The sequence below is a fragment of the Cynocephalus volans genome, chromosome 15, assembly GCF_027409185.1.
Source record: "Cynocephalus volans isolate mCynVol1 chromosome 15, mCynVol1.pri, whole genome shotgun sequence".
Taxonomy (NCBI): domain Eukaryota; kingdom Metazoa; phylum Chordata; class Mammalia; order Dermoptera; family Cynocephalidae; genus Cynocephalus; species Cynocephalus volans.
In genome coordinates this window covers 4,554,667-4,619,568 of record NC_084474.1, presented here as the reverse complement: position 1 = coordinate 4,619,568, position 64,902 = coordinate 4,554,667, and the positions used below count along the sequence as shown (strand labels likewise).

Genomic DNA, 64,902 nt, shown 5'->3' with positions numbered 1-64,902 from the left:
TGTCTTTCTTCTGCTCTCCCCAGCTCTCTCCCTCTCTCTCCACCAGGTGAGGACACAATGAAAAGGCAGCCATCTGCAAGCCAGTGAGACAGCCTTCACCAGGGAACTGAATCAGTGGGCACCTTGGTCTTGGACTTCCCAGCTTCCAGAACTGTGAGAAATAAATTCATGTTGTTTAAGATACGCAGCCAGTGGTATTTTGTTATGGCAGTCTGAGCTGACCAAGACAATAAATTTAAAAATATGTGATAAATTCCAAAGCAATTTATGATTTTAAAATAATTCAAAATCTGGGATAGAAGAAAACATCCTTAACTTGATAAAGACTATCTGGCAGAAACCTAAAATAAACATCTTTTTTGACAAAGAAACTTTGATATCAGAAGGGGGCAAGGATGTCCATATCATCACTATTCCACAAACAGTACTAGAGATTCTAGCCAATGCAGTAAGACAAGAGAAAGAAATAAAAGGCATAAAAATAGAAGAAACAAAGCTATAAATATTTACAGCTAACAGTAACTTACATATAGATAACACAATATAATCGAGATAAACTATTAATACCAAAAAATATTCAATAAGGTCCCCAGGTATATGACTGAATTATAAACATTAATTTATTCCCCTCTATCAGCAACAACTAATATAAAAGAAATTGTAGAAAATAACATATATTGAAAAAATGACCTAATTCACAATGAACAAAACTACAAAGCATTTAGGAATTATTATTATTATTATTATTATTTATGCACAACATCTAGATGGGTAAGATATTTAAGCTATTTAAAAGCTTTAAAGAATACCTGAATAAATGGACAGACATACAACATAGATGAATTTCAAAGCTATAATGTTGAGGGAAAGAAGTCAGACACAAGACTATATACTATATGACTACATTTGTATGAAGTTCAAACAGGCAAAACTAATCTATGGTAATAGAAGTCAGAATACTCATTCTCTTTAGTGGTAGGGGTAATTCTCTGAGAGGGAAGATCCAAAGGTCTGAGTAAGTTTCATGGGCAGGTAGGTTGCTGTGACTCCTTCAGCATGGACTTCTTCTCTCTCAATCCAAGCTATGGCTTTATGGGGTGTTCTTTATGGCCAGCTGGCTAAAGAAGGAAAAACTGTAGCCTGGTTTATTGATGGCTCTGCACAACATGCTAGAATTAGGTAGCTGCAGCACTATAACCCCATTCACAGGTAGCCCTGAAGGACAGTAGTGAAGGAAAAGCCTCCTAATAGGCAAAATTTTGAGCAGCACATTTTTTGTCCACTTGTCCAGCATAAGAGATGGCCAGAAGTATGGATTTACTCTGATTCATGGGCTTTTACTGATGGGTTGGCTGGATGATCCGAGACTTGGAAGGAACAGGATTGATAGACTGGTAACAAGGAAGTCTGGAAAAGAGGCACATGTTTGAACCTCTCAGAACAGGTAGCCTGAAGATCATTGTACCTTAAGTGAATGCCCATCAAAGGACATTCACTGCACAGAAGGCTCTTAATGAGGTTACAAAGTTATATGGGGAGCAGATGTAAATCTCTTTTCCCCAGCCACCCATGCTTATGGCTCAATAGGCCATAAACAAGGTGGCCATGGGGGCAGAGATAGTGGCTATGCACAGGTCAACAATGTAAACTTCCCCTTACCAAGGCTGATGTGACTAATGCTACTGCCAACCTGCCAATGGACACTAACACTGATCTCTCCAATATGGCACAAATCCCCCAGGAGACCAGCCAGCCATCTGATGGTAGACTGATTATATCAGGCCTCTCATCATAGAAGGGGAAGAGATTCACCCTTATTGTCATTCTTCATTGGATTAGATACCTATCCTGGATATGGACTGCTTTTCCTTCCTGCTTCTGCCAGCACCACCATCTGTGGACTCTGCATCCCCATAACATTGCTCCTGATCAGGAAACTCAATTCAGCAAAGGAAGTGTGGCAGTGGGCTTATGCTTATGCAAGTAGCTGGTCTTATCACAGAGCCTATCACCCAGGAGCAGCTCATTAACTGAAATTGGAATGGCTTAATGAATACAGATACAGTACCAGTTGGGACACGACATCCTGAAAGGATGGAGTTCTAACAGGATGCAGTATGTGCATCAAATCTAATATCATTATAGGAAGCAACCTCCTCCCCCATAGTCTGTGGGTCTAGGCATCAAGGGATGGAAGGAGGAGTGTCTTCTCTCACTATATATACAAAAGCTCACTTGCAAAATTTTGGCTTCCCATGCTGGCAGTTTTGTACTCAGCTGACCTGGAAATCTCAGTGCCAAGGGAGGAATACTTCAACCAGCAGCACTCAGTTGAATTGAAAGATGGAATGCCATTTCAGGCTCCTTATGCCTCTGAGCCAATAGCCACCCCCCCACCAAAAGTATTTATTGGAGCGACTGATCCGGATTGCCAAGGGGAAATGGAATTGCCCCTACTCAATTAGGGCAGTGAAGACTATGTATGGAACCCAGGGGATTCACTGTAGTGGGTCTCTTGATACTTCATGTGCAATAGTTAAGGTTAACGGAAAATAACAATGAAAGGTTGGATGATTGTGGGCTGAGACCCTTTACGAATGAAGATTTGGGTTACTATGTCAAGCGAGGAGTCCTGACCAGCTGAGGGCAAGGGAAAGAAATTCACAGCTATCAATTACAGCTTAGTGGAAGACACAGATGCGAACTGCAGAAACAAGGATTGCAGTAACTTTGTGTATTTTCTCTTTGCTTTTTATATGTAAGTACTTATTTGTATGTTATTCATTTTCTTATTCTCTCTCCTTCCCAATATTATCTTATATACAAGCTGTTGGAGATAAACTTTACAATTTGGTGGGACCGAACGTGGAGAGTAATTACTATACCTAGCGATGAATACAGTGACTGTTGGGTCCACGCATCTCTTCATCTTGGGAAGAGTAAGAATTTTTTCACTTCTGTAAAGGGTAGCTACATGCTGTTGAGACAGTGACATAGACACGTAGTAGCTGTGTAGAAGTTTAAATGTGTGTAGAAGGATGCATATGGAAGCTGAGTAGCCAAAGAGGTGGATTGTGTTGGTTACTGATCTATTGCCTCTTAATTCCAAATTCACCCTTCATTGTCTTTGGATACTGGAACATTCCTCCTTTAAGCTGGCAGAATATTCTTTGTCACAGAGGACACTGGAGGGACTCTAGAGAGGGAAGGGGCTCTTCTGGGTCTGGTGTGGTGTTGTGGGCAGGCTCCTGGAGTGTGTGGTAGCTGGCAAGAAGACTCCTTTGTCGCCCAAAGGGTGGCTTTCCACCACACTACCCCGTAGAGTTTCCAGGTGAGTTCTGAGGTGCATTACTTCCCCATGGACAGCTTTCTCCAGTGCCCAGAAGGCAATTTCCCTGAGAGTTCTGCCAGCACAGCACCTCATGGTCATGCCCTCTCCAAAGATGTCTAGATCTCAGCTGTGGGCAGTGGTGGGGATGGAAGGTAGAGACTTTTCCAGATTTGTTCTTTCCTTGAATTCTCTGCCTCAGCCATTGGGGTAGTGGCTGCTCTCTATATCTGCTGTTCTTATATTCTTTTTTTAGAATTGTTGCAGTGACTTAGAATGTTCTTGTATTCTTAAGTTTTCTTTACCCCTTAGACGTCAATTCCCTGTTATAGTTAATAATTTCTCATATTAAACTTTCTTTATTGAAATCACTATGTGGTTTCATTCTCCTGATTGGACCATGACTGAAAGAAGTATAGTAATGGTAGTTGTACTTATGTTTTAAAAGAAGAAGGCTAAACTTTTAGAGATACACACTAAAATATGTATGGGTGAAATGTTATGATGTCTGCAATTTGCTTCATAAATAAAATAGGTGAGGAGGTAACATGGTCGGCCATGTACTGATATTTGTTGAATCTGAGAGACTGGAATATTATACTATTGCTCATTGTACTATTTTATTTTTATACAGCTGTCAAATTCTCCATAACGAAAAAGTTCTTATCTCAGTGCTCCTGCAGAGTAGCTTGTGCAGGAGCACAACATTTCCATGGGAACCAGTATAACTGAGGCAAGACGGTTGGGAATAACCTGACTGCCCACTCCACTGCCTCTGGGGAGAAACTGTTGAGAAACTGTTTGGCCCTCTCATGAAAGTCAAACTTTACTTAAGCTTATTAAATCTCTCCATGCCTCAGTTTCCTCATGGATAAAATTAGGATAGTAATAGCACTTACCTCATTAGAATTGTTTGAAGACTACAGAATAGTATATATTATCAATCTAAAACCCACTGATTGTAAGAAACACCATTATTTTATGTATCATGAAGAAAAAAATGGTGCCAATTAAACTGTGGCACTAAATTTCTTAATGACAATCCTACATGACAAATGGATTAGTCACACCAGCCCCTTGTTGCTTTGAGTGTTTCAGCTGCTGTGAGGGATGTGGCGATCTCTTGACTTCAGCTGCAGTTCTTGGCATGTGTTATAGACAGTCCTCTTTACAGTTTAGTGACAGATTACAAGTTAGCCTCACTTGCTTGTAGGTGTGTTCCTTCCTTAAGACCCATAAGAATTTGGCTGTTGCTTTGCAAGAAAATACAGACTTATGATCACATCTCCACAAGAAATACCTGTTTTACCAATATCAGATTTATGCCCACTGCTCTGTTTCTGTGCCTTTCTCTGTATATAATAAATTTTGTTTCAGAGGGCAGCTGAAAAATTCTGTTTTCCCCTCCACCCAGAAGCAGGCAAGCGAGCAATGCCCAGGGTCCTAGGCAGGAGCGAAGGGCTGCATCTTCCTCCACTGAGAAGCAGGCAAGAGATCAATGCCTGGGGTCCTAGGCAGGAGCTGAGGGCAGTTGCCCGCCTCCACCCAGAAGCAGGCAAGAGAGCTGGGCTCCTAGGCAGGAGACCAGGGCAGCTGCTCCCTCAACCCAGAAGGTGGCAGGAGAGCATGCTGGAAATACCACTTTTGCATGGTTGGCCATGGCTGCTGCAAAGGCATCTTGACATCAGTGCAGTAGTCACAGCCACCAAGCAGGCAGCCCACCAGACAATCAATTGCAGAGGCCAGAAAAAGAAGATGTCTCTCTCCTCAAAGCCCATTCCAGAGTAACAGAAAAAAACAACTGCTCTATCAGATAATCAGACATCAATGTAGAGATACTAGAAATAAGAAAACCCAAGAAAATACAACACTACCAAAAGAATACAGTAATTCTTAAATACCAGACCCTATAGAACAGGAAACCTTGGAATGACTGAAAAGGAATTCCAAGCAACAATCTTAAGGAAACTCAATGAGATATGTGAAGACTTAGACAACATAATGAAATGAGAAAAAAAAAAAAAAAAAAGAAAATCCAGGATATGAAGGAATAAATCTGCAGAGATTAATACCTTAAAACAGAATGTAGCAGAACTCATGGAACTGAAAGATTCACTAACAAAATAAAAACACAACCAATAACTTAAGCAGCAGGCTAGAACAAGCAGAAAAAAGAATTTGATTTTGAAGACAGTCTTTTTGAAATAACCCAGGTGGACAAAAAAAAAAAAGGAAAAAGAATTTGAAAAAAAGAAGAAAATCAAAGAGAGCTAGCAAACAACCATAAGCAAACAAACATTCGAATCACAGGTGTCCCAGAAGGGGAGGAGAAAGGAAAAGGCATGAAAAACCTATTCAACAAAACAATAATGGAGAGACGGGGACCTTCAGATCCAGGAGGCTCAAAGATCCCCAAACAGATTCAACCCAAAAAGAATCTCTCAAGACACATTGTAGTCAATCTGGCAAAGCTGAAAGACAAAGAGGGAATCTTAAAAGAAGCAAGAGAAAAGCATCTAGTCCTCTATAAGAGAGCCCCTATCAGACTAACAGCAGAATTCTCAACAGAAACTCTACAGGCCAGAAGAAAATGGGATGATATATTCAAAATACTACAAGAAAAAAAACCCTGCCAGCCAAGAATACTATACCCAGCAAGGCTATCCTTCAGAAATGAGGGAGAAATAGTGTATTTTCCAGACAAACAAAACCTGTGGTAGCTCACTACCACACAAGAAGCCCTACAAGAAATCCTCAAGGATGTTCTGCATCTGGATGGAATCTGAAAAACGATAATCACATCCACAAATACACAAGAAAGAACAAAGCCCACTGTTAGAACAAAAATGCAAATGAGCAAGAGAAAGAAACTAAATCTTACCACCACAAAAAACCGTAATGACAGCGTAAAAATGCCCCTGCTTTATTTCTGATTTTGGTAATTTCGGTCTTCTTTTTTATTTTTCTTGGTCAGTTTGCAAATTTTGTTGATCTTTTTAAAGAATCAACTTTTGGTTTTGTTGTTTTCTAATTCCTTATTTCATATATTTCTGTTGTAATCTTTGTATTTCCTACTTATATTTACTTTTGGCTTAGTTTGCTTTTTCTATTTTCTTAAGGTAGAAGTTTACATTACTGATTTGAGATTTTTTTTATTTCTAATGTGCTTACAAGTATAAATTTTCCTCTAAGCACTTCATGAGCCCTGCATCCTATAAATTTTGGTATTTGCGCTTTGGTTTTTATCCCAAAGTATTCTCTAATTTACCTGTGATTTTTCTTTTTACCCATTGTTAATTTAGGAGAGTACTGTTTCCACATATTTGTGAATTCTCTAAATTTCCTTCTGTTATGCTGGTCAGAGAACATATTTTCTATTATTTTCTATGATCTTAGTCTTTTAAAATGTATTAAGATTTGTTTAGTGGCCAAAAATAAAAATAAATATTTAAAAGTAAAAAAAAAAAAAAAATTTATTTCAAGCTTGATCAAAGAGGTAAAATTTCTGAAGATTTTACAAAGGCAGTTAAGCTCAACATGGGTACCAAATGTACACAGTTCAACTGAATGTCAACTATGACCAAGCTCATATGTGCAAATGACAACAGTGACTCGACTACCATGTGGCCTGCTGTAATTGTAACATGCCACTGACTAAAAAAACACATCCCACTGTGGAAAAAAGTGCTTTCCAGAGTTGATAAAACACATATTTCAAGTAAATTTAGGTCGGCGGATGACAAGTGAACCAAGATACATGCATTCCTGCTCCAAATATGTCTTTTAAAGACAGTATTCACCCTCTGTCTACCCCTGCTTTCCTCACCTCTCCTTCCCCATTTTGGAAGCAACTCCAGGGTTTTCACTTTTTCCGTTAAAATGTTCAAGCTAAGAACTTTTTAAGCCACTGCTTTGGCTGTGTCATTTTCTTCCTCAAAATTCTTCCGTGACTCCCAATTGCCTATAAAACAAGTTCACAGCCCTCAGCCCAGCATCCCCAACTGACCTCTTCCCAGCCTTTCTGGTCCTATTTCCCGCTGCATCTCCTCCTAGCATTTCCGAAACCATACTTTCTCAAACTTCAGTTCTTTGGGATGTTGATAAATGTTACATGGTGGGCTGGGGAGGGGGAGGGGGGGAGCCAAGGACCTTATGGTCAAGTTACACTGATGAACAGTAGGTTTATACAAAGTTAAGCCAGTTTATTTACTACAGAACTTTTTAAAAAAAAACTTGAGTAGCTAATTTACTATAGAACTTTTCATACTTTAGCAGTGTACACTACGAATCTTCAAGAAGCAATTACAATGTGAAGTATTTCCTAAACTTGATCATGGAAGCCACTTTGTGAAATTCCTCTGCTCCGACTTTCCACTCCCACCTGTGTGTGATCATCTGAACTCGTCGTGCTCTCTTGCTTTTATGTAAAAGAGGTTTTGTGACACACTGAAGCAGTACTACTGAACTGTTTATAATCTAGGCACTATTTAATTTTATAAAATTTACCATTATTTTAGCTCAGAAGTCCTAATCATAGGTATTGTAAAAATGAATTATGGAACCTAAAATAAGTGTTTGAGTTGCATTACAAAATATAGAAACTATTTTTAAGGTAAATCAATTTAATAATACTGCTAGATGATGTGAGAGGCAGGAACACGCCATCCCCTCACCACATACACAGATGTGTCTGAGCAAGGATGGGGGCATATGGGCACAGTGGCCGGCAGGCCAGTAGTCGACAGATACCCTTTTCTTCCTTCCTTCTCTACAACAACTCACTCCGGTCATCTTTGGGACTCAAAAGAACACAGTTGCTCTTCCATCCTGCTATGGTGAGTCATTCTGTGGCTTAAAGAACCACAGGCGAGGAGAGCTCAACATTCACTACAATTTTGCCAAAAGCAGGACAACCACCAAAGTAGTAGGTAAAAATAAAATTTTAGCAGCAGTGAAATTGAAAGAGGAAGACAGGATGGGGCCAGACCAACTCCATGATTTAAAAGTCTGTTTAAGAGAAGCTGAATCCAAATGAAACACTAGCTGTAGGGTGGGAGGACAGGAGGATCAGGGCCTCTGGGGATCAGGATAAGGCAGAAGAGGACAGGCTGGCACCAAGTACCATTCAGACTTTGTCTGGAAAGATTTGAGGCCAGTGGTCTGCAACAAACTGTACTTTGCGTGCTTTTTTCACAGCAGAGGAAATAGCTGCTGTGGCTTTGTTTCCCTAAATGTACATGACTGGCACCATGGAGGGCTTCCAGTGTGCAGACAAGGCACTGGCACTGCCCACTGAGGGCCACACCTTCAGGGCAGGGTGACCATCACAGCTGCCGGGTAAGTGAGATCTCCGTCTGAGGCCGGAGACTGCTGGGACTTCATTATTATAGGAGCCACTGTGGGAGAGCCATAGGCCAGGCGGCCCCATGTCAGATGGTCAGGGCCCCCCAGTCATGAGACCTGCTCCAGGCTACTCTGCTCTTCTTCCTCCGTCTGTAACCAGCTCCAGTCCAGAGTCTGAAAGTCAACAGGCATATTAAAAATACAACAACCATCAATACAACTCAGGTGTTTTTTCCTCTTCAGGAGGCAACCAGCACAATTTATAAGTAAATATAAACCCTTTTATTAATAACAACCCTATTACTACAGGGCCCTCTTGATCTAAGCTACATATTCAAAACCATACAGGATCTCTTCTTTGGACTGGCTGAAAGCCCCTGAGATCCTGTGCTTCTGGAAACCAGAAAAGTAATGTCAGTACTACTTGTAGCTCATAGCACTTGTTTATATGTTCACTGTAGGCAGGTGGCACCCAGAGCTAATCTCAGCTGTGGATTTCCAGCCTCGCCAGATCAAATGGGCTGATGGGACTTCCTTTTCCTCTGGCAGAAGTGCAAGTAAGCAGGGAAATGATCAGAAGGTATAGTGCAGGAGGACTGGAGGAAGACAGGAGAATAAACCAGAGGTGACTGCAGCTAGCAGTGGCATCCCCTTGGAATCTGAAAATTTGAAAGTTGGGGGGAAGCCAGCAGGTGATTGTATTAGCAAGAAAAGGACACTTAAAGATACAAGGGAATGATTTAGGATCCTCTCAGTAATTGAAGCTTTGTCTTAATGTACCCCATGTCTTGGCTAGTTTTTCCCCATAACCAGTTTTACCTGTGTTAAGCTCTGAGTCCCTGGCGTAGAGGGCCAGGACAGGCTCCTGTTTGGCCACTGAGTCCAGCACAGTTCTGACACATACAGCAGCTCAGCAGTGGCACCAAAGGAACCAGTGGGGAAAGGCCTTCTGGGAATATGGTTACCTTCCTTACCAGGATTAAGTGTTGTAAGGATTTAATGGGATGATGCACGTAATGTGCTTGTTAGCATTCAGTAATTGTGAGCCATCCTTATTATTACGAATAACTAAAGACATACACCAGAAGCCTAACTGTGTGCTGTGGTTGAGGGCAGCACGGGACTGCCTTCCCGTCCCCATTTCTTTTGTGCTGTGGAAAGGAAGGGCAAGGGCAGAGCGGGGTTCGCGCGGGCTGTTACCGTGAGGCTCTGGCGCTGCTCCTCCACGGCGCCCTGCATGACACTTTCTAGCTGGGCACAGAGAGTGTGTGCTTCAGCCACCAGCTCTTCACTGAGGGAAATGATCAAATGATTAGAAAGCGGCCACTGTTATTTCATCAGAGCTAACACTACTGCTTTAAAATATACTAAAGAGCTTTTGACAACATTTTTAAATGAAGTAACAGTTTATTTTGATTCTGAGTGTCTTAAAACTTCATGGACTAGTGATCTCATCCAGCCAGTTACGCACTTCTCGGAAGCCCAAATCCAGTCATGAGTAGTACTGTTCAGAATGTGAAGAGCATAGATCTGTGCTTAATAAAAACGTCAGAAGTAAAAGACCTCTGACTTACAAGATAGTTGAATTTAATTCTCTCCAACTGCCAAAATCTAAAGATATCCCCCAAATCATTTGTTTTCCAATTTTCGAAATGGAAAAAAACAAAAAACAAAAAACAAAAGATCAAGCAATTCACCAGGTTTCCATGGTTCCTTCAGAAAGCAAGTTCTTTCTTGCTGGAAAGCAAGTTCTGGGAACTGATTTAGTGTAATTTGATCTCTCTCTTTTCTGTAATAAGAAATGCATGTTTCCTATCAGGAATGGGCCATAGTGAGAAAGGAGAGAGCATAATAAACCATCTGTCCTTTTCTAACCTCAGCTCTATGACATGGAGAGACAGGAGACACCTGGTGCCCCCAGGACAACTTTTCCACAGCTTTGAGGATATCACTGGGGCAATATGACAAACACAGAGGATGGTGCCCTGGAACTCATCCCACTCTGCAGAGCCTGACACTCTGACGAAAGAAACACAGAGCACAACTCTCGCTAAGACTCATCAACAGGGCTCCCAGCTAGAGTAAAGGCTTGGCACCAGCTCCAAAGGGCAACGCTCCTGGTTACTATCCTCAGGAGCTCATGAGAGGGGGGCAGGTAATTAAATACCAAGACAGGCTCCACACTCCCTATGGACAAGAACAGGATTTTTAAGAACAGCTTTATTGAGATATAATTTAAATACCATAAAGTTAACCTATTTAAACTGCACAATTCAATACTTTTAGCATATTCACATAGCTGTGCAACTATCAACTTATCTAGTTGTAGGACATTTTCATCAGTCTCTCCCCACCTGCCCCAAGTAATCATTAATCTATTCCCTATGCCCTGAGATTTGCCTACAGGAACCGATTTTAACCATCTCCAGTACCTAGGGCCCAGCACATAGAAGGTGAACAAATGCCTATGGAACTGAACTGGAAACAAAACGAGCCACAGGAAGTGAGCAGGCAGTATGTGGGGAGACAGCCAGGGCTGTGCAGGAGATGGGAGGATGGGCTGGCCACAGTGGTGGTTCCCACTCTTCCCTGTGCATCAGAACCAGCCGGGGGCTTGCTAAACAGACTGCCAATGCCACCTCTGAGATTCTGACGCAGAGGGTCTCCAGCAGGGCCTGAGAATGTGCCCTTCTCACCAGCACCCAGATGCTGCTGGCGCTGCGGGTCTGCATGAGACTTTGACTGTAACAGAATGCAACTGACTAGCACCTGCAATGTCCTCGGTAAGCAGTTAGTAGTCCAACCTTCGGACAGGGAAGCTATCTTAGTTAAGCAAGTTACAAGGGATCATCAGAGCAAAATGCAATTGACTTTTGTGCCCATGGAGCTGAGTGTATGTAACAGACACAAAGCAAAGCTGCACAAAATCATCAGAAAGTGGAGCAGAGCAACACACACACGCATTTCCACCCCCGCGACTTCCTGATGCGCCGTGGACGTGACGCTTGGCACTGGTAACTGGAACCCACCTCTTCTTGGCTGACTCTGGTAAGCTGCTGGGGGCAGTGGGAGGCTGAGACGTCAGCTGCCCGGGATGACTGAGTCGAGAAGCATTCATGCTATCTGGGCTTCCACTGACAGGACCACGAACCTTGCTCTAAAGGACAAAACCAGAGAAAGTCAACAAAATTTTAGAGCCAAGTGATGAATCCAATTGTGCATTCACATCACATTTTCTCATGAGACAGCTGGCCACAGACACTGTGGCTGTTCCTACAAACTACCAGTCAGCATCTCTCCCCACAACAGCTTTTATAAGCACCTTGCATTTCAGCTTAGGAAGTGTTTCTGTATCAACAGGTGTACTTTTTGAGAAGGGATTCTAAACATAGGGAGACTCGAGTGCCTGTATCGATAGGCTTTTTTTCTTTAGTTTGATTCCCTACCAAACTCTTACAAGGAAAGAAAAGGTGTTTTTACTCTTTTCCAAGTAGAAGACTGAGACACATCAACCAGCTATGAGAGTTTCTGCGAATCACATCATCTGGGGTACAGCGGAGGAGAAAACCAAGACGTTCTGAGTTCCAGGGGTGCTGTGGCCATTCCACCTGGAGCCCAGGTGTTCAACCAGCAGCTCCTGCTCTAACTACTCGCAGCCCACGGACAAGAGTGACAGCCAATGTTCCCAGTACCTCCAGCCACCTCTCCTGCACGTCTCTGGCCACCTTTCACGTGTCTGCCTCACCTGCTTCCCACTGTCCCCACTCCATGCTCTCACTGAAGCCTGAAGTTCTCCATCCCCTCCCTTGTCCCTCAAGCTGTGGGGCCCTCCCTGGCTACACACCTCCCCTCTAGCTAAACTTCAAGGTTCACTCTCCCACCAGCCCGGCAAGCACCAGCTCTGCCCATTCCTTGTCCTCCTGCTGTGCCTCCCCTGCCAGTCATCATCACAGAGGCCCAGCCATCACCTCCTTCACCTCTGCACTGGGCCCACGAGTGTGGTATGAGGCCACTCCTGTGCTGCCTGATGCCTGTGCAGTCAGGTGGCTGCTCCCAACCTTCCACTACCCTGTATGCGCACCACGGGGGCTGCTCAACTCCAGGCCCTGCTGAGCAGCCCATACTCCCAGGACTGAGATTGGTGAAAGGCTCAAATCCGCTCTCCAGCTGCCATCAGCGCAATTTCCCTATGGCGCGAATGTGATCACCTCATTCCCATACTTAAGCTCCTTCAACATGAAAGGAGAAACAAATCCTGTAGTGTTTCCTGTATGCTTTGAAAATGAAGCATAGCCTGTGTAAGCTGGCCTCAGCCTGCCTCTCCAGTTTCCTGTTCTCTAACACCCTTCTCCAACACTGCACCAACCCGCTTCCACCACCCGAACACCACATCTCCCGGGCCTCCAGGCCTGTGATAGGCACGTCTTCGTCCTGTAATTGCCTCATCTCCACTGTCCCCACCGGTTCCTACTTTTCCTTCAGGTGAGGCACCAGCACCCACACATGCCTCCTGTTGCACGCTGCCCTGCAAGCGTACCACAACCCATGCTGACCATCACACTTTACAGAGTTCACCCTCAAATTGTTCTCACTCACGTCCTTGTCTGTGCCCTCAACAGACTAGGAACTCCTTGGCACTGCCCCACTGCCCCCAGCACTCAATAAATGTCGAATGAACGTAGACGGCAGATCAGGCCACCGATGTGCACATCTCTACCCTCTCCTTTTCAGATCTTCTCTAGCTCGTCACTGCTCCTTTTCTCTTTCCTCCTTTCTTACAATAGGACATGCCACCACCCCTCCCAAGGCAAATCCAACTCGTGCTCATGATCTAACTTTCCTCTGTTCTTAGGACCATGCACATCAACTGTCCTCTCTCCGATGCTGTGACTCTCAGTACACTGTCTCCTGCTTGGCCTACAAATACACTCCAGTCTCCAGGATCTTTATAAAATTCCATCTTTGTAAAACAGTATGGGTGTTCCTCAAACAACTGCAGATGAAACTGCCACACGATCCTGCAATCCCACTGCTGGGTATACACCCAAAGGAATGGAAAGCATCATGTCAAAGGGATACCTGCACTCCCAAGTTCGTTGCAACTCTATTTACAATAGCCAAGAGTTGGAACCAATCTAAATGTCCATCAATGGATGACTAGATAAGCAAAATGTGGTACATCTACACCATGGAATACTACTGTGCCATAAAAAAGAATGAAATACTGCCATTTGCAGCAACATTGCTGAGTTTGGAGAAAATTATGTTACATGAAATAAGCCAGGCACAGAAATAGAAATACTGCATGTCCTCACTTTTATGTGGAAGCTAAAAAACTTGATCTCATAAAAGTAGGAAGTAGAATGGTGGTTACTAGAGACTGGTAAGAGGAGTGGGGAGGGAGGAAAGGGGATACAAAACTGTGCAGAGATAGGTAGAATAAGATCTGCGTTCTATAGAAATACAGGGAGACTACAGCCAACAGCAAATTACTGTATGACTTCAAGTAGCTGCTCCAGAGGATGCTGAATGTTCCCAACACAAAGAGGTGACAAATGTTTGAGATGATGGATATGCTAATTACCCTGATATGACCATTGCAAGTTGTACAAATGTACCCAAATATCACATTTTACACCATGAATATACATAATAATCACGGGTCAATTAAGAAAAGATAAATTAAAATGAAGAAAAAAAAAATCAGAGACAGCAGATTAGAGGTTACCAGAAACTGGGGGAGGGACAATGGGAAGCTGGTGTGTAACAGGGAGAGTGTGTATGTTCAGGATGACGAAAAAGTTTTGGAAACAGAAGTGGTGGTCACACAGCATTGTGAATGTAATTAATTCCACACAACTGTATGTTTTAAAATGGTTAAAATGGCAAACCTTATGTTAAATATATTTTACTGGAATAAAAAGAAAGAGAAAAGGGGCGGGAGACAGATTAAACACATGCCATCCTCATATCCTGCTTCTGCCCTAAGCAACGATGTCCCCATTCTCCTTCCTTTTGCTCTTGAAGGCCCCTGACCATTACGCTGCTCTCTCCCTCTCTCCAGCCCTCTCCAGCCGTCCACGCTGGGCGCACTCTCCCAGCAGCTCTGGCTTCCATGGCATGGCTTTTGCCTGGCTCTTTCCCTTTCTCTGTCTTTGGTTCTCTTTTGTGTTTTACATTTGCTCCCTGAACGGCATTCAATGGAATCAACTATGTTATGATGGTGTGCACAGAATGTATGGATTACAATACTGAGAGCAGCACAGACACAGGTGAGGACCAACCGGGTTGTGCTGCCATGAACCACATGGGATGAACTGGTGGGCCTAAAAAAGATATGTCCATGTCCTAACCCCCGGGACTTGTGGATGTGACCTTATCTGGAAAAATTACAGATGTAATTAAGTTAAGGATCCTGAGATGAGATCATCCTAGACTTTCTGGGCAAGACCCAAATCCAATGACAAGTGTTCTTATGAGACACCAAGGCCACGTGAAAACAGGCAGAGACTGGAGTGATCCAGCCACAAGCCAAGGAACGCTGCAGCCACCAGGAGCTAGAAGAGGCAGGAAGGACCCTCCCCTGGAGCCTTCAGCAGGAGCACAGTCGTGCCCACACCTGGATTTTGAACTTCTGGCCTCTGGGACTCTGAGAATAAATTTCTGTTGTTTTAAGCCACTCAGTGTGGGAACTGATACTCGGGCAAATAAAGACAACTGGTATGAGCCCTTCCTCTGACCTCCCTGACTCCCCTGCCTCTCACTTTTCTCTAAATCGCAGAGAAGTGAGCATTGAGCAGCCGCAGCCTGTGGTCTGTGGGCGGCTTTGCGTCCCCCTGCAGGACGGGGACTGGGGACCGCAGAATGGAGCAGCAGGGCCTGCAAGGCTGGCCCCCGGGGTTCACTCACACACGCGATCTTCAGGAGATTCCAGAGCTCCTTCTGCCTCTTCTCCTGAAGCCGAACTACAGTCTTCTCATCCTCGTTCATTAAACTCACCACCTCTTCTACCTTAGGCAACAACTCCAAAGCCTTCTGCTTGCAAACCACAGTTTTACTGTAAAGAATAAAAATGACAAACTCCAATGGCATTTGCACTGGAGAAAGCAAAATACCACCCGTGGCGATCAGGAATGCGATCAGCAGCTGCAGGTGAACTTCTTCAGGTGCGAAGGCCCCCAGGGCAGAGTGAGGGTCTGCTTGTACCTGAGCTGTGTGTAAATCACTCGCACTTTCTTCTCGAAGCCTTGGATTGCCTGCAGGAGCAGCCGCACCATCTCCTGACTGTCGCCATCGGTTCGCTGATCTGGAAAGAGGGGAAGAGTGGCAGAGTTCCCCCAGTGGCTGGCGGGGAACGTCAGTGCTTCACAATGAGACAGAAGGAGCCAGGGCAGACCTGCAGCCCACTCACCTCTTGGCTTTTCCCTCAGTCTCCTGTACAGTTCCCTCGCTTGCTCCTCCCTGAAACATACAAGGAAGCTCAGTCTAGACTCAAGGTCAAATAAACACGTCTGAAGCACTTACTGACTTCTAGAAACAAGACTGGCAGAAGACTATTACTTCTGGTAATATCATAGGTGATGTGTATAGTAGGGGAATGATTGCCCTCATTATCAAAACTCAAAGACCTCCAAGTTTTCATGAGAGAAAATCCTAAGGAAAGGAGTCTTCACTATGTCCTTCCAAGTTCCTCCCCCTCTTGGCTTCTACAAAAATAATTCCAGCTGCCACCATTGGACCTGAGCCCAGAGCACACGGTAACCCCTTGGAAACTCAAGCCCAAGGGAGGACACAAACTCCTCTCCCCTTTTCCCCTTAACACAGGGGATATTGGCTGGCATTTGCAAAAGAAGACTTTCATTTGAAACCTAGGGGAAAATAAAGGGTTAAGTAGTCAGAGAAAATATAGAACAAATAACCAAATTTCTGATGTTCAGATTTCTCATCCCAGGAATCCTAGCAGGGGCAGTAGGGAGCGCTGCTCAGCTGGAAGTGACACGGCCTCACAAGACTGGACAGGCTTACCCATGCCCTCCTGCCTGCACCCAGGGGCCACTTCCTTCAGGTCCACCTGGGTGCCTCATCTCCTCCTATAGCCAATGCCAAATACCCAATGAGATTCAAACCAATAGTTTTCAGACTCCTAAGACCTGCAAGCTCCTCCTTCTCTGCTCTGCTTTTTGCTCCTCAGGCCACACCTAGCCCAGGGTGGGCTGGACAGGCAGTGCTATCTAACACAGCAGTGAAGGCGGCCTGCACTGCACAGCCTTCAGAGTGTGAACTACATCTCCAGCGCATTATGGGAATGGGTCCCCACTGTTTTGTGAGGTCACACCATTTTCCTTGCCACTCACAGGTCATCCAGCGTCCCGCCCTGCCTGCGGCCCATGGGGCTCCTCTGCAAGTCCACGATGTCCGTCTGTAGGGCCATCATCCGCTCCACCAGGCGTCTCACCTCGTCCTCCTGTGGAACAGCCATGCTAGTGCCCACTGCCAAGGGTGCTCTGAGATGCAAGGCCATGCTAGTGCCCACCACCAAGGGTGCTCTGAGAAGTAAGGCCGTGCTAGTGCCCACTGCCAAGAGCACTCTGAGATGCAAGGCGTGCTGTGGGGATGCAGGGGGTACCCTCCAAACCCACTGACTGGCTAAAGGGATATGGCTTTCAGAGTCATAAGGACCGGGGCTGGGATCTTGGGTGTACCACTTTCTAGCTGTGTGGCCCCTGGGCAAGTTACTTAACCCCTGAGCTGCAATTTCCTCTTCTAAAAAATAGGCTTCCACTAGGGCCTTGGGAGGGATTAGATAAAATAAAGTGTGTAAAGTATCTGGCATGATGCCTGGCATACAGAAATGCTCATGCAAATTACTCTCCTCTTACTTTGCCCATCCCAATGCCATGCCATGTGGGGAGGCCTGGACCCCTTCATTTCACAGGCCATGTATACGAGTGCCAAGATGGGGAGGAGCACTCACTCTCTCTGTGGCTAAATAAGGCACTGTCCATATAACGTCCACCTTCAGGTATACGCATATACATCCCATCAGTATTGCATAAAAACAGACACAGAGGTAAAGGTCCTTGCCCAAGTGCACAGGGGAAAATGGTAGAAATGTCCAGAAAAAAGCCTTGGAGCCCAGGGTCTTCAATTTGTGCAAGGTTTATTAAGTCACACTTACTTCCCTTGTCTTCAAAATTAATACTTTTCAGTGGTATCTGATTTACATTCTCCTAAGGCATCCTGCCCAAGCCTTTCATTTCCTATGGATTTAGTGTCCCCACAAAATTTGGCAAAACCTCCGACAAGATGGAGTGTTGACCACTGACCCAGTGCCGTTCCCCAAGGGCATTTAGTATTTAGCTCCTTATCTGAATCTGGAACACCTCTGTCCATTTCTGCAGCTCTTAAACCTGGCCCTTTACTGGCAACTCCCTCAGCCTCCTTCCAGCAAGCCTAGTTAAGGTCAAAGAGCATGGCGAGAAAACCTCAATTTGTGACATGAAAGATCCACCCAGCGTTAATGGAAAACAGCAGCACACACCCTCCCCTCAGTCAGCACAGAACCTACCCGCCCGCAGAGCTCCACAGCATGCTCCGTTTCTCTCCAGGCCAGCAGCAGCTTATCTGACGCTGGAAAGAAAATCAGGAACAGAAGAACTAAACACAAAACATAAACACCACAAAACCACAACAGATAATGAGCAAATCAATTACAAGAAGACAAAAGAAATCTTAGAAACGGGAAAGAAAAGAAAAGAAAAGAATGGCTTCTTTAAAATCACTGCAGAGAGTATACTCACTGATCCCAAACTCGGTCTGCTCACTATACTTCTCCAGGTCGATCTGGATGCTGGCCTTAAAGAAATCCAACTTGGCCTTCAGTTGCTGGGACATGGAAGCCATGGAATTCTTCATCTTGGAGAGGCAGCTGTTATTCCGGAGGAGATTCATCCTGCAGGGACCACGGGAACCAGAACTTTGGAGCATCTTTGGGATCCAAATACCATTTCCTGTACAATAACAAAAGCCTCTCAAGCACCAAGGGAGGTCCCTGCTATTATTATTATTATTATTATTATAGCAGCCACTAATAACCACAAGGACAATTTCCTAGCCCTCAGCAATGTGTGAGGTTCTACACCAAAAATGGAATCAGGCAAGGTACTACACAGAGGGCCAATGATTAAACTAGTCATAAATTGGGAAAGAGTCAGTAAGTAGACCACGTACCAATCCGGGGAGTTCTGCTAACCCAACTGCAATGAGCTTCTCCAGGTTCCAAATCCCGTCCGCAGCTCAGCCAACCCAACCCTCAGTCTCCTGCTCTAACCACACTGACTGTGTCAGGTCTGAAAGGATCTCCCTCAGTCCAGCCACCTGCCCACCCCCCATCCTTCCAAACCAGCGTTTCCCTCCTGTCTCTCAGAACAGATGCTTCTGGGTCCCTGCCTCAGTCATCTCCCTGGAGCCAAAGCCACCAAGCAATTTTAAATAAATTAAGTCCAAAAATGCTGGGCACCATACATGGCAGCCCGCTGCCCCTGCTGCAGCCGGTTACAATCCTCCTTCAGAGTCTGGATGCGGTGCCAGATCTGGCCCCACACCTTCCGCAGCTGGAAGAAAGGGAGGTTCCTCTTGGGCTCCTGAACTAGAAACAGACACAAGCAGTCGTCAGAGAATAATGCTTCCACAATTAACGACATCCTGCCTGGAGACATTGCTGCTACTTTCACGTTTTAAAAAATTACACAACTACTATACTATTATATAACTTTTGGGGTATTATTTGGGGTTACTATCTCACACATTTTTGTACCCCATTACAGCATAAGCATGTACTAGATGGTCAATAAATACTTGTTGACTTGATTTGAAGATATACTTTATGGACCATTTGGAGACGTATTCACATGTACGTGGTCCCATGTATTTTAAATAGCCACCAGACATTGGTACGGGAGAATACTATACAGCCGTTCAAAACAAGGCAGCTCTACATGTACTAATAGGAGAAAAATCTCCAAAACATATTGTTAAGTGGAAAAGGCGGGTAAAGAACAGTACATTCTGCATGCTAACATTTGTCTGAGGGAGGAAATACCCCTGGAAGGATGTCTAAGAATTTGATAGCAGAGGTTTCCCTGGTTGGGGGACTCACTGGCCAGGGAACTGGGGAGAGAGTGTAGCTTACTTTTCACTGTATGTTCATTCTTTTGTACCTTTTGACTTTTTTTTGGGGGGGGGGTATCATGTACATACATTAATTATTAAAATATAAAGATACTTCAAAAACAAATAAAATGGCTTGTGGGCAATATTCTCTTTCCTCTCTTTAAAGTTCTGTTTATGAGTTTGGAATCAACTGGCGATGTCCTTTACTCTTTTTTGCTTGGCTCCTCCTTGTCTGTTATAAGTAGAGGAGGCTGCCCTGAGGATCAAGTAAACTAATTTCCTTGATTTGGCTCCCTTCCCTCGTCCATGTCTCTCCCTCCTGCCTTTCCCAAGTGCTATAGTTGATTTTTTTTTTTTTTTGACTGGTAAGGGGATCACAACCTTCGGCATGGCACAGTCTGCACCATGCTCAGCCAGTGAGCGCACCAGCCATCCCTATATAGGACCCGAACCCGCAGCCTCGCCGCTACCAGCGCCGCACTCTCCCGAGTGAGCCACTGGGCCGGCCCAAGCTGATTATTTTTTAAAAAACGATGTTCTTACGAATACAGCTGACACTTTCAGGCTGAGGCCGTGGGGAGATCTGGGTCTCATAGGTGACTTTACTGTTGTCAAAGAGAAAAACAAGGTCCATGTCCAATGTGTGGCCCTCATTTAGCTGCAAAGGGACAAGAACAAAATGAGATCTCACGGACCAAACCTCTCCCTTTTCCAACTAACAATGAAGAGGCTTCAGAGCCTTTCCCACTGTTCACCAACAGCATCATCTTCTGTCAACAAGTGCCGAGCATCCGCGAAGGCTTTTGTGATGACTCCAGCCTACACGCAAATTCCTATTCCTCTTACACACGCTATCTGGATACACAACTTACTGACCAGTTACATTCCACTTTCTTCTCTGATTCTCCTTCCTGTGCAGTGTAGAAGTTCACTATATACTTCCCCATGCAGTGACTCTTTCTCATATACCAACTTTTTCTTCACAAGTTAGCTTATAAACTTTTTGGGCAGGGACCATGTCTTAGACTGCTGTGGTTAACATACATGCCTAACATAGTTCTGTACACAGGGGTAATCGTAAATAGTTTTGGTTGACTCAAAAGGGTAAAGCATCATTTTTGCAATAAAGGCAAATGCGAGCCACTCCATGTGGTATGGAAGTAACAAGTCAAGCATGGAATGGTTCGTGTCTATTGGGCCACACAAGGGATCCCATATCCCAACTTAACAGGCAGGCGTCTGCACCGTGTGACTGACTGCTTGACAACACAGAGCTGAAATCTGAAAGTGTGATCACTTCCTCAGGAGACAAAGGCAGCGAGAAACAGGGTGTCTTCACGAAGGCGGGGCCTCACCTTTCCATCTGAAGTACACTGAGTGGCAGGTTTGTCAGGGATCAATGCCAGACCTGCTTCTTGTAGCAGCTCCTGGTCCTTCTCTGGGATTCCTGTGTCTTGCTGGATTCTGGCCTTTAAGCTCTGCAGACTCTCGTCCTCAGTCACTGGATAGGTGTGAATGGTGCCTGTGACCATGTTTAAGATGTGAACCAGCTGCAACATGATGCAGATATCACTGGAAAAACCGGTCTTTGCAGAGGTGCACGTCTATTTACCTATATCCTCTGCTACTCTCAACATTTCCCAGCCACAAAGAGCAAGGGCCCGGCCTGGAAGGGAGGCCCGGTGTCATGCTTCATATATTCTAGTCTTTACATTCCCATTTGTCCATAGCTATAACCTGCTGCCAACGTCAGTTAGCACAGCTGTCCTAGCCTCTTACTCATGTAGAAAGACTCTTCGGAGCCTAAATTTCCCCACGAGGTTTGCCAGCCCCACTGGGAACCCCGGCTGTGGGCTCAGTACTAACTTGGCTCTGAGCTCACCTTTAAGTTTAAGATGTCATCCAGGGCCTTAAAGCAGCCATTGGGCCCATACGTGGGGTCTGTGCCCCTCTGTCGGGGGTGCCACATGAGCATCAGCTGCAGCCACTTCTCCAGTCGCTGTGCCAGGACACTGAGAAGAGGAACAGAGTGTGGGAGACCCTGCCAGCCAATCTCAGGCTGCCTCCATGTGCAAATTTAAAAGTGCAAGCCTCATGAGTGTCTCGCCATTGTACACACAGATGGCAGCCAATAAACGAAAAAGAAGTGTAAACATTTCCAACCAGTTTAATTATTCAAGTGTTTATCCCCTCTCTCCTGACCTGCTAAAACAGCTCCCCTAATCAGGGATTTCCCAACTCGTGGATCTCCAACTGGCTGCATAAGAATGACCCGTGAAGCTTTTAAATTGCATTGACAGGCAGCCCTACCTCCAGGTGATCACCAACATAACCTGGACCCCAGGATGTGGGGCTTTGTTTGGTGGGTTCACATGACAAGTTCAAGCTCCTTCCCCAGACCCTCCAGGCCCTCCAGAGTCTGCTCCTGTGTGCACTCAAAACCTTCCCTGAGGCCATGGCAGCTGTTCACTGAACTTCCTTCCTCTCCATCTGTCCATGTCTGGCACAGCTTTCCAGACCCTTCTCAAAAGTTCCAGCTCCTCCCAGTCATTCACATAGCTCTGGTCCACACAATACCTCTCTCCCTATCCTCTAAATACTCACTGTAACATTATCTATGCGACTCAGTCATATGTGACTGCCTTGCACCTTTCTTTTATGCTATTACTCAATACTGGTATTAACTAACTGATTATGTTCTGGCCCTAAGACTAGATGGAAATGCCATTCAAACTACAGAGACACACTTGCTGACTATGACACAGTGTCAGGCCACATGAAGAGTAAATTCCCACCCTTAAAAGGCTTGCTGCTAAACAGGAGACAGACTCTACTCAAGGGCTAATGGAATACATACAAGGAGGATAATCAGAGGCAAAGGTGAACTGTCACATGAAGTCAGAAAAGAGGCAATATCTAGGGAGATGAGGGGTGCAAAACTATTCTAGGTTCAAGACTGAGATGGATTACGTCAAATTCTTAGTCACAGGATGATATCATGATAGCCTATATAAAAGTTATCAGATGTCATCTCAGACTTGTATCTCTAAAAAAGAAAGAAAAATATGCAAAAAAAAAAAAGTAATGCCACCGTGTCTTACCTGTTAAGATTATTGGGGTAGGGTAAAGAGCTCGAAAATTTCACTGTTCCATTCAAGTCTTCGCTAACAACAATGTCCATCTCACTCTTCTGCCGGACTTTCGAATGCCTGCAATCGTGCAATCTTGCTGAGTATACCCTACGTCACCCATGGGTCAAGAGCCATTTTACATTTGTGACATATCAGCTCACAACTGTACAGCAGACTTGGAGTAACAGTCAGTATCATGATGGGATGGTTTCTTTGACAGTCTAAGAATGGTCAGTATTGCCTGAGTGAGTTTCTGAAGAACAGCCTTAAGCAGAGTCATTAATCATCATGTGCTCAGATTCTACAGACAGCATAGTTGACTCCTTATCTCTCCCTGGCTTTTCTTTTTCTCTACCTTCCATTTTATCTAATGCAAACTCTCATGTTTTGACAGAGGATGAGATCAGAACTTCCAAACCAAGATTACTACATGACATTTACGTGAAATATGCACAACACATATGCACTTAGCTATAAATGTATATGGCTAAATACTATTTGTAAGGATAAATAAACTTTTCCCAATTTGGGGAACTTCTTCGGGTATGTGAAGTAGCATTTGAAGGAAAAGAAAATTTAAGCCCACCTGGCTTTAAATCTCCTTGGTAAGAAGGATAATAACTTAAATTTGAATAATGCTTCATAGAAAACCAAGCACTTTGGCATAGAACATTCACTTATTGACATGATAACTCCATGTGGTTGACATTTATTTTTAAATTTCCCCAATTTAGTGGTAAGGAAATGAAGATAAGGTGATTTGTCCAAGATCACACAACTAGAGTGGCAGCAGCAGGGACTCAAATCCAAACTCTGGTGTTCCTTCTACTCTGTCTGAATGTCCAAATACACCTTGTCCAAACACCTGAGAAATTCAATAAAAAATTCTTTAGCCCAGAACAATCCTCATTGGCCTATCTGGAATACACTGGAAGTCTGGAAGAGCTGGTATATGGCAGAGGCTGGTGGTTTGCAGCTATGGCTGAGACTGTGACAGCTGCAGGTCAAGGGCCCCAGGACTTTCTAACTACATAAAAGTGGGATGATCATCAAATAGAAAGTTTAGTCTGCCAATAGTGAATTATAAAAGGACAAACTAAATAAAATGCTTATTAATTAGGCTGGTCCTAAAATGTATTTCAAAGTGTCTTTATAATAGAATTATAAAATCCAAATTACATTTGTCCTGAAATTACTATCAACCTGCCATCCAAGACGATAGTGAAATTTTTAAAAAGTTGTCTAAGGCATTAAGAAGGAGATGAGACAGGCTCTCCTCACAAACTAGTCCACAAAACAGCTCCCTATTGGGTTTCAGAAAAGTCCACTTAAAAGTGGCCACTGGGCCTTCAGCACTGATGCAGGAAGTTCCAGGAAGATGATGCTGCAGAAAACAGACTTACTATGAAGATGTGGAGCCATTAGGGATATATTTTCAAGTAGCAGTTGTTTTTCCAGTTCTAATGGATTTTAATTCTTCTTGTTACAAATTATGGAGAAGTTCATTTGAATTGAAGAAATGCAATCATTCCATGGTTAGCTAAAACCACTGTAGATGTACAGATAACTTAAAGCTATTTTTATGGTTATATCATAAAGTGTGACTGTAAATTAATGAGCTAATTCCACAATATTCCAAACCTATGCAGCCAAATGAGTATTGCCTGTTTTAAAATAAGGCGCCACAGGAGGGCATACTTTGCCACTTCACCAGACTTCGGGGCAGGAACCTTGCTCTACCAGCCTCTGGGGTATACATGCAGACCTGAACTGCACTGCCGCCACATAAAACCATTCTTCTGGGATTGCTTTCTTAGGCTACACTTTATTCTTATAAATAAATATTCTCTTGATCTAAATTCTTGTATTTTGGAAAAGTTAATATTTTTCCTACTTCCAGAAAGGTATTTAAAAAAAAAAAATGACAATAGCCAGTGTAGCAGTGGTGTGGTGAAGGGCAGCTTCTGTGTTCCTGACGGAACCTGTACTTACACACTTTTCAGGGGAGCAGTTTGTTAATACACATCAAAAACCTTTAAAACGTGCATAATGCTTTGATCTGTTAATTCCATTTCCAGGAATTTATCCTAGGGAAATAACTGTGGACGTACAAGGATCTCTCTACAAGGACATCATTCTTGGTGTTATTTTAAGAAGTAAAAATTATAAACCACCCATGCCTCCGACAACAGGGGATAAGTTAAATCAACTACAGCACAGCCACTTAGTGGAATCCCAAACAGACATTACAAATAATAATGTAAAAACAAAACATTCTCAATATTAACTTTGAAAAGCAGGTTATATGAGTATGTATAGTAACCTATTTTTGTTTTCTAAAAAGTATAAAAGACACATACACACTGAAGAGCCTGGAGACATATAAATATTCATAGTGATTGTTTCCGGATTGTGTGATTACAGCTGATTCTTGTTTTTTTATTGTTTCCATATTTTCCCAAACACAAAAACAAAACAAAGTTAATCTGGCTAAAATGAGTGGTGATCAAACTGTGCAGGCCTGTTTAGACTCAAGACAAGGATTTTTTTGTGTTGCAGATGAACTGGCCCTGAGGGAAATACCCACAGTGTAACATTTAAAAACACGTGCAGGACAGTGTTCATATTATGCTACCATTGGTGTGAAAATGGGGGAAATACATACATGAACAAATAAACGAATATATGACAATTTGCTTGGGTGTGTATAAAACATCCTCAGATTCATACAAAAACCAGCGACTTCAGCTGCCTGTCGTCAGGGAAGCAGACTGGAATGAGATGACTTTTCACTGTTCTCTCTTCTATACTTTTTGAAGTCTGAACCATGTGAACTCATTATTGCTCCAGAAAATGAAAACTTGAAATAAAAAAGCCTTTGAGCAACAGAAGCATCATTTAGATTAGTGTGTGGCCTCTCAAGGAACAATTCTGAATGAAACCTAACTGATTTGGGGGAATGCTAATTTTTAAATTACGCATTTCAGTAATGTTAAACTTTTTTCGGGCCGAGCCCGTGGCGCACTTGGTAGAGTGCTGCGCTGGGAGCGCGGCGACTCTCCCGCCGCGGGTTCGGATCCCATATAGGAATGGCCAGTGCGCTCACTGGCTGAGTGCTGGTCACGAAAAAGACAAAAAAAAAAAAAAAAAAACTTTTTTCTCTTTTTCCCCCAGTACTTCATTTATTTTAAATGACAAATAAAAGTTGTATATATTTATCACGTACAACATAATATTTTGAAATATGTAAGTGCTGTGGAATGGCTAAATAGAACTGATTAACATATGCGTTACCTCACACACGGCATTTTCTTGTGGTGATGATTAACTTTTGTTTAGTGGTATGAGGATCTGAACCCTTTACCTTGTGTTATAAATGATTAACTTTTATATAAATCATAAACAATGCATTATTTTTATATTCAGTAAAAAAAAAAAGTTAAAAAATATAGACTAATTTTTAAAACCTTAATTATCCTGTTTTTTTCATTAGAAAATCTCTTTTTGTAATTTATTAGATCCACATTTTAAGCCACTTTCCTATGCTTTTAAAACAAAAATTTATATTGACAGTAAAATTTGTCAACGATAAATTTTCATGTATTTCCTCATTTGTCATGTGTACTCATTCTTTCTCTTTATTAACATATTTTCAGTGTAAGTGCACACGTTCACACAACAGTCTGTGGACATACTGATGTGTAACTATAGAACATGGAGCAATGACATTTAGATGGTATCACATTTAAAGATGCTGAGGTTCAGAATCCATATTAATACTTGACAACAGCTACTTTTCTGGGTTTTCAGAGCTCAGACTTTCCACATGCTGAGTCCTAACAGGCCTTCCTCTTAGAGAAGACAAGACCTGCCTGGGAGCGCCCAGTGACATGGGGACAGTGAAGAGAGATGAACAAAGACGAGGGGCTCACTCCTTCCCTTAGGTGGCCCTCCGCAGCCTGAGGCCCTCACTCACCACTGCACGGGCTGCCAGTTGGGGAGGAAAGGCCGGAAGCCTGTGATGCACTCGAATGCCAAGGTGCCAAAGCTCCAGTAGTCGACAGTCACCGTGTACTTCTGCTGCTCTAGCAGTTCTGGGGCCTGAGAGGACACAAGGGCAGTCACACCTGATGCTGCTTCTTCTGAGGGGCCACAGTTCATCTCATCATGACTCCCCACTTTCCTGGCTCCTTCCTGGGGGCGCTGGCACATCCACTCAAGGGTGAGGAGGGGACCACTTGAGCACATTTAGCTGGGGGTACCTAAGAGTTTCCTGTACCTCACTCCATTAAGTGCTGATAAAAGAGTCAAGGTCTCTAGAGGTCACTTTTAAGTAGACCAGAGTAAAAAATATATCCTTCACTGTGCTTTAAATTTCTTCCCTTTAAAAACAGGGGTTACAGCATTTAAAGTACTTATTGAGAACTCTTCTCAAGCTCCATGCAGGGCACTAGTGTGGTGCTGTGCAGAGATGGCAAAGGGAAGTGACTCCAGACTGCACACACCAAATGCACATGACATGCACTGAATGCCAACTAAACTTCCTGAGCCAAGTAACAGGTGGCTGGCTGCACAATGTGATGGAGTATTTACAATCAGGTATAGTAGTGCGACTGCTGCTGGAGCAGAGAGAGTGGGGACAGGCAAGGACAGCGACGGATTACAGGTGGGACCAGGACTGGGCTCAGAAGGCTCCTCACGTGAGCCAGTAAGAGGAAACATTCCAGAAAGGACTGTCAGGAGCAAAGGCACAGAGACAGGACTGCCGCTCGAGTTCTGGCTGGACACATGACACGTATAGGAGGGGCCAGGGAGTCCAAACCAAGAGAAGAGACTTGGGGATGGTCTCTGCGTCTGGCTGTCAGCATCCTGGTCAGAGTACAGGGTCTCCCCTCAATTGCTGCGGAGCTGACGAGAAGTCCAGAGGATACTCTGAAGACTGCCCTGATCACACATTATGTGGATGCAGGTGCCTGGATCACAGCACCCACCAATCACCACTCTGAAACCTGCATTCCATAGAGCAGATGACAAATTGATGGAGCCCATTATCCTTGCTGGTAAGATAGGCAGGAAATATAAGTGTACTTCAAATAATTTTTTTCTTTTTAAGGAACTGGCTATTAAAGCTCATCTAGCCCAGCAGATTTCGACCTTTTTTTTGTTTTTTAAGCTGCAGACTCCTTAATTCTATCAAAATTTTACTGGTTGCTAACACCAGCAAGCATCCTATGACCACGTCATGGTGAATGTTTTTGCCGAGCATTTCTTGCGATGGATCATCCTTTCCACTCGTTGCTACCACCAGCTCCGAACTGGCCTGTCACACCAGCCTCCTTGCTACCTGCCCACCACCTGTTCAGTGCAGCTCTTCTCCCCACTGCAGCAAGCGTGGTCTTTTCAAAAGGTGGACCTGCTCCTTTTCCAACTCAGAACCCTTCAATGTCATTCCAGAGGTTTTAAGATAAAGTCTACCTTTCTCCCCAGCTACAACTCAAGACACTCTCTACCTTATTCTCAGGTCCCAGGCACACTCCTGGGTCTTCCAGTGTACAGCATCCGTTCCCTTTGCCTAGAACTTCCTCTCCCCCACCACCTCCAGCCCCTTTTCACCTACTCCTCTTTCGGGGCCCAGACTAGGTTAGTCCTCCTAACGTACATTCTTACGACACCTGCACTTTTCCTTTGTGGCACACATAACAGCCATAGTTTCTTTTTTTTTTTTTGTGACCGGTAAGGGGATCGCAACCCTTGGCTTGGTGTCGCCCACACCGCGCTCAGCCAGGGAGTGCACCAGCCATCTTTATATAGGATCCGAACCCGCAGCGGGAGTGCCGCTGCGCTCCCAAGCGCCGCACTCTCCCGAGTGCGCCGCGGGGCCGGCCCACAGCTATAGTTTCTTAGACATCTGTGTAAGCATCACAGTAATGCCTGCTTTCTTGATTAACTCTGAGTTCCTGACAGCCAGGGAAATGTGTATTTTCTCTTCCATGCATCGCCACCTCCGAGCACAGCAGTGGCACACAGACAACACTCAGTCAACGTTCCTGAATGAATGACTGACTCAAAAAGAAGCCCAATACTCAGACCGAATGAGGTACAGAAAGGGTGGGGAGCTCAGAGCTCTGCCTACTCCTGGGCAGCCCTGAAGCACCTCACAGAAACGGTGGCCTCTGCAGACCAGCATGAATCCAGTTAAACTTGTACTTCCGATAAAATGCTGAAGTACACAGAGGTTATAGGATTTGCGTAATGGCACAACAGAAGAGCCCTTCTGACATCAGAGAAGATAATCATATCCTTGTATAGGGGATCTGTTGGCAAAAAATGCTGACTTGAACACATTGTGGGTCTGACCTTATGTAACAATTCCCATGCAACAAAGAAACATCCAGAGAGAAGGCCAGGATAGAGAGAAGCCCCCCAAATACGGCATCAGAGAGAAACTGATAAGCAAACATGTACATCACATTTCTTACCAGGTACTGCAGGGTCCCCACAAAGGAAGTACAAAGACTTCCCTGATCCAGTTCCTTGGCATATCCTAGGTCAATAATTTTGTGTATTAACTGAAAAAAAAAAGGGAGGAGGAGAAATCTGATGGTTATAAGAATTCTACAAGGATTCTGATCATTTGTCGTTAGAGCAGAGATATTTCTGAATTACCAGGTGGTATGAGATCCTAAACTAAGAGCCACCAAATACACAGAAAAATGCCCTCAACATAGCAGACTCAGGGCAAAAGAAAACACACTGTAAAAATGCTAGAATTATGTTCTCCTGTGTTCTGCCACCAATTACTGAGGGAGGCCAAAACTGATAGACCATGCACCAGCCCTCAAGACTGATAAAACTGGACTTTCTAATGTGAAAGGCCAAGTCAGGCCCTTCCCGGAACCACTGGCAAGAATGAGTGTGGCCTGGAGCAAGGTTGAGTGCTGTGAAAGCTGTGGGTTGGGCCCAGGGTACTGATGGGAGCTGCACCAGGGGGATTCGGGGACCTAGGTGCTGAATTTCTACATTCTAGTTGGCTAGGCCCTTGCTCAGCACCCCACTAGACGAACAGAGTGGGGAAAGACCACAGGGCAGGCTACCACATCACACAAGTGGCATGCCAACTGCAGAGTGGTGCCAAGAGCACTGGGGACTGTAGGCTGGCTGGGCATGGGGGCAGGTGTCAGCTCCAAAAGTCTCTTCTTCACATTTTTGAATTAAAAGAGGAGGCTTTTAAAACAAATGGAAAACAAGAAATCGATTTCCAAGCAGTGCTAGGTGGAGCTAGGGAGACAAATATTACCTTCCTTCTCAGATTCCTGCAACTTGAGCAATTAACAATGTGATCTATTCAAACTGGCCTCCATCTTGCAAGCTAGAACTTTTTGCTGAATTTTGTCTCATGTCAAAAAGCACTCCCAGAGGATCAAAGCATCTTGAAGGAAATGGGAACATAAACAAACATGCAAAGCAGCTCCTTCTCCATCAGAGCTTCTGAGGCAGCTCCCAGGACTTTCCAAGTCTCAGGGGGACACTCACTCTTTGCTCTCCTTGCTGCAGAACGATGTTTTCTGGCTTGAGATCCCGATGGATGATTCTGTTTTCATGGAGGTATCTAAGTGCCGAGGCTGTGAGGGTGGAAAGGGGAGTGAATTTTTATTGAGCCTCAAAAATGCTTTTCGCTTCAGAATCCCCTATCCTATATAGGATAAATACTGTGCCCCTGAAACACATGGAAAGAAGAGACCTTAGGTGGGGCGAGGGGGGCTTGGCTATGAGAGCAGAACTTAGACTGTCCTGGGAATCTGGGTTATTCATGCAAAGATTTCTTAGCCTTGTGTCCATGAGGCCACCAACTGCAATCCAGACCAGTGGTTCTGAAACTGTACTGCCTGGACCAGCAGCATTTGTTTTGTTTGTTTGTTTTTTGTTTGTTTTTAAGTTTTGCATTTTACTTTTATTCTTTTAGTGGTTGCCCTCAAATTTTTAATACACCTATGCCATTACTAATTTTTTCTTTTTTTTATTTTATTTTATTTTGTCGATATACATTGTGATTGATTATTGTTTCCCCATCACCAAAACCTCCCCCAACAATGTCCTTTCTGTTTGCTTGTCGTATCAACTTCAAGTAATTGTGGTTGTTATATCTTCTCCCCCCCCCAGATTTTTTGTGTGTGTGTGTGCGTGTGTTGTGTGTGTGAATTTATATAATAATTTTTAGCTCCCACCAATAAGTGAGAACATGTGGTATTTCTCTTTCTGTGCCTGACTTGTTTCACTTAATATAATTCTCTCAAGGTCCACCCATGTTGTTGCAAATGGCAGTATTTCATTCTTTTTTATAGCTGAGTAGTATTCCATTGTGTAGATGTACCACATTTTCCGTATCCACTCATCCGATGATGGACATTTGGGCTGGTTCCAACTCTTGGCTATTGTAAAGAGTGCTGTGATGAACATTGGGGAACAGGTATACCTTCGACTTGATGATTTCCATTCCTCTGGGTATATTCCCAACAGTGGGATAGCTGGGTCGTATGGTAGATCTATCTGCAATTGTTTGAGGAACCTCCATACCATTTTCTATAGAGGCTGTACCATTTTTCAGTCCCACCAACAATGTATGAGAGTTCCTTTTTCTCCGCAACCTCGCCAGCATTTATCGTTCAGAGTCTTTTGGATTTTAGCCATCCTAACTGGGGTTAGATGGTATCTCAATGTGGTTTTGATTTGCATTTCCCGGATCCTGAGTGATGTTGAGCATTTTTTCATATGTCTGTTGGCCATTTGTATATTTTCCTTAGAGAAATGCCTACTTAGCTCTTTTGCCCATTTTTTAATTGGGTTGCTTGTTTTCTTCTTGTAAAGTTGTTTGAGTTCCTTATATATTCTGGATATTAATCCTTTGTCAGATGTATATTTTGCAAATATTTTCTCCCACTCTGTTGGTTGTCTTTTAACTCTGTTAATTGTTTCTTTTGCTGTGCAGAAGCTTTTTAGTTTGATATAATCCCATTTGTTTATTTTTCCTTTGGTTGCCCGTGCTTTTGGGGTCATATTCATGAAGTCTGTGCCCAGTCCTATTTCCTGAAGTGTTTCTCCTATGTTTTCTTTAAGAAGTTTTATTGTTTCAGGGTGTATATTTAAATCCTTAATCCATTTTGAGTTGATTTTAGTATATGGTGAGAGGTATGGATCTAGTTTCATTCTCCTGCATATGGATATCCAGTTATCCCAGCACCATTTGCTGAAGAGGCAGTCACTTCCCCAGTGAATAGGCTTGGTGCCTTTGTCAAAGATCAGATGGAAGTAAGTGTGTGGGTTGATTTCTGGATTCTCTATTCTATTCCATTGATCAGTGTGTCTGTTTTTATGCCAGTACCATACTGTTTTGGTTATTATCGCTTTGTAGTATAGCTTAAAGTCAGGTAGTGTTATGCCTCCAGCTTTATTTTTTTTGCTCAGCATTGCTTTGGCTATGCGTGGTCTTTTATTATTCCATATAAATGTCTGGATAGTTCTTTCCATTTCTGAGAAAAATGTCTTTGGAATTTTGATGGGGATTGCATTGAATTTGTATATCACTTTGGGTAGTATGGACATTTTCACTATGTTGATTCTTCCAATCCAAGAGCATGGGATATCTTTCCATCTTCTTGTATCCTCTCTAATTTCTCTCAGCAGTGGTTTGTAGTTCTCATTATAGAGATTTTTCACCTCCTTGGTTAACTCAATTCCTAAGTATTTTATTTTTTTGGTGGCTATTGTAAATGGGCAGGCTTTCTTGATTTCTCCTTCTGCATGTTCACTATTGGAGAAAAGAAATGCTACTGATTTTTGTGTGTTGATTTTGTATCCTGCTACTGTGCTGAAATCATTTATCAATTCCAACAGTTTTTTTTGTAGAGGTTTTTAGGCTGTTCGATATATAGGATCATGTCATCTGCAAACAGGGACAGTTTGACTTCATCTTTTCCAATCTGGATGCCCTTTATTTCCTTCTCTTCTCTGATTGCTCTGGCTAGTACTTCCAACACTATGTTGAATAGGAGTGGTGAGAGTGGGCATCCTTGTCTAGTTCCTGTTCTTAAAGGAAAAGCTTTCAGCTTTTCCCCATTCAGGATGATATTGGCAGTGGGTTTGTCATATATAGCTTTAATTATGTTGAGATACTTTCCCTCTATACCTAACTTATAGAGGGTCTTTGTCATGAATAAGTGCTGAACTTTATCAAATGCTTTTTCAGCATCTATAGAGATGATCATATCTGGATCAGTGGCATTTGAATGGAATCAGAAACTTTGGGGGCAAGTGGTGATGTTGACACTGGTAAAATTTGAAAAGGGGCAATGTCTCTGGTCCAGATGATCCAAAATCTAAATTGCATGGGGCGGGCAAGGGAGAAGGGCCCAGTGGCCATGAGATCTAGAGTCCAGCACAGTCAGAGCCATCTTCCAGGAAGAAGTGGGGACACACAAGAAGAAGAGAACAGGTGCACCTTCAACACATTTTGACAGCTCAGCTTGTCTTCACTACATGCCCGGTTCTCTGGTGGGTTTCTGTGAGGGATGTGAAATAAGGGACGTGGTCCCCAACTTGAAAGAGCTCAGAACGTAGCTGGGAAAGAAGCAGCCAGTACAACACTGGCAGTGAAGTCATTTGGTACCCACAGCTTCTGCTGTGAAGAGGAAACATGAGGAGGCCACTCAGGGTGAACCATGGTACAGAGCAACGGGGTCTCTGTGCAGCTCAGACCCCAAGAATGGCATGATTTTTACCTGAGACTGAGGCTTAATAACATTGACAGTAAGTCCTAGCTAATGGTATGATAATAGAAAAAAGTAGAATAGGTATTGGAAGGAGATGAAATTATTTTTACTTGTAGAGGATATGACTATATGCCTAGAGAACTCAATAGGCTAAAACCTGGAAAGAATTTAGTAAGCTGTCTGGAAACAAAACAAGTATATTACATAGGTATAGTATACACAAATTGGTATGTATTTCCACTATATCCAGTTGAAATGGAAAAGAAAAAATTAATCCCATTCACATGAGCAACAAAAGTTCTAAAACATCACAGGATAAATTTAGCAAAAAGAATAGTGTTATGTGAGGAATCTATATGGAACAAAGAGAAACAACTGCAATCCAGAGCAGCGGTTCTGAAATTGTACTGCCTGGACCAGCAGCATTTGAACTGAATCAGAAACTTTGGGGGCGAGCAAAAGACACAGAGAGGTTTTAAAAGTTGAAGATCAAAGGCACTCTGAACAAAGCCAAAGGCAATGGGTTGGGAAAAAGTACCCACCACACGTACACCAGAGTGAACATACCCGACATACAAAGCTCCCACAAATCAACAAGAAAGCAACCAGCAGGAAGACAGGCAAAGAGTATGAAGGGCGATTTATAGGAGAATAAATACGATAGTGAGCAGTTATGTGAAAAGTTGCTCAAGCTTGCTAGTCATCAAAACAATGTAAATTAAAGCAACAATGAAATGCCTTTTTTCAGCTCCTTAACCAGCAAGAATTTTAAGCAATAAGGGGTTTTCTTCCACATTTCTGGAAGGAGTAAAAATTGGTGTGCATTTTCGGGAAAGTAATATGGCAACACCTACTAAATTTTAAAATATAAATATTGTTCGACTCATTATTTCCTCCTCTAGGAATCTAGCTTATAAAATCAGAAGCATCATAACATACACATAAGGTTACTTATTGCATAGCTTGGAGCAAAATAACTAGAAATAAAGTGAAAGTCAACAATCAGGGAATGGTAGATCTACATTATAACAGGTAACTCTTTTAAAATTATTTAGGTTAATACTTTCTGAACTCAGAGGGAAGTCAATGATGTACTGCCAAATTAATGGTATAACCCGTTTCTTTCCTTTTTTTTTTTTTTAAAAAAAAGGAAGAGCAATCACAACACCGAAAGAGGTTAAACAACGAGACCTCTCTGAAGCTGCCACACACCCCATATGTGCCTCTCTCTTACATCAGCCGGGGCAAACCAGGGAGATGGGCAGCTGAATGTTTCCTGAAAACACACTTGAAAGTCAAACTGAGAGAGCTAAACTACTGACTTGCATCTTATTAGGGGAGTTCCCGCTTAGAACATAACCCTCTGGTTGCATCTGCCCTTTTAAACCCAGCCTTCAACCACAAAGCTCCAACATTTCCCACTTGTTCCTTATTTTCCTTTGTTTCATAAGTGACACTGTAGATTGGCTTGGTCCAATTAATGTCCACATGAAGTGAAAAACTCGCTGCTTTCCATGTACCTAAAAAATTCCACTCCGTGTTCTCAATTGTATGAATTTTTAAGGACCAATGCTTATCAGCACTTTCATTTTTATTTCACTATTTCACTAATTTTAATTAAATAATCAAAGCAAAGTGTACTAAAACACTCTAACAACCGCACCAACACGACCGTGCAGACAGGGTGGCATGACTACTTAATCTGAACTGCTGGAGGGCAGGGAGCAAGGCCTTGTGATGTCTTGGAATGTCTGTTCACTGACAGGTTCACAAAAGACCCATTTCGGTGTGTGACAAGCGGCTGATCATCAGCAGGATACCATGTGTAAAAGTCTGGGTTGGTTTGTTCCAAAGCAGAATATATGAAAGTTGAGATTCACTGTGATTTGAGCAAGTACATGTGATCAGGCTGAGACAAGGCCCTGAAGCTAGAGGTATAACCTCTTAGGGCAAATAACATGGGGCACAGCAGGCACGATGTCCCAAGAGGAGGAAAAGCATTCGGATTACACTGAGGACAGCATTCCCTACACCACACCAGTGAAGATTGTCACCAGGTCTTCAGTGAGAAGGGGATGGCAAGTTGTAACCAAATCCACGGGTGGTCTATTTGTATGCTCACACAACTATATGCAACAAACTTTAACCCTCATTTTGGGTAGTCACTTACTCTCAAATAGTTTTGTCAGCTTAATAAAGTCTGAAATTAAAGAATCCAACAGGTATTGTTATATATAGTTTCTCAGACTGAGAGGACCCTACATGACTGAAATAGTAAAAACTCTAATAGGCGGGACCTCTTAAATGGCTCCCCTTACAGGATGAGTCTTCAAAACCTTAGTATGGTCTGACCGTGCTACATCTTGTAATCTGAAAAAATATACAGGGGCTGGGATTCAGACAGTTCAGGTTGCACAACAGTACCTGAAGAACAATGTCATGAAATGAACCAAAATTATCTCAAGCCTAACTAAGATACTGTGATTGAGAAAAATACTGCTGCATCTGGAAGTTCACAAAAATCTAAATCCCTGGCAATAGTGAAAATACGTGTTTATAAAAGTTAAAAACCACACTGCAAGACATAAGGGCCTAACAGTTAACTTCTCATGTTCCAATTAAAGAAAAGGTTGTAAGAAGTACCACCTCTGTACAAACCTTTCAACTACACAGTGGCACTTCCTAGGACAGATACTCCACAAAGCAGGTCCAAGTGAAGGACCTGCCACAGGAAAATAACATCTTTGTCAGGAATGGCATCCAGCTCCCCCTTAGCTCACGAGGTAGACGCAAATACATGAGGGTCTTCAAAGAGTTCATGGAAAGATCCATATTATCTTTTAATTCTATTTTCCCACAAACTTTTTGAATTCTCCTTGTATAAATGAACAATGTCACAACCCTATAGTTCTTATTGGTGAAACAAAATTCCAAATCAGAGCCCCTATAAATTTTTCCAGCTTACAAACCACAAATTAGGAAATAGATAGGAGCAGCTAGACTTCCACATAGAAAAGCAGTTTTGTAAGGGTTGTGTTTGTGAATCCCTGTTTGCCACACTACAGGTTTGAAGGGATTACTAGGCTCCCTTGAGAACATTTTGTTTGAGATAGATTCCACAGAGAAGAAATGGAAAGATAAGGGACCAAAAGTTGAGACAGAGATTAGCAGAAAAGGAAAAGGCAGTCACCGCTGAGTAAAAAAGGGTGTTTGCTCACTCAGTGAAGACTGACTGCGTACCTGCTGTGTGCCTGCCACTTTGGTGTCACCAGACACCAAACAAAACAGATTAGAAGGCCAACTGTGGAGATGTGGAGAAAGATTCAGTCTGGTTAAAGGTCTCTTGGCTAAAACAGCCTCCATGACAAATGAGCAAGTTAGCGAGGTGGTCTCCAAGTGTGGAAATGAGGAAAGTTCAGGATCACTCTCTCCATCGTTCAGGAAGCACTTACACAGAGTCTTCTTTTGCTAGACACTGTGGAAAATGTGCCACCAAATCAAGGCACTTTCTCCACTTACTGTGCTAATAGGTTGGTCAACTAGCCCCAAACCCTGAAGTCAGCCCTTACCGTGCAGGTAGAGGCAGAGATCACAGAACAATAGTGGCCCTACCATGTACCACCTAAATGGAGAAGCAGCAGGCAGAAGAATCCTGCGGGAGGGAAACCTCTGCGAGTAACAGCCAGTCGGGGCAGTCTCATGGAGGCACAGGTCCAACACTGTGCCCCAAAAGACAGGAAGGCTTAAGGTCATCAGGAAGGTGCAAGAGCAGCAGGTACAAAGACTGGCAGGAGGACTGAAAAGCGGGTTTTGAGAGACACGTACATGATGGGTTGGCTACAGTGGATGGGGAGAAACATGAGGTTATCTAACAGTGGATTATGACAAAAGTGTCCTTTCAAAGGCATGCAAGATGGGTTACTAAAATGGGGGTGAGGAGGCCAGTTAAGAGGTCATGACAGTGACCTTCCACGACACTGAATTAATGGAGGCCATGGGAACAGACAGGGAAAGAGAGATATACAACATGAAGGAAGACTGGGAGGATTTGGAGACTTTTAACAAGGGAGGGTGTGGAGCAAGAATAGGGGCAGATTCTAAGAAGGGACAAGATTCAAAATTGACACCTGTGTCTGAGTAACTGTCAGAAACATGGGTCTACTGACACAGAAAGGGGATGCCAGGAAGGAGTCTGGTTTAATGAAGAAGGCTGGGACTTCGATCTGGAAGTGACTTTGGGAGAAACATCCTACAGACATGGACATGGAGTTTAGGATGGAGATAGGGCTGAATATACAGAGTTTGGAAAAGATATGGTTCATAAAGATGCCTTGAGAACGGCCCAGCAAGCAGACTACCAACAGCAGCTGGTCCAGGTGCAGAGAGCAAAGAAGGGGATTGCAAAAGAGGAGGTGAGAGAGCTCGGGGGAGGCAGTCAGGCTGCGACAACTGAGTGGACATCTGGGACACTCTAGGGGACTATTCCAAGAATCAGCAACTGAACAGTGAAAACGGCATAGTCAGAAGTAGAAGAGACCTCAGAGATCACTTATAGACCCAAACCCCTCATTTTAAAGTTGAGGACACTTAGGTCAGAAAGTTCCATGCCTGCCAGGAGCAACTCCAACAGGAACAGACGGCAACTCAGAGAATGAAGCACAGACGAAAGTAGGGGCAGGCTTCCTGGAGGCTAGAGGACAGGACAGTCAGGCACCACAGCAAGCTGGCTGCCTGGACAATCAAGGAAGACTGACTGCAATCACAGACATGACAAGACCATGGTGATCACACAGGTGGCCCTGCCTACCCAGCTGGCAGCAGCCAGGGGCACAGTCCACCCCTCCATCTTGAGTGCTCAGGAGTTTACTGGCAGAAGGAAACACACTCCAATGTTTTCCAAAGGATGATGAGCAAGACTGTTTAAACAAAGTCCACTTACATACAACTTCCTGGAGCTATTTTAGGGTGACATTAAGTGGAAATCCAAATCATTTCTGCCTGCCTCTGCACCTGTCCCCAGACCTCTTACCAGCATAAGGGCAATGTCTAACAGGCTTGTCCTGGCACAGGACCAGGGCTCACCGTGTGCTGGCCAGGCATCTGCTCGCTTTCTCATGTGCACTCTGCAATGTCTTCTTGGGCAATTTACAGTTTCACTGGAAAAATCCTACCTATATCTTCTATCTTGTTGCTGCACTGAGTGGGAGGTCAGTGGCACAGAAGAGACTGAGACAGACAGGAACGCAGAAGAGAAGGTGATGAACCTGGACCCACTGGTCAAGCGTGCATCTCTGTCACTTATCTGAAGTCAGCCTGGCAGAGAACAGTTTGGCTACTCCAGCAAAGGGAACATGGGCCAGCACTTGGAACAAACTGGAACAAAATATACTCAGGAAATGTTTCAAAATACAAAAGAATTATGTTAGAGGAACTCTAAGTAAAGCTTTTGAACTGTGGCTCAGTCACGAGATCCTTGCAAAAGAAGCAAATTTGATGTATCTTGTACAGAAATCAGAAATGGGAATGAAAGTAAAATACAAGCTTATCAGCAACTTCAACTGCAACCACAAAATCAGGGGATGTGATTGCATCCAAAAGGTGACTGAGATAAGAATGGCTCTGAGCTGAGGAAGCCTAGCCATTCCAGGAAGAGAAGTCTCAGAAGGCAACCACCTGTCTGGTTCCCTGGATCTGACCTCCGATCTGGATTTACAGCATTTCAGAAGGGATGCTATAAATCCAGATCCAGAGTGGAAGGAGCCGAGAAAGGAGCTAACATTTGCTGGGAGCACAGCACCGTGTGGGGAGCTTGGCGTGTCGTCTCACCTCACCCTCACAGCAGCTCTAGTGGGGAGCAATGCCCCACTTCACAGCTCCTAACACGGATGCTAGGAAAAAGTAGCCAGCATGCCCATGGTCACACTGCTAATAAGTGGAAGAGCTGGTGTTTGACCTGGAGTGTTAATTATATGTGGACATCTGGTTTTTAAAAAAAGAGATCCTTACTTATTTTAGTTTCCTTTGGGATTTATTTCATTCGTTTGACAAATATTTATACAGAAGCTGATATACACTGGAGATGTGGCAGTAACTAAAGTTTCTGCCTTTAAGAAGTTTAGTTCTAGTGTGCTAGCACTTCAAGGTCTAATTATTTCCAATTTGGGGTCACAGAGAGGAAGGACAGGGAATGAATGACCTAAAGAATTTAGTATTCATCCACCTATTGGAGAGTTGCACCACATAAGCACTTGAGAGCTTACCTGTCTCCATTACTCTGACTTAGGTAAACACGCACACAAACACTTTGAGTAGATAATGCAAAAGCTATCACACAAGTCAATGGTAACTGGACTCAAAATGTACCCAGGCCACCAGAACTTAATCCTTCTAACTGTAACTTTGTACCAGTTGACCACCCTCTCCCAATCTCCCACCCCCCACAAACCCCAGTCCCTGGTAACTAAGATTCTACTCTCTACTTCTATGAGATCAACTTTCTTAGCTTCTACATACAAGTGAGAACATGAGGTATTTCTCTTTCTGTGCCTGGCTTATTTCATTTAATAATGTACTGTGTATTTCAAAATAGCCAGAAGAGAGAATTTTGAATGTCCTCACCACAAAGAAATGATAAATGTTTCAGGTGATGGAATGCTAATTACCCTGATTTGATCATTACACATGTATACATGTATTGGAACATCACACTGTACCACATAAATACGTACAATTATTATGTGTCGATTAAAACTTGAAAAAGTTGTACCCAGATCAAAGAACATACAATGAGTAGAGGCTCTATTAATATCAGCAGAGGATTCCTTGAGGAAGTAAAAACTCATATAAGGAAGTACACAGTTATGTGTACTTGAGCCAATACTTTACAGACTTCCTTAATAACTACTTGCTAAATGCATAAATAATTAGTGAGTTAAAAAAAATATTTGAGAGAATAGCATCGAAGAAAAATAACTTGACAAAGCTCTAACCAAAGGCAAAGTTGCCCATGAAGAGCAAAAGAGTATTTCCCAACCTACTAACCTGACTTCAACCCAATTCAACAGAGGACAAATTAATAATTTAGCCATTGAGGAAAAAGATAAAGTCAAGTGAACATCTAAGCAAAACGTGGAGGGCGAGCCATGTGGCAAGGTGTCAGGAAAACAAGTGGAATTTTTCACTCATGGGATAGATCCTCTGGGTGTGCAGACAGGGCCCTTGTGGTAGAGCCTCTGGACCAACGTGCAGGGGATAGGTGGGGCGGGTGGTGGACATCCACTCACGTCCGATGCTACTGGTGTAACATCAGCTCACCCTCACAGTGAGCTCCACCCAAGGGACAAAGACACAGGACACAGAAGGTGATGGGATCACATGTGTCAGCCTATCTGGATCTCAGCCTCAAATACGCCACTGCTTGGTTTCTCCCCACTTCATATTCTTCCTGCCTCCCCTCCATCACCAGAAGCAGAGGAGGGGAGAGACGGACCCACATGGGCAGGCAGAGCATTCAGAAAAGGAGGGCCACCCGTCCTTCGAGGCCACGGGCTGGAGAACGCTATGTCACCATCGCAGGAATATGTTAACAACTGGTGAGCCTAGGTGAGGGTTAGTGAGTTTCACTGCACTCCTCTTTTAACTTTTCTGGATATTTGACAATTTTCAAAAAAATAAAGTTTGAGCAAATGAAAAGAAAAAATACATATAGCTTCAAAAGTCTGAGGTAGCGAGGGATGAAAAGGGCATTGTTCCCTAAATCTGGGGTCAAATACTCAAGAGATAAACTCTGGATAACTCTCAACATTACATTCCAAACTACCAACTTGCACCACCCAGGGAGATTATTTTAAAAAAAGAAAGCCCAAGTCTCCCTAGCACGCCTGCCATCTGCTCCCTCCTGGGAAGGCCCAGGTGTAGGAGGCTCTGTGTGGCCCCTGCGGGCTGAGAGTACTCCTTTCTCCCTGAGCCAGCCTGGCCTCCTCAGAGAGGGCCACACACACCCTTATCTGAGGTCCCCAGCTTTACCAAAGGATTACAAAAGGGCTACGCCTTTGGTTGGCAAAGAATCGCCAACATGGGAGTGGAAAGATTCATTGCCAAGGGATAAAATTCATTCAAACGACAACCTATTCCACTGCTGGCCATTCCAGGAAAGTAGGGAGTGGAGCTTTTAAATGGGAAAGGAAGTCTGTTATTCCATATACATCATAATTCACTGAGTGACTTGGTCAGGAAGGAAGGGGAATCTATTTGAGCTCAGCGCCGGCCTGACCGTCCCCTTGTTGACCTCCCCATCCCATGGGTCCCTCCTCCATGCCACCCTCTGTAAAGACCGAGGACCAAAATATCTCCCGTCTGTGCTCTGCCAGGACTCCCAGGGGCACCACACACTCCCCTGAAGGGCACAGGCTGGCATTTACCGATGTCGCTGAGCAGGGTGAGAATGGCTCCTTCACGCAGGCCACAGCAGTTCTCAAACTGGTTCAGGTACTGTAAGAAGGTGAGAGAAGCATCAGAGCAAGCAGCCACCACCCCAATATGGCCACAAGGGCCTTTACCAGTCCAAGTCATCTGAGTGCCGACCCTAGGTCCTAGGCTTAGGGGGACCTGCTTTTGGGGAGGCCTGGGCAGTGGGCCCAGCAGGCGCTGGCCTAGGGAGGATTGGGAGGAAGCAGTCCTGAGGACCCCCGGGGCTCTCGCACCGTGCTGGCCCCAGCTGGAGGTGTGTGAGCACCCCAAGAGAGGGATTTTCAAGTCTCCCCTGCTGCTGCGGTTCCGAGTAAGGCGACCAGAGTCTAGGCTCAGCCACAGAGGATTCTCTGCTCCTGAGAGGCCTACACACAGGGCAGGCTGGAAAGGCATTCCCAGGAAGCCACGCCCTGACCACTCCCCAGACATGGCCTCGCCACATGGGGTGATGATAGCAGTGGGGAATATCTAAAGAGCACTTACCATGTGCCTGGTATGGGTTACACTCTGCAAAGATCAGCTCAGCAAAGCTTCACCTGCAGTGTCTCATTGAATCCTTACTACTACCACCAAGGTAAGTTGGAATTTCTATTTCAGGAGTGAGGAAACAGACCAGAGGGGTCCAGTATCTGTCAGCTTACACAGCCACAGAGGCAGAGCTGGAAGATGAAGCCAAGGCTGTGTGATGCTTGAGCCCTCACCCCTTGCCTTCCTGGCCCCTCCACTTGACAAGAGGCTCAACATCAATGTGCTGCTGGAAGTCGGTCTCACATGGGGACAACAGAGAGAAAAACTTCCCAACCGAGGCTCACAATCATCAGTTAGCATTTTCACACAAGAACGTTCAAGAGTTGTAAACCTGCACAGCATATAGACTCCACTTTTCAGATCAATTCTGACTTTGACAGTTGCTTACGTGCAGGCCATGTTTGTCTCCCCATGCGCAGGGGTGTAGACTGAACTCTTCAGAGGAAGGAAAGGCAGGCAACGCTTTAGAGGAGGGAACTCTTCAGAGAAGGGAAAGGCAGGTGACCTCAACTGGAGATCACCAGACCTCTGGCAGCAGTGATCCCTCACACCCCGCTGGGCAGTAGCAAGGACAGTGACCTTTAGCATGCAATAGCTTCCTACCCACCAGGTCACCTGCAATCCCTGCCAGGTCAATCGCATTGAAATTTTCATCTTCTTCCCTGGCTCATTGGCTCTTTGCTGTCTAGAAGGCCAAGTTCAAAATCCCCTGCCCCACTCCAGAGCCCTCTGCTATCTGATCACATCCCACCCACTTCCCATGGCTGCCCTCTCAACTATGACAACATGGCTTTATCTCTGCACAACTGCAGTTAGTAACAGCATGATCATCAAAGGTCAGGAAAATAAGGAGGAAAATCCAAGTACCATCAAATTCCCCATTCCTCACCAAGGGTTGTGCCAACCACTGCACTCACACTGCCACGCATGACACCACCCAGGACATGACCGTCTCCCACGGCAGGAGAGGATCACTCAGGCAGAGTGGCCCTCACAGAAAGTTTCCTTTTAGAACAGGAAGCAGACGGGTCCAGAGGAATTCGAGACCAGCCTGTGACGTAAGCTTGAGAAACTGCCATGTGAAGACAGAATAAAGGCCCGGGCATTCTCCCCCGACCCCAGCACCATGAGAAAGAAGAGCTGTGGGAGCTGTGTGAACAGAGCAACCGCCCTTTCCATAAAAAGTCTCACTTCTGTCCAGAGCTTCTACTTTTCATGACACGTTTGGCATTACTCAATTTCACAAATGGAGAGATGGCCTGCAGCTACGGCCTGAGCTCTGCTACTATGAGCCTAACCTCTCCGAGCCACGGTCTCCACCTGGAATGTGGGAATCACACCTGCCCGGCAACGTCACAGGTTGTTGAAAGTCAAACAAAGCAACGTGTAAAATCAGGTTATGTGATCCTATTTAGAGAACACCGGGAGGGAGGGGCACTGAGACTTAGGACATCAGGGAAGAGAAATTACCGTGGGGAGAAGGAACAAGGTGGCACATGGCCGATGATCTGGCCACGGCTGCTCCCTCACTGCTGAGCCACTTCCCTTCCTGCTGCACCCTCTGACCCGGCAAGTGCTGCTGCCACATCTGTGGCATACGTCCCTCCTAACAAGGACACCAGGAGGCTCATCCAAAGAGTGACGAGGCCCTGCCACGCCAAGGGAGGGAAAGTTTGTACTGGAACTCATCCAGTCTTCCCACGTAGTACAGTCCTGTGAGGACTCTCTCCCTGTCATCTCGGTAAGCACACTGCAGAATGTACAGAGAGCCCTTCCTGCCTTTCTCGTAAGGGCTTCTGATTCAGTCTTTTGATTCACATACACGTCACCTCAACGTGGGCATGGAAGAGGGGGACTTCAGAAGATAAAGCAACCTCACCAAAGTCACTATGGCTGCTTGGGCTTCCTGATGACAGCGGCGGTAACAGTGTCCCACCCCTGCCTGCTAGGCTGTGCATACCTCCCCCCCACCTCCAGGCTCACCTTCCGGAGGTCTCCTCCTTGGCAATACTCCATGGCCAGCAGGGGCAAGTCATTGGGCGCCAAGTTCTGCATTCCCTCAGGGACATCCCGGGCGGCCACCACATTGGGGTGTGTCAGCCTAGGAAGAGGAGACCCCAGTGAGGGCAGAAACCGGGCTTCAGCTCTCTCCCAGCCCCTCCCTCCAAGTCTCAGGCAAGCTCGTCACACCATGAGGCCTGGAGGAAGCAAGGACCCTCGGAGGCAGGCAGAGGAAGACGGGGTCCAGGAGCACGCAACCTGCCTCAGTACCCAGGCACTCAGCATCTGCTCAGCTCTACTTCCAGCACCACGAACTCAAGACCCTGTGAGGGTACCATGTGAGCCTTAGTTTTCTCTAGAGTCCCCATTTCAAGTCCTCATGGCACTGCCAACATGCTTCTAAAAGCAGAGAGAGTAGGGGGACTCCCAGTCTCATGCCCTGTGAATGGGGGCATGTGTGTGGGCACATGGCACCCACCCAGGGTGGTGCCTTCCCCCTTAAGGGGCCAGCAGAGGGAGCGCCTGTGTGACATGCCTCTTACGGTGCTCACCTACATGCCTCCCTGGCTGGGGGCAGCACCCACCTAGTGGGTTGACAGACCCTATCTCCACACTGGGGCAACAGATAACAGCAATAGGTTGACAGCTGTGGAGAGTCACAAACCACGTTGGAATTGGAAATACAGGGGGGAAAAAAGGATTTTTTCCTGATAAGGGAAAATCCAACATGATGACTACTTTAAATCATTTAACAAAACAAATAAAATAGATCAAATGCCTTTGACGAGGCCCAGTGTAGACTTGAAACACTACTCCTCTAGAAATCCTTAGGAGTAGGAGAGTCATCTGTGTGGACAGGCTGGCTAGCATCCTAATCGAGGGACCGAGATTTGTGACTCTCTTTTCCAGATGCAGCGGGGCTGGGGGCTGTTGCTTCAGATCCTGAAGTTCAACTGGTTCCCTCTGGTTTCACTGCAGTGCCCCTTGGCCCAGCAGCAGCTTCCTCAGGGCCCCACACACCCAGGCCCTCACCTCCTCATGATCTGAATCTCCAGGCACCAACGCTCTCGGTTCCGGGGGCTGAGCTCCTGCCGGCATTGCTTGATGGCGATCTGCTCACCTGTTTCCTATAGAAAGAGCATGGCGGGGATCGGCATAATGAGTGATGGCCACAGAGAGAAAGACGCTGGTCAAATGCCACATGGTCTGCTGCATGGAAGAGGTTGCCCAGGGCCCAGGGCACAGCCTCCATCACCTCCTGTGGCTCTGAGGCCCACATGTGCATCCCTGAGAGACAGCCCCGAGGCACCTCCCCCTCCCACCCTCTCCTAGAATCTACAAATGCAACTCGTCCAAGAAACCTCTGCTGACCATTCCTGCCCAGAGAGACTTCCCTCTCAAACCCTGATTGCTAGCGTACTAGGCTGAACCATACGACACTGCTGGTATCCAACCACTTTGATGTATAAAAATGGCACGTTCATAGGGTTCAACCTTAAGTTAATGCCACATTGAGTGTCTTCACTGTTTCATGTAAAAAGTCTCTGCAGAGAGAATACAGCATAGTTCAGCACATGGAACACAGGTCGATTCGGCTCTGCCATTTACTAGCTACATGCCTTGGGCAGACCACTTGGTCTGGCTCAGTTTCTCCATCTGCAGAATGGGAATTATGATGCCCACCTCCAGTGCTGTCACGAAGATGAGCACCAACAGTGTCCGGCCCTTAGCAGGTGCTCAGTGATCCTACTAAAGGAAGAACCGTGTCACACAGGCACTCCTGGCATCTAAAATCCTCCAGAGCTTGGCTCCCACCTGCCTTTCCAGCCACTCCCCCACGAGCCCTGCACCTGACACTGCAGGCCCGTCCTCTGCCTCTCTGGTCTATGCTCTCATGCACACAGGGCACAGGCACTGCGGTCTTCCCAACTCAAGAGGATCCTCCTCCTCTCTATTCCTGTAACACCTATGTCCTTCACTGCACATACCTGCCAAAGACTTATTTTCTGTAAGTGACAGGGTTTTTCAATTTTCTTTGTTAAATTATAGACCTGTGCATCTTCATGGGCTTTAACCTCTACACCAGTGGTTTCTTTAACTGAAGAGAAGGCAAGCAATATTTTTTTGTGTGAGTAATTGACTGAGTGGCTGGTTCCTGAAGACGGCCTCACCTCTCCTAAGTACCAGAAGCCCACAAGAAAGGAAGCTCTGGAGCTGTGGCACGGCAACAGAGGGAGAGTAACTCTGGCCTCGGGCACTCTAGCAGCCACAAGGGGAGTCAACACCACACCGCTGGGGGGACCAAGGGCCTTAGCCATGCAGAGGACTGTGGCAAGACCCCCAGTGTGCACGTGCTGTCCTTAAAGTGGCCAAACTGCATCACGGTCTCACATTTACCAAACTGGCCAAGATCCCTGCAGGAACAAGGACACGCCTAGCGAGAAAAGGAAAAATGGAAATCTCCAAATACCACCAGAAGTTGTCTAAGAAGACTATCACTGGATCACTGATCAATAAAGCAATCCTTAAAACTGACATTCAAGAACCGAAAGCTACAGAAATAAAGTGCCAGTATCTTTTGACCATCAGTGCCCATGCTAGAAAATGGATCCTTATAACCCCTCTAAAATACTCTCAGAAAACACTTTTCTCAAAGCCCAACATTGCTTTTGTTAAGCTGTCCATCACGTAGTTACATGCCTACTTTTTTTTTAACAGCTCTACTGAGATATAATTCATGCACCATAAAATCCATTCAAAGAATACAACTCAATGGGTTTTGGTATACTGCGAGTTGTGACCAGAGCCAGTCAATTTTAGAGCACATTCACCATGCCCCAAAGCAAACCCACACCACTGGCAGCCCTCCCACCTTCCCCCAAGCTGTTCCAGCCCTGGCAACCTATGGATTTTCCTGTTCTAGACATTTCATATAAAGGGAATCATACAATAGATGGCCTTTTTACGACAGGCTTCTTTCACTTAGCATAGTGTTTTCAGGCTCACCAACGCTGTAGCCACATGCCTTCTTCTGTCACCACAGCAAACTCCCCAGCCTAGTCTGTGGCGGTAGGCGTGCTTTGAGTAGATGTCCATAAATACCTTTCAAGGATTAGGGAACATGTCAAAAGAACAACCTTTCTTCAATCAACGACAAACTGAGGTACATCTCATGGAACGCCGCACCCTCCTGTCACAAGCTTCCCCGATCCCTCTGTTCTCAAGCTGATCTGAATTTGGTTTCAAGTTTCACTTCCCATGAGTGCTTAGACTTAAACATTTTTGCCCAGTTCTATGGTAGCTGCATCAATAGCAGCTCTGAGCGATGCTCTTTGCCATGGTTTGAATGTCTGTCCCCTCCAAAACTCATGTTGCAATTGAGTTGCCATTGTAACAGAACAGTATTGAGAGCTGGGACTCTTGATAGGTGATCAGGCCATGGGGGCTGTGCCCTCACAGGTGGGTTAATGCTGTTGCAGAAGGACGAATTCAGCTTTCTGCCATGTGATGACGGAGCAAGAAAGTCCCTGCCAGATGCCAGCTCCTTGATCTTGTACTTCCCAGCTTCTGGAACTGTGAGAAAATACATCTCTGTTCATTATAAACTACCCAGTCCCTATTGTTACAGCAGCACAAAACGGACTGAGATTCAGTTACAAACACTTGCTTCCAGTCCGGTGGGATCTCCAGAGAAGCTCAGCCTGTAGAATACAGAGTTCTGCAAGTGAGGGGGGACTGATGAGCCAGGCTGCAGGGGAGGTGACACTGCTGAGTGTCCATTCATCATGCAGTGTTCCTATGGACAGGATTATAAGCAATACTTCAGGAGAAGATACTGTAACTCATGGTTTGTTACCTCAGAATGACTCTTCTCAATATCTTTAAACCAAGAAATTGAAAAATGTGCACTCATTTAACTTCAATACGCAGAATACCATGTCAGTTTTTTATTTTTGCTATAACAAATTACCATAAACTTAGTGGCTTAAAATAGCACAAATTTATTTCCGTACAGTTCTGCAGGTCAGAAGTCTGACATGGGTCTCACTGGGATAAAATCAAGGCATCAGCAGGGTCGCGTTCCTTTCTGGAGGCTCCAAGGGAGAATGCTTCTTTGCCTTCTCAGCTTCTAGAGGCTGCCCACCTTCCTTGGCTCGTGGCCCCTTACCCCATCCTTGAATCCATCAATGACCAGTTGAGTCTTTCTCAGATGGCGTTGCTCTGACCCTAACTCTCCTACCTCCTTCTTCCACTTTTAAGGACTCTTAAAAGTGATTACATTGGGCTCACCCAGATAATCCAGGACAATCTCTCTATCTAACGTTGGCTGATTAGCAAACTTCACTTCATCTGCAACCTTAATTCCCCTTTGCTATGCAACCTCACATATTCACAGGTTAAGGGATTAGGATGTAAATATCTCTAGGGTGCTAGAGATTCTGCTTCCCACAAATGGTATGCTTCCTTCATAAAACATGACAGATAATCAGGTCCAAAGGGCAGATATCGTAAGTGACCCAGTCGTTTAATTTATTAAGTGATTTAGGTGATGTATCTGGCTGTACACAGGTGATGCACAGCTGTCACTCGGCCCAAACCAGAATCCAGGAATAGATTTTGATATTGAAGACTAATAATTTGATATTGGCCTTAAATATCCAAACTCAAACTAAAAAGACTGAACTCAGCAATATGAACACTGAACAAGTCTTGAATAACTGGGCATAGAAGACCAAAACTGACTTTCTACTATGGACAGCTCAGTTTAGCCCTACAGGTTCAGGGGAAATCCTAACTTCCTAGGCCTGGGAATGTCTGATATAGATACTGACTCACTTAAGCTTTTCCTTACACAGTAGCCCTCATCTGCCTCTAGGAAGTAATCTGAAACATTATAGGTTTTCCATGAGTAATGTTTGATTTGAAACAGAAACCCAAGAAGAATAACTCTGTTACTAAAAACATACCTGCTCTAGAAAACAGAGTTTAATTAACAGTACATAAATAGACTGTGAGTACTGGTTTTGAAAGCCTGGGGATCTGTTCTTCATTAGCAGTAAAACTCAGACAGCAGTCAATGACTTTCTTCATCTTGCCTGAAACTGCTGGAGTCTTAGTTCGGTTCTGTGGAAACCCAGACTTGGCCTGAACCATCTCCAAATCCAGCTTCTAGTAAGTGGATGCCTCATGGGGGACAATTGTTTTTTTCCCCCTCAATGGACAAAATTTAAAATTGGTTTGGAAAAAGAGGCCAACAGTATTATCTATACTGAATGTAGTTGACTACGAAGGTCCTTAGAGTTTGCAAATCTTTGCCTCTTATACATGAAAACATAAAACTTGTGTATAAATATGAGTGTATTACAAGGTGAAAAAAGCCAGCGGGTGGGGGACACATTCTCAGACTTCTGATAGATACATGTGCTTCAGCAGAGGTGAGCTGGAGACTGGTCTCTATGGGAAACAAAAGGGGCTAGCCCAGCTCCTGAGGTTAGCCTCTTTCACTGACTCAGGGGCACTCACAGGAAGCCGAGGGCTACACCTAAACTCTTAGCCTAGAAAGCCCAGTATCTTGGCAACCATATAACCAGGCCATTGTGGCATAAGGGGGCAATTAGTAATGACCTCCTCTCTCCTTCTCAGACTCTGGCCTGCAAGAAGAAAGTCCCAGAAAGGAGGTGCAAAGCTGGGCCCAGAGAGAGGCCTGTGAGCCCAAACATCCAGGGCCTGGCTGCAGCTTTGCCCCTGACTCAAGAGGGCTGAACAGAGCCTTTCCCTCAGCACTGCCTGGTCTATACAATGAGGCATGGTTTCCTTGGCCCTTCTCCCTACAGTGTAGACACTAAGTGGCACAGTGGCCTCCACCTCACCCATAGGAGCGAGGGGCACAGGCTCAGCAGACAAGCAGGGCAAAATGTAACTCCTTCTTTCTCCACCTTGGAATGTGGGATTTTGAGCCCATTATTTAAGCCTCTGGGTCCTTATCTATAAGATGGAGATGACTCTGCCCCTTCCAGTGATGTCAGATAAAATGAAAGGCAGTGTCTGGTCCACACTGAGCCTTGAATAAAGAACGGCAGTACCATTCACTTTCCTGGCCCTATGAAGAGGTCACTCCACCCACTTGAGTTCTCTTCTCTTCTCCTGCCAGGGTACCTAAAGTCCACCTCCTTTCTAGCTACTGCTAACGTTCCATTTCCTCCAAGAAGCCTTCCCTTACTCCTGAACATCCAAATGCGCTGAGCTAAAGGGACACTGAGCACGTGACACTCGAGAAATGACAGCCATGATCATTTCCACACAATTTGGTACTTACATTTAGACTTACTTAATATATTGGTAAGTATTCATCTTACTGCCTTGGTAAGAGCATAAGCACAGTAAGGACAGGGGCATCCTTTTCCCCCATATCCCTGTCAGAGCTTAGGCCCTTGCTCGATAAAGTCATAATGAACTGACTGACTGGATCAGAACCTTTAAGCCTTCAAAACACACAGATAAGCTGAAGTGAGCTCAGTTTTGTCCAGTGAAGGGACAAGATAGGACAATTAGTAATACTTTGCCTTCTGACAGGCAATGCATACAATACCTCCTATGTTCTCACAAGTACCCTACAGGACCCAATGCAGCACCTCCAGGCCTCCTTCACATCCAAATGCATGGAGAATGTGGGATTTCTAAGGCATCTGGGGATATTTACAGATGCTTTTGGAGGGCAGCTGACCTATGAATGGCCCAGCCAAGTTGGGGATCCACACCTGAGAGGATCAATATCTTAGAATCCCCCGTAATCCACATGGGAAGCTGGGACCCAAAGCCAGGAAAGCTGAAGTAACGGAGTTGGGATGTGAACCAGGTCTGTGGACTGAGAATCACCTGTTTTCCCACCTCACTCCCAAAAGATGCTGCAGGATAAGGTCACTGGGTTATCCCCTTTTCTTCTTTCTTTGCATTTAACAAAGGTCTTACTGAAAATGCCAGCCTATCTAGACTGTACTGATTGACCCGTGGTTTGTGCTCACTCTTGGGCTGGAGATTCAAGGGAGTGCTGACACAGCAAGGCCCATTGAGGCCCAAGCTGTCAGGAGTCAAAGAAATGGGGGCAGACAGGACTGGGTCATTGCCCACACTACCCTTCCTCACCAGGAAATACTCACCTTGGAGTTTTCTGTTTAATAAGGAAGACTTCTGAATTTTGTCCTTTAGGACAAAAGGGATTAGTGCTTGGAAACGGCTGAGATTGATTATGGAGAGCAAAGGAGTACCGAAGGAGTGCTGAGAATGTTCTCCTAGTGTCTCTAACCTTGGTTCTCCCCATGAAGGGGCCACAAGCCACAGTGGAGAAAGCATGAAGTTGGGATTTGAATAGATGGAGGTTCTGATTCCAGCTTCTTTACTTACTAGCCTCTGTGGGTAAGTCGCTTAACCTCTCTGTGCTTCAGTTTTCTTAGCTATAAAGTAGGAACAAAGACGATAGTACTTCCGTTTAGAACTACCAAAAGAACTGGAGATAAAGCGTGTAAATACCTAGCCCAATGCTGGCATACAGTAGGTTCTCAATAAATGATGGTTCTGATTATTAGGCACCACCTGACTGAGGACACCAATGCTTAGGCTCTTTCATGTAATTTCTCTTGTGATAAACTAAAAATATTCTTTTGTAAACAAGATAAAGTACATGGGGTATCAAGGAAACATACACTGTTAAGTACAATCATTATACTTGACCATATCCCAGTTACTTTCTTCAAGAGGCTTTGAACAGAGGGGTACCCAACAGAAAACATACTGTTCATCCTGTGATCTTGGATACTGACTAAAGATCTCCCCTAAGCACCCAAAGCAGCCCTAGGAACCTCCTAAACTGAGGAATGCCCAGAAAGATGGCAGAGAGCTTCCTGGACTGAGCCAGGATCATCAGCAGGCGCTCACTAAGTGTTTGCAAACAGCTGACTCCTCCCATCCCCCCACTTTCTATTCCACTGCAATGTCCTGCTCATTAAGTCTGCCTATCTCTCCCTGTCTCACCACCATGGGTCTGGTCCAGTCTCCCGACTACTCCAAGAGCTTCATTACTGGTCTCCCCATAACTGGCACGTGCCAGTGGTATCCCAGTCCCAGCCCCTGAGAGCTGGTAGTTAAATATTCAGGAATGTGGTAAGAGCTGCTCGTTAAACTGTTGGTGATTTGAAATCATGTAAACAAAACAAATGAGGGCTTTCTTTGGAGAGCTGACTTAGCACAGCATTCACAGCCTGGCCCCTTCCAATCTGCCCCTGCAGTCAGGGAGCCTCCCTTCAACATCTTCCCACTGCTGGGTCTGCCTCTTGTCTTGGACCCTCAGCCACGTTTGTACCTTGCTCGCTGATCCTCCCTCCAAGTCATACAGGCCTTTCAGGCCCACCTGCTTGCCATGACCTGCTCCGCCACAGGGCCCTCCAGACAAGCTGCTCCCCCTCCTGGAATTCTTCCCCACTTCCCTACCCAGCTAGCTTCCACCAATCCCTCAGGCCTCGGCTCAAGAAACACTCCCTGGGGAAGCCTGCCTTTATTTACCCCACCACCAGGAAAAGGCCTCCTTGCGTTGGGTCCCTCTCCCTGGTCACATTTATCACAGTGGAGATTTTACATTCATAATTAGTTGATTAATGGCTCTTTCCTTTCTCCAAAAAGGTCTGCTTTTAATCACCATTCTAGCCATAATGGACATTCAATAAATATTTATGGATTGACCGTGGGAATGACATTGGCACCCAACACATATATTACATAAGAGATTTGCTATGGGGGACCTGGAAGAAATCCAAAGCAGACCTAGCCCTGTTGCCCAGGAGCTCAGAGCCCTGACAGGACACAAAGCAGTACACCAGGACCCCACGTGAGTAGAGCCCAAGGAATCCAGCAGAAGAACTGCCACCCATGGAATGAGGCACCCAGTGATGGCTTCATGGAGGAGGCAGCCTACAGCTGGTCCTGGAAGAACAAGCACAATTTGTGTAAAGGCACAAAGGAGGGGGAGGCTCATCCTGGCCCAGAGGGAGGGCTCAGCAGACCACCCTGCTGAGAGCGACAAGGGGAGGGAGCGCTGGAAAGGCAGGTGTGGACAGATTGTGGACGGCCTCAGAGGTACAAAGAGAAGCCTGGCTTTGGCTTTTTCAAAAATAAACAACAAATTAAAGTTTTTGAAAGGGGAAGGAACTGAAAAGTATTAATTGTAGACTAATCAATACAAACACTCTCTTAGGCCTATATCTATAAAGCCAGAAATAAACTCCATCTGGCAACAGCCTTCTAAGCCCAGAGAGCAGGTGGAGGGCATTCTGAGCAGAGATGACAGACACATAGCACTATGTCAGCACCACGCTCACCCAGTGAGCAAACCGGCCATCCCTATATGGGATCCGAACCCGCGGCCTCGGCGCTCCCAGCGCCACACTCTCCCGAGTGAGCCACGGGCTCGGCCCTAGCACTATGAACAGAACTCTTTGAAGGAAACTAGGATGTCTGTAGTTGAGCTGGCCTGTCTATAAGCAGCCTAGCCCAGGTATATGCGGGCTGTAGAATGACCTGGCCCTTTTATTTCAATGCCAGACCCCTAGCTATGCTCTGACCAGGACAAATGTGAGACAGTTCTATCTCCAAGGCCCTATCACCACAGGATTTGCTGGAATCCTCGCTTCCAAGTCGGGTGTGAGGATGTTACCCCCACACAACCTTTCCATTCTGGCTCCCACACTCCCCCAGGGGTCACTCCATCTACTCAGGGCTGAGGCTCAAGGCAGGACTTGAGATGGCTCTGAACTAGACGATAAAGGAGGCAACATCGCTGGCCAGCAGCCTCCCAACCCTCAGCTCACTGCAGCCAGGTTCCTGGGAAGTGGTTTGCAATCTGACATCCCTTTAGTCCAGAGAGGTGCTCAAGCCCTTCATTAAAATATAGGTGCCTTTTTTCACGGACTTCATTGGGTCTGAATTTTGGGTCAGGAAGTTAATGACAGCTATTTGGTGAGTAAAGGTCCTCTAGAGCAATGGTCTCGAAACTAGACATATACACCCCAAATGTTACCCAAGACTAAAATTTAAAAAAATGAAAAAGAAATAAAGCTTCTCTAATATTAACTGTACAACATTCTCCTTGGATTATTTACCAGAAGGTTCCATGCCATGACTGGTACCCAAGGTATCCTGAGAAAAGTAGGCATGCTGCAAGGCAGTTGGCAGCACAGGAGCCTATGGAGACATTCTGCAGATTACGTATGTCCTACATGAGTGAGTTATGGATTATATCTTCCAATTTTAGTAAAATAATTCTCATAAAATGAATGAGTCCAAGAAGGAAGGCACCTATGGTTTTAATCAAGGGCTATTAGCACCTTTCTCAACAGAGCTGAGGGTTGTGAGGCTGCTGGCCAGCAATGTTGCCTCCTGCATCATCCTGCTCATAGAGATTCTTGCAGAGAATTTCAGGACATATAGGAGAACTGACACAAACAAACAGCAATATGGGAGAACTGACACCTCCAGTGTGAGGAACTCACATCACATACATAAGGCGCAGAAACATGAAGAGCTAGTGAGATGCAAAAATAAATCAGTCTGAATAATTCGAATTATAAAAATTATTTGGAATATGGATTTCCATTATCAATAGTAATTCTCACTTTCATGCAGATGTGTGTATTTTGTGCTGTGCAGCATTGCAAACAACACTGGGAAGACACCATAATTAGAAAACATTTAAAAGTATTTTAAATTAATTTTCAAAGTGTTTAAAATATTTCATTATTCTCATCCTTTAAATTTTTCTATTTTTGTATGTTTTATAACATATATTTATCAGTACATAATATCAGTATGTGATATTCTACTGCTAGCATAGGTATACAATTTCAAGTATATATAATTGGTGCTGAGAGTCAGCACTAACGGGAGTCAGCTTAGCAGTCCTGAAGCCCCCTTCCCAGCCGCACGTGAGCCCCTTTACCCAGTGAGAACAGAGCGGGCAGAGGCAGGGCGAGGGGGCCTGTCCTCCGCCTCTTCCCAGGCCGCACACAGCCCCTACCTGATTGTGCCATCGGATGACGTTTCCAAAGCCCCCTGTCCCGAGTCGTTCTTTCATTTCCCAGGCTCCGCATGTCTGGGTTGGCAGAGAAGGAGACCAGCTCATACTGATGCCGCGCTACCTCTGTAAGCAATTTGGGGAGGGGGACAAAAGGTCACGGTTAAGAAAAAACGGAGCTAAGGACATGGAGAAGGTACGGGACACCACTGCTCTTGAACGTGAGGACAAACAACTGGGTTTTGTTTCAAGAGTAGACCAGTTTGGTTTGGCTTTGGTGGCAGACTTGTGTCTTTCCCACCCTCCGCCGCCCCAGCCGATGGGAAGGGAGCAACCCCCGGCGAGATGACGCCCCCGGGGCCTAAGAAGGGCCCCGCCCGGCTCCAGCGGGCGCCCCACCTGCCGGCGCTCCCGGGCCGCGCCTCCCGCAGCCGCCGGGGCCGTCGTCCTGGGCCCCGGGCCCGGCCCGCAAACCCGGGGCGGCTCGGAGACTGGCGGGGGCTTCTCGGCGCCTCCGGCGGGGGCGGGGCGCGGGCCGGCGGCTCGGACGCCCCCTGAAGACATCAAAACGCGGGACTGACCCGCCGCCCGGCGCCACTTCCTCAAACGCTTCCTGCTCTGACGTCACGGGCACGTGGCCGCAGCCCCTCTTAAAGGGGCCGCTCCCACTGGGCCTGCCCGGGACCCCCGCCTGGGGGATGGCTCCCGGGGTGGGGGCGCCGTGGCTGCGGGACAGCCTGCTAGGAATCGGGCAGGCCGCTCGCTGACGTAGAGAAACAGCCCTAAAAAGAGCCCTGGTACGAGGAGTGGCTTCGACCTGCCGCGGTTTCTCGGACGGGGCGTGGGGATTTCCACTCCCGGCCCCCCAGGGCTGGACTTGCCGCTTCCTCGGCTTTGAACACGGGGGAATTTCCCGCGCCCGCCAGGACTGACTTAGGGACTGTTTACAAGAATTGCCATTGCCCATCAGTGCTCCCGCGGCGCTCCCAGGTCTGGAGGTTCCTTGGCTCGGCGTCCAGAATGACAAGTCACAGCTGTACTCCTCAGGAGTGAGACACCCCCTCAAATAAAAGGAAATAAAGCTCGCAGTGTAACACTAAACTGGAGTTTCAGCCCCAGTGACGTGGGGAAATTGTGAGAGGCTGGCAGCCTTGAGGCTAATCGTTCATCTCCTGCCTCCTTGGCTAAACTATGAAGAGGTCTTTTACTATTGAGTTTCTCAGTTCTGTGGCATTGTATTAGTAGACAAAGGAGTTGGGGGGAAGGGTTGGTATATTTTACTCAAGCAGGAAAAAGTATAAAAGGAAACCTGAAGATGATAACAGCTCATAGCTATAGAGCACTTACTAAGTCCCACGCACTGTCCTAAACTCTGTACTTAGAGTTCCTTATTCCGCCCTCAGGGCAACCCTACAAATTGGGCAATACTGCATTATTATTATATCTACTTTTTGCCGATGAGAAAACTGAAACAGAGGGGAAAAGCCTTTATCCCAAAATCACAGAGCTACTAAGTGGGTGAGTATCAGCTCAAAACCAAGCAGCTGGCCTGTGTTCTTAATATTTGGTTAAAAGTAGCATGTTAATAAGTTCAGAAGAAGACAGTCTAGATTTTGAATCCACAAATAGCTATTGGCTACCTCTCAGGCGTGAAGACAAGTTAAGTAACTTAGGTAACCCCAAGCATCCATTTCCTCTTCTTAAAATGTAGGCACTATTATTATTGTCATTTTTTTAGAAATCGAAAGCAGTCAAAACATCAGTAACAGAGATCAGAAGTTTTATCTGGTTCAGCCGAGTAACAGGAGGACAGGATGGCACACAAGTAATAGAAAGCAGCCACCAACACAGTTGTGAGGGACACATGAGGTAAGAACAGTGCCTACACAGAAAACACTGCTGCCTAAACAGGATCCAGGGTGAAGTGAACTCTTAGGTACATATGTCAACCCAAACATGTGGGTCAGCTTGCCCAGGGCTGTGCTAGGTGCTCCAGCTGCTCAATATTTCTTGATTACCCTATAATCACAGCTAACTTGCACACTCAGCCTCAAACCAGGAAGAAAAAGGAGCATGAGCAAATAGTTGTAAATCATTTAGAATAGTGCCTGGCACAGTCCATATGCAATATAAGTGTTTAATTTTTATAGGCGTCGGGAGAAAATCACCCTTGGAGACTGATATAGAAAAAAAGAAAAAGATTTTTATTTCCAGTGGCCGGGACCGCACCAGCCAATTCAAGGTGCGGCCCCGAACCGTCTTTGTTCTCGGTTTTTAAAGCTGCAAGGGAGGCAACTCTGCACCAAGAGGTATTAGCCAATGCAAGCAAGCCAACAGTACATGAGCTAATTTTGCAGTTAGCGGAGCTCCTCCCATCCCACCCCCACTTTCCCGCCTCACTTTCACACAGTGGAGGGGCTATCTTAAGTGGGGTCGGTCCTGCTCTTAGAAAAGAGGGCATTACTTCATAATAAATAAATTTTAGAAATAAAACTTATTGAGCACCTATATGAGCTGGTCACAATGTAGAGTATATTTCCTGTATGAGATTGTAAAACGTTTCTCTTTAATCCTGTTACCTCTGAAAATCACTGTCCCTGAGAAACTTACGAGATGTCCATTGGTATGCCAAAGGTTTACTCTGCACTGCTGTAACTGGAGTTCTCATTTTGCTCAGGTCACAATAACTTGGGTTTTAAATGAACATAAATCTCTCTGATAAGGTTGCGTATTACTACTTTTTTTTTTTAATTAATGATGGCCCAGGAAGAGGCCTCTGGATTTTATCATGTTCCAAGATATTTATCATCTTGAGCCCCATTTTCGCTCCAGATAAGAAATGTACAGATCACTCCTTGTATCTAGTCTCTATCTTGCTCTGGAAATGTGAGCAGACTGTTTACAAAAGATATTTTCAGATGCAACAGAAAAAATGTTCCTTTTTCTTCCTGCTTTGAGGCCGAGTGTGTTTTTATCTGTGACTGTAGGGTAATCAAGAAATACTGAGCAGCCAGAGTGCCTCGTTCAGCCCTGGGCACCTCTGACCCCAGGGGATCCAAGCAATGTAACTCTCATCAGAGGCACTTAGATTCTTGTATGACCCACAAAGAGCCATCCAGTAAGGAGAGACAAGGACCAGGTAATATAAAATCAGGTGCTAATTTGTTCTGTAGAGGCAGTACAGTATGATCGATAAGGATAAAGTTTCTGAGCATTATTCATTTTAAAATGAAATCTCGTTCCCAGAGTAAGTCAAAGATAACTATCCTCTTACTCACTCTTTTTATATCATCCATTGATCAGACTGTTCTCTCACCTAATAGCCACCAGGCAAAGCAGTGATTAGCTCCTTTGATGAGTAAAGAATTGTTTTCTGCACAGTCTGGGAGCTGAATCATAGCCGGAGAAGACAGCCTGAAAGATAAGAAGGCAATAAAACAGACCACTTGGGTCAGGAGTATTTCCCCACTTCTAGCCACCCCCCACCCCCACCCCCCAGTCAGCTCTGTTCAGTGATTTTAGCAACTCTTTCATAATCATTCCCATTTTGTTTTATCTCAGCCCTGCAGAGAGTACTCTGCAAGTCAGAACTTGCTCCTTCAACAAACAAAACTCCTCTGCCAGAAAAGTTGGAAAAACGCGTTTAGTTGGAGGACATGAAGAAATCTGCTTTCTTCAGGGGGAGGTGGTGGGAGGTGTGGATGGGCTGGTGGGATGAACTTGGTCCAGACCCTTCAGGGCTCAGCGGAGAGCTCAGTGCACAAGAGGAAGGAAAGAAAATGCAGACAACTTGTATCTCCCCGAGCAGACCTGGGCCAGTGGTGAGCCTTCCAGAGGCGTGGGGCCGGCCAGGCATCATGCTCAAACTTTGGGTGAAACACTGACAGCCAAGGGTTTGGGGTCCTGAGTCATCCTCCCTGCAGGAATGATAGCTTGGGGGAGGAAATCACTTTGCAAGATCCTTTTACTTTTATGTTTTTATTCCAGTAAATTCAAATTAAAGAGGAAGAAGTCACCAACGAGCAGCCGCCCAGCCCTTGGCCGTGGTGGTGAGAAGACCGTGGATGGGGGCCGGGTGTGTGTGTTTCTACTAAAGTTTCCTATCTCCCCTTAGTTCTGGGCTCCTACTTTTGCTCCGCAGGAGCAAGACTTTGTTCCCTACTGCATCCCCAGTGCCTGGTAATCATAGGCGCTCAATAAAGATTTTACCAAACGAGTGAGGGAATTGGCCGATGCAGACCAGTGAGACGGCATTCTTTGACATTAAGTTAGTTATAGGTGGTCTCTGGAGTCTGAGAGACATGGGTTCTAATCCTGTCTCTGCCTTTTTCTGGCTTTGTGAACTTAGGCAGTTTACTGAACCTCACTGAGCCTCAGTTTTCTTTTCTGTGTAATGGGGGCTAGTAAAAACTACTCACGGTTATATGGTTTAAGGGAGATAATACTGTATGTAAAAATATGGAGCCCGATGCTTGTTAAGCCCTCTTTGAATAGTGGTTATTAATGCTGTTGTTTTTTCAAATGCAATAACCCAAAAGTTAGCCGAGATCCCTGTCTTTGGATTCAAGTGAAATGGGCTCAGAGCTCCACCCCTCCCACCATAGCACTAGACCCATGTGATCTAGAAGCAGCCATCTCTCCAGGAGCTTGGTGTCAGGCAGTGCTATGGTCTTGATCACCTTGGACTCTGACCCCCCACTTTTGCTGGATTCTCACCTGCCCTTTCTTTCTTTTTTTTTTTTTTTTTTTTGTCTTTTTTGTGGCCAGCACTCAGCCAGTGAGTGCACCGGTCATTCCTAGATAGGATCCGAACCCGCGGCGGGAGCGTTGCCGCGCTCCCAGGGCTGCACTCTCCCGAGTGCGCCACGGGCTCGGCCCCTCACCTGCCCTTTCTAAGTATGCCCTGCTCCCCACCAGAACTGACGGTTTTGCCACCATGTGCTAATCCTGTCTATTCCCCCCTGCCAGCCTTGCAGGCACCACCTCATGCTGGCCACATGGGATAATAATAACAGCAAACGTTTGTAGGCCACATAGTAGGTACTCTATAATTATTTATCGGAGGAATTTGATCAGTTTATGGACCATTTTGTCATCCTGGGCTTGTGGGTCCTGTTCCTTATCCAGATGTGGAAGTCAGTCCTTTGCTTGCTTTCACCCAATGATCATTCATAGAAGGACTTGGTATTTGACAGACTTTACCAAAGGTTTGGAGAGGTGGAAGGATTTACATCACAGTGCCACAAACAATTCAAAATTAACACACACAACTTCTTTTCAGAAGTCCCCAATTCTGTGGCTGGATTTCAGCCCTCCCCTTCCTGCCCAGCTCCTCAGGCCTCCTGCTCTTGGACAAAGAACCAGACCTTTCCAATTCCTCATGCAGACCAACCAGCTCTCCTCAGCCACAGCCCCAAGCTCGGTTAGAGCTGGGACCTGAATTTGCATGGCCAGGCAGCAGCTCCATGTCGATGCCTCAGGCTGTGTGCCCAAATCCTGTCCCGATAACTGGCTGCCTGTCCACCTATGTAAGAGGGTGCAGAGCCGCTGCTTCCGAGGTTGACATGTGGAGACTCCTTTACGGCCCCCTTTTTCAGGACCAAAGTCCTGGGCTTGAACAAGAGGCCACCTACATGGTGTCTGATTTCTCTGTCTCTGCCCTAGCCACCACCCTCTGTAAGAAAAAGGAACCCATAGTGATTTTATTTTAATTATCCCTCCCCTTATGTAAAAATACCGACAGACAGTTTTTGGTACTAAATAACATTTTTTCTCTCTGCTACTAACTCCTAGCTGCCTAAGTCAATTCTCACTGTAGAGTGGGTGGGGCAGTAAGGTAGGCAAGAGATAGCAGGACCCAGAGGGATAATCCTTATGGGGAAAAAATGATAGACCCCTACTCATTTTATTACCAGAGGGTATCAAAGAATTTAAATATATAGATAATCTCTCTACTTCATTTTGGTCATCTTAAAAAATCAGACTTGGAGAGTCATAATTTACATACAGTGAAAATTACCAATTTTAATTGTACAATTTAATGAGTTCCTTACAACTGCACATAGCCTTGTAACAGTCACAAGAATCATTGCATAGACCATCACTCCAAAAAGTTCCCTCTCACCCTTTTGCCATCAGGGCCCCGCCACCACCTGCTGACCACCGCCCCTGGCAACCCCTGAATCTGCGGTCATCATAGTGCTGCAGTTTGGCCAATTCAAATTTAACTTCTCCACTGCAATTTCTAGAGCACTGCGAAAGCCAGACTGCTGGGTTGGGCTGGACTTTTCATGCCAAAGAGTCTGAGGCTAGAGTTGACTCAATGACCAACCCCACTGGGAAGGGCCTAGGTCATCAGCCCCAGAATAATGCAAGGCTGACTTTTCCTGTGGCAGGAAGGGACTACTAATCACTGAGACTGCAGAGCCCACACCAAGAAGAGGAAGAGAGAAAAAAGAAAGCTGAGTGTAAAGGGTAGGGGGTGAAAAAGGCCACAAAACCAGTGGAGATGGGAACTTTAATTAAGGCCCGAGCTGTGCTGCAGTTCAACCTCAGACCCAAATCCATCCTGAGCCCAGGATGTTCCCTGCAAGTACCCTGGTCAGAGGTGTCTGTCCCACCCACCTGCCAGTCCCAACTTCTCCTTTCTTCAGGAAGCTTCAGGTCACTCTCAGGGTATCCACGTAACTGTAGGAGACCAGAATATGACACCCCCATATAACACTGTAGGAGACCAGAAATGCCACCCCAAAATATGCCTCCTTAGCATGAGGATTATTTTGAGAAACAGCAGCCAAAGCAGCAGCTCTGAAAACAGAGTAGAAGCTACCCTTTTGCAAGAGGGCATTTCAATCTCTAAAGGAAATCTCCATTTGTAAGGATCTCTCCGTCTCTGTCCCTGGAAGAGGAAGATGAGTCTAAATCCCTAGAGGCTCTGACCAATGGCGAGGAACCCACACAAATCTGCACGACGCTTACTTACCCTTGTTTACCATGCTTTTCCTGAGCACCTCCCCATAGCTGTCTGCCCCAATGCCCTTCTTTATTTGTTTCAGCTGGAGATGGTACTGAAGGCTGAATTCTAAGGCACCTCTCCAGATTTTACTCATTTCTCTGGGTATCACCTAAGTATACATAAGGTATACATGTTATTAAACTTCTCTCTGTTTTTCTCTTGTTGATCCGTATTTTGTTACAGGGCTCCCAGCCAGGAACACAGAAAGGGCAGAAAGAAAATTATTTTTCTGCTCCTACAGTTTTGGTGACCCAAATGGGATGCTGGGATACCCCACCTGATCTGGAGCCTGCAAGTGGCATCCTGGAAAAACTGGCAGAATCTCCTGGACCTTTGCCTGTAGGGCCTGGTCAAGAGAGAAAGGTGAAAATTTCTCTTTATCCCTTTCACTCCAAATTCACATTAATAGGAGAAAAACATTTGTAAGAATTAGTGGTTTTTTAGACTGTGACTGGTAAAATCTGGTTCGGGACAACCTGTGGTTATTGATCCTTTCACTCCCAAGAGCAGCTATTGCTTGTCTCTTCTTCTGTGTCCCAGAATTTGGCTCTGCTTTCTGCTTACTGGGGTGCTCAGGTTATTTGGCCTTCCTGTGCAGGTGGCCAACCATCAGACTGTCCAGACAGAAATGTGGACTGCACCTCCTTAGCAACTAGTGTCCTTCCTACCAACCAGTGCCAGCTCTCAGGGCAGTTGTCTAAGACTTCCTTTCGACTGTCTGTGCAAGTGGACCTGGATCTCCAGAGGGCTGTATCTATTGCTGCATCTTTGGGGACACCTCTTATATCTGTGGTTTAGCCATTAAAAGCTTATTGCTTTAAGTCATAAGAGGCTTATTTCTTTTGATCTTGAGTCACTTGATGAATATACCTTTGGTGTAAAAGAAAAAGGAAAAAAAAATAATTTTAAAAACAGTTCAGTACTCCCAGGGATATTTACTGCTTTTCCTGGCTGAACTGGATAATAAATTTGAAAAGATCTTTTAAAAAGGAGCTCTGTGGTCAGAAGTTGGCCTGATTGGGAGCTCATATTCAGACCCTGGTAGAATCTATTCAGCTGAAGGTCTCTGCTCTCCTGTCTGATCCTGCCCCTCCCATGAGAACTTCTCCGTTGCTGAGCCCCTGACGACTGCGTGTTCCACTGACACTGTCCACGTCCCTGTTGTCAGTGCGATTTTGCTGGGGCTAACTTGGAACTCCATTGACTTCTTTGGGTGCTGAGATCTCTCCACACTGGCCCCTCATCTTCCTCCTTCCTCTCTCTGCCACCTTCGATCTTCCATTCAGTTCCCGTGAATTCTCCGTAAGCCTCCCTGAGCCCTGCCTCCTCCGTCCTCTGCATGCCCCACCAGACTCCAGCCCCGCAGTCACTCAAACTTTGGGCTCTCAAAGGACTCAGCACCTCCCAGAAGCAACTCTTGAGGCTGAGAGAGGAAAGGAGTGATTGGAGATAGAGTAGATGTCTCCTCCACTCAGATGGTCTTTGGAAACTTCCAGGCAGCTGCTGGATGTCTCCTCCGTCACTTGACTAAAATTTAGACCACAGCTGCTATATTAGTCTGTTTTTGTTGCTTATATAAAAAAAAAATACTTAGAATTGGGTAATTTGTAAGAAAACAAAATTTATTGCTTACAGTTTCAGAGGCTGGGAAGCCCAAAGTCCAGGGAATACATCTGGTGAGAGTCTTCCCTGATGGTGACAGTGACACAGGTGTCTCACATGGCAGAAAATAGCAGAGCAGAGAGAGAGACTCTCACATGCTCTCTTTTTAAAGCCCTCAGAACCATGTGCATGAACTAGAGCATGGCCCTTACAATCCAGTCATCTCCCCAAGGCCCCACCTTCCAGTCATCACAGTAGGATTTCCCACCATCAACACTGTCACAGTGGGAGCCAAGTTTCCAATAACTGGAACTTTGGGGGACACAATTTAAGCTTTGGTGAGTTTGGGGGGACATTCAATCCACAGAAGCCACCATAAGATCAACCTCTGATCATAGGCAAATATGCCCCAAAACTCTTTATTGGAGTGAAGGAACTTCCTTTCTCTTTGCCTTTGAGATATAAACTTTCTATCCTTTGTCTAACGT

At 45.3% G+C, this 64,902-nt stretch overlaps 1 protein-coding gene across 2 annotated transcripts; it reads right to left on the bottom strand.

Moving 5' to 3' along the window:
* Window positions 1-7,965: 7,965 nt before the first annotated feature.
* On the bottom strand, window positions 7,966-56,403 carry IKBKB (inhibitor of nuclear factor kappa B kinase subunit beta). 2 transcript variants are annotated; one of them, XM_063079186.1, is made up of 22 exons: window positions 56,197-56,403; window positions 55,801-55,923; window positions 45,771-45,865; window positions 44,721-44,838; window positions 42,161-42,230; window positions 30,508-30,596; window positions 29,454-29,543; window positions 26,951-27,075; window positions 22,945-23,052; window positions 21,726-21,855; window positions 21,199-21,393; window positions 20,387-20,501; window positions 19,196-19,319; window positions 18,472-18,623; window positions 18,240-18,301; window positions 17,026-17,135; window positions 16,083-16,132; window positions 15,878-15,977; window positions 15,581-15,728; window positions 11,701-11,828; window positions 9,872-9,962; window positions 7,966-8,845 (listed from the first exon to the last, which is right to left on the bottom strand). In XM_063079186.1, the coding sequence occupies exons 2-22, from the start codon at window positions 55,903-55,905 to the stop codon at window positions 8,780-8,782; spliced, it is 2,271 nt and encodes a 756-aa protein (XP_062935256.1). In that variant the 5' UTR covers window positions 55,906-55,923; window positions 56,197-56,403; the 3' UTR covers window positions 7,966-8,779. The 2 variants fall into 2 exon arrangements, with proteins under 2 accessions (XP_062935256.1, XP_062935257.1); XM_063079187.1 differs by lacking the exons at window positions 42,161-42,230; window positions 44,721-44,838; window positions 45,771-45,865.
* Between the last annotated feature and the right edge of the window lie 8,499 nt (window positions 56,404-64,902).

What these genes read in the sequence shown, in the direction of transcription:
- IKBKB (XM_063079186.1), bottom strand. Translation starts at nt 55,905, where the DNA reads ATGAGCTGGTCTCCTTCTCTGCCAACCCAGACATGCGGAGCCTGGGAA. An exon ending in AAGGAGGAGACCTCCGGAAG is followed by an intron (nt 42,231 to 44,720) that starts GTGAGCCTGGAG and finishes ACCTTCTTACAG; the next exon opens with TACCTGAACCAGTTTGAGAA. An exon ending in GGCGGGACGCTGGATGACCT is followed by an intron (nt 16,133 to 17,025) that starts GTGAGTGGCAAG and finishes TGTATGTTTCAG; the next exon opens with GGAGGAGCAAGCGAGGGAAC.